The sequence below is a fragment of the Camellia sinensis genome, chromosome 4 (assembly GCF_055761805.1).
Source record: "Camellia sinensis isolate YWXY chromosome 4, ASM5576180v1, whole genome shotgun sequence".
Taxonomy (NCBI): Eukaryota; Viridiplantae; Streptophyta; class Magnoliopsida; order Ericales; family Theaceae; genus Camellia; species Camellia sinensis.
In genome coordinates this window covers 187,967,755-188,039,843 of record NC_138964.1, presented here as the reverse complement: position 1 = coordinate 188,039,843, position 72,089 = coordinate 187,967,755, and the positions used below count along the sequence as shown (strand labels likewise).

At 36.6% G+C, this 72,089-nt stretch overlaps 4 protein-coding genes across 12 annotated transcripts; 2 read left to right on the top strand and 2 right to left on the bottom strand.

Annotated features, from left to right (window-relative positions):
* Positions 1-24,443: 24,443 nt before the first annotated feature.
* LOC114260435 (phosphopantetheine adenylyltransferase) lies at positions 24,444-27,678 on the bottom strand. The gene is made up of 6 exons (XM_028200550.2): positions 27,320-27,678; positions 27,137-27,208; positions 26,227-26,286; positions 25,355-25,449; positions 24,929-24,998; positions 24,444-24,788 (listed from the first exon to the last, which is right to left on the bottom strand). The coding sequence occupies exons 1-6, from the start codon at positions 27,437-27,439 to the stop codon at positions 24,681-24,683; spliced, it is 525 nt and encodes a 174-aa protein (XP_028056351.2). The 5' UTR covers positions 27,440-27,678; the 3' UTR covers positions 24,444-24,680.
* A 12,491-nt stretch (positions 27,679-40,169) lies between these two features.
* LOC114260436 (protein RER1B) lies at positions 40,170-43,839 on the bottom strand. 8 transcript variants are annotated; one of them, XM_028200555.2, is made up of 6 exons: positions 43,686-43,776; positions 43,435-43,527; positions 43,099-43,165; positions 42,595-42,961; positions 40,687-40,867; positions 40,170-40,532 (listed from the first exon to the last, which is right to left on the bottom strand). In XM_028200555.2, exons 4-6 carry the CDS (start codon positions 42,939-42,941, stop codon positions 40,482-40,484), a joined length of 579 nt encoding a protein of 192 aa, XP_028056356.1. In that variant the 5' UTR covers positions 42,942-42,961; positions 43,099-43,165; positions 43,435-43,527; positions 43,686-43,776; the 3' UTR covers positions 40,170-40,481. The 8 variants fall into 8 exon arrangements, with proteins under 8 accessions (XP_028056356.1, XP_082723293.1, XP_028056357.1 ...); XM_082867167.1 differs by having other exon boundaries at positions 43,099-43,166; positions 43,455-43,527; XM_028200556.2 differs by having other exon boundaries at positions 43,674-43,727.
* Positions 43,840-50,156: 6,317 nt separating this feature from the next.
* Positions 50,157-53,307, top strand: LOC114260444 (CBL-interacting serine/threonine-protein kinase 6-like). Its single transcript, XM_082923938.1, has 4 exons — positions 50,157-50,304; positions 50,415-50,905; positions 50,993-51,181; positions 53,284-53,307. The coding sequence occupies exons 1-4, from the start codon at positions 50,157-50,159 to the stop codon at positions 53,305-53,307; spliced, it is 852 nt and encodes a 283-aa protein (XP_082780064.1).
* LOC114260438 (soluble inorganic pyrophosphatase) lies at positions 52,705-61,779 on the top strand. 2 transcript variants are annotated; one of them, XM_028200565.2, is made up of 9 exons: positions 52,705-52,901; positions 56,660-56,832; positions 58,188-58,216; positions 59,040-59,105; positions 59,800-59,907; positions 60,017-60,082; positions 60,905-61,025; positions 61,346-61,427; positions 61,537-61,779. In XM_028200565.2, exons 2-9 carry the CDS (start codon positions 56,697-56,699, stop codon positions 61,577-61,579), a joined length of 651 nt encoding a protein of 216 aa, XP_028056366.2. In that variant the 5' UTR covers positions 52,705-52,901; positions 56,660-56,696; the 3' UTR covers positions 61,580-61,779. The 2 variants fall into 2 exon arrangements, with proteins under 2 accessions (XP_028056366.2, XP_028056365.2); XM_028200564.2 differs by having other exon boundaries at positions 52,883-53,094.
* The last annotated feature ends 10,310 nt before the right edge of the window (positions 61,780-72,089 follow it).

Genomic DNA, 72,089 nt, shown 5'->3' with positions numbered 1-72,089 from the left:
ATTTATACTCCACTTCATAACATCAATCGCTTCTCCTATTTTGGGGATCATCTAGTTTGTAAGTAAACTAACTACTACTTAGGGTATACATAAAATAACAATACGATATCACATCTCTCTCCAAGAACTTTATTTTCTTTTTCTCCTGAGAAACTCTCTTTCTTTTCTCCCTCACAATGAAGTTGGAGCAGAAGAAGAAACTTGAACAGTTGTCTATTCTGTCAAACAAAACCCTCATGAGTTTCCAAGCAGTTAACAAAGACTACAATAAGTGGACTAAATGAGACTTAGAAACATTATACTTGCGAGAATTGTCCAGACTCTTTTGCCAATCCAGAAAGCCCATATCTTCAAATCCATTTAATCCATCTAGCTTCCAAGTGTATGACCCGTCTCCTAGCTTCTTGCCTGAAATCGCCCAAATCAAGAACTCGTCCCCAACAGTTTGCTTTGTTGCATAGGGATTGTAACCCATTGAATAAGGAATGAAATGAGCTTCCCCCTCCATCTTTGAACCATTCATAATGAATTTTGAAATAAAGAAGTACTATTAACTTGTTTGGTTTTAGGATTCAAGACACAGGATTCACTTTTTAAAAAATTAAAATTTTTTGTTAGGCACTTGGTCCATAAATTCAATTTTAGATTTTCTTTGTCCACAGATCCGGACTTCAAAATACTTTGTCTATAAGGACAACCCTAGATGAAATGACAAAAATACCCACATATATAAATTGTATCAACCTCATTTTCCAAACACGTATGGGGGTGTTTGGCAAGAAAAATTTTACCTTGGTTTAAGCTAAAATTCACAAAAAGACAAAATAGACTAAAATGGCTAATAAGACAAAATGTCACATTAAATCTATAATCATTTCACTTTTTCTCTCACAAACATCACATCTAACTACAAAAAAATCCAATCATCTTCCCAAATACAAAAATTTTAGCCTACTAAAATAGCTAAAAACTAAAATAGCCTACTAAAATAGTAACTTTCCAAACACCCACATAAAAACTAAAATAGCCTACTAAAACAGTAACTTTCCAAACATCCACATCTCTCTCTCTCTCTCTCCATCTTCTCTCTCCTCAATCTCCCTTAAAACCCTAACGGAAGCCGAAGATGAATAAGGTTGCGGCGATGATGGTGGAGAACAGTAATAACAATGGTTGTGCTTGCGGTTCTCTCTCTCTCCCTCCCTCCATCCGTACCACTACCTTTGGTGCAGATTTAGATACACCGCCTTCGATCTGCGTTTACTACCGCCGCCGACAGTGAGATCAAAACCCTAACCGAGGCCTTTTCAGGTTTCACCCTCACTTCAATTTCTTGGAGGTTTATTGCTGACTCCGGTGAACCGAGGATGAAAGAATGAAATTGCGATGGTGAGGAGTGACTCAATCGGTGATCAAGATCCATCGCTTAGATCGCAGTCATTTCTGACTAATTCGCCAGATCTGTCACCTCCGTCCGCCACTTCACTCTGAATCGAGACACCATTGCGGTGCTCCATTTCTTATATCTCTCTCTCCCCTTTCTCTTTCTCTATATATGTGTGTGTACATACCTTGATTGTTGTTTTATGAATATCAAAGATGTGTATATATCATATATTTGTGTTTATATATGTGTGTGTGTGTGTGTGTGTGTGTGTGTGAATTGGAGGTTTAGTCATGAACTTCTTTAATTAAGGGCTCCATGGTCAGAAAACATCAGACTAGCAATCTCTCTTTATTGTAGGTGTAACTTATTAGAGATCTATTTTTTTTTGGTGATATAAATATTAAGTTATTTGTTTTTAGCTTTGGTAATAGCCATGGCAATATGTGTATATATATATGTGTGTGTGTGTGTGTGTGTGTGTGTGTGTGTATCTATGTATGTAGGAGGGTATTCTTTATTTTTATTTTCAATAGTCTTCATTTTATGTGTGTATATACATATGAGGTTGTATTGTATGGTATGATGATGATTAAATACAAGCACACAAATATACAACAAATAGAGAGACGGATAGAGAAAGTTTGGTTTGATTATTCTACAAAATTTGTACATATATGAAAATTTTGTATAGATAAAATTTTCATAGAAAATTTGTATGGATAAAAATATTGAACATATATATTTTGAAAAAATAAAAAATTGGACAAATAAAGTTTGGACAGATAGAAAATTTACACAGATAAAATTTGGATAGATAGAAAAAATTGAACAACTAGATAGAATTTAGGAGCAAATTTGAACAAATAAGCGAAAATTGAACAGATAGTCTATGAAAAGTTAGACAGATAAAAACCAGTCAAAGGGTAAAATTGGAAACAAAATGTCTTCTAAGACTTCTCATCAAACTATTTCATAAAACGTGGACTTCTCACCAATAAAAAATATTTACTAGACCTATTGCCTTACACCCTCCTTAAATTGTATTTATCACAAATTTTCTCTTTTTGTTTTCCGTATTTTTTTATTTTCACTAATTTTTTTTTAATATTTAAAGCAAATTTTTTTTAATTTTTAGATACACCTAATATAAAATATACTTAAAAAGTATAATATTTGTGAATTTTTTTTTTAAAAAAAAATCATTAAATACCAAAAATATGTTAAAAAAATACAAGAATTCAGTACATTTTTGTATTCTTGTATATTTATTAATTTTTGAAAATATTTTACTTTTTACATATATCTAAGTAAGGTGCATCTAAAAAAATATATAAAAAATAAAAAAAAATTGTTTAATATTTTAAGAATATTCACGAAAAATAAAAAGACATAAAAAACAAAAAACTCAATTTTTAAAAAAAAAATCTAGAAAATTAAAACCAAAATAGTGAATTGCTTTGTGCATTCCATTTCGCATATCATTCACAAGTTAGGTTTGGCATTTGCCCCAAAAACAGAATTCTTTTTCAAGTGTATTCATCGAAATGGAAGCTCTGTCGTGCAAACGTAAATGCTCTATGCCTACACAGTGTTGCCACATAATTTGATATCTAATGTAATCAATCATCTTATTTTATGTTTTTTTTTGAAGTATGTAGCTAAAAATTTACTAAATGGTTTTGAATGTGGTTTGTAAATACACTTTTGTTAGGTTCTGTCAAGATGGAAATCATATTCACCAAAAGTTGTACAACATGAGGGCTCTCAGTTAGTGACTTACTATGTTTATAGCAGCATACTACTGCCCAATCACCCCATTTTTCACCATATTTAAAAATGGACAGTGAGAGCAATTACCCATGGTAAGAAGTGATTCATGGGACTGATTTTACTGTCTCCATCCGAGTGACTAATCTAAGAGGAACATTTGGAGCATTTATCTATCCATTGCTCAACACAATTGTCATTTAAAATTAGAAGAAACAAATATACAAAATCAATACTCGAAACATACTGACATAGGGGTGGGCGCGGGTCGGTTGCGGCCATGAAACCTCCAATCCGCCATCCATCCGCCAGATTGGCGGATTGGAGAAAATCAATCCGCATCCATCTGCCAATCCGGCGGATGTGGATTGAGTGAATTGACGGTTTGGCGGATGGATGCGAATCGGTTTGGCGGTTTAAAATTTATAAATTTTCAACATAATTCAACTTGTGCACTTCCTAAAAAAAAAAAGAAGAAAGTATTACAGTCAATGACTTAAAAAATATTACAATCATTGCATGCCTCATCCAAAGCAAGAAATTTTGAAATTTTAGAATATCATAATCACTGCATGCCTCATCCACATATTACAATCACAGCATGCCTCATCCACATAAAGTATTATAATCTGTGGTTCTTAAAATATAAAAACAATTCAAATCACCAAAACCATGAACAGAGCAATAGTAGAGATTTTATGTCTCTGTATTATTACATCTATATCTGTTTTTGAAAACAAAAATCAACCAGCATATATCATATTTTCTATTTATTATTTTTAGAAATAGATTTAAAAACAAAAAAATATAGATAAATAATACGTTTATTTTTTTCAATTCAAAAAAATATTTAAAGTTGAAAACTTTTTTTCAACAGAATATTTAAATTCTTTTTTAATTGAAAACACAAATAGAATATTTAAACAAATTGAAAACACAAAGTCTTATAAATTACTAGGGGTGTTCGCGGTTTGGCGGTTCGTTATGGCCAAAGGAATCTCAAATCCGCCATCCGTCTGCCAGATTGGCGGATTGGAGAAAATCAATCCGCAACCGTCTGCTCGTCATCACGCATCCGTTCAAAATGCAGCGGATCGGTTCGATTCGGTCAGTTTTGACGGATCAGTATATCTGCTGCTCACCCCTACACTGACACATTCTTCTAATTAAGACACCTATAGGATAAAAAGGATATGCTTACGAATCCAAATTACTCAGCTAAACAATTGCTAAACAGTTTCTTAAATCTGACATTAGGATAAGATCAAGAGAGAGTGAGAGGAAACTATATCAAATTAGAATAGAAATTTCCTTAGAAATGCACACACACAAATAGAAGCAGAAGAAAGAGAAAAATATATCGATTGCAAAAGTTAATTATGATCATATCATTTTTTTTATATATTTTTTTTGAACAAATGATCATATCATATATTCATAATTGTCATTTATGACAATAATTTCTACTAATTCTAAAAATATGATAAGGTTATGCATACATATTATTTAGGGCATTTTATCCAACAATCCAAATCCCAATTCGTTTTGTTCAAAAGTCCAAACACAAAATTATTAGGTCCATAAGTACATATTTTTATACAATGACTAAACTACCCCTTTATTTAAAATCAGAACTCTTTCTAAATCACAAATTCATTTATTTCAGACCCATCTCTCTCTCTCCCCTTCTCTGACCTCACCACCACCAACACACCCACCGCCAGCATACAATCATCGACAACCTCTGCCAAGTTGTTGTTGTCCTCAGCCACTCCTTCCGCCACAACAAGATCTCCGATTCTGGCCCCTCTATCGTCTCTCTTCTCGAAACCTAAATCCAACGACGAAATCCCTTCGGTTGCTCTCTCTCTCTCTCTATATATATATATATATATATATATAAAGGCTAATCCAGAGACACCAAACCCTAACCCTAGGTTGTTATTTCCATATCTGAGCAGGGCCGGCCCTGAGGGCAGGCAAGAGAGGCCTGCGCCTCGGGCCCCTAAATTTGGGTTGAAAATAGGGCTCCAAATATAATTTTGTGTTTTAGATATTAAAAAAATTAAAAAATAGAATAAAAAAAAAAGCCCAATTGAATATGGAGCTCAAAAAAAAGCAACAAGACTAGATTTTTATTTTTTTAAGTATTTGTAATGATTACTTCATATCTTAATAAATGAAAGTAAATTTTTATTTTTAATTTTAATGATTATACATGCAAGTAAATTTTTTTGTGGCTACAAACAAATAAAAAAGTTGTAACTTATTGTTTTATCTATAATTTTTTTTTTCAATGTAAGAGGGCCCCATTTTCGAAATTCACCTTGGGCCCCCTAAATCTTAGGGCCGGCCCTACATCTGAGGTTCCTCAAGTTCTTGCAATTGAACTCTCTCTCTGATCTGCAAATCTTCACTATTTTGATTTCGATAGTGAATAATATGAACAGAAGGAGGCTCAAACTCATCCTCTGTCTCTTCGCTTTCAACTTACTCTTTCTCTACCTCTACCTCTACTTGTCATGGTCTCTAAACCCTACCGTCACCATACGATCCTGCAACGACAACTTCGACAACGGCTTCACTCGCCAGATCGACGTTCTCAAATCTTTGAAATCGGTAGTTACCGGCGCCAGAGGCGGAAGGAAGTGATTTAGGTGTTTTTATAGTATGACGTTGAGGAGCCCGATATGTAAAAGATGGAGGGTTCAAATGCATCCAAAGAAGATTAGGATGTCGATTGGAGGTGAGAGGTTGGAAGAGGTGATCGAGAGGGAAAATGATGATGAATTGTCAGTGTTTGAAGATGGGGTTTTTGATGTTGAGGTTGTAGATGGATCAAGTCGTCGAAGGAAGCTTGTAGATGAAGACTTTCTGAATCGGTATTTGAAGAACGGTGAGATTTCAAAGAACGGTGGTTGTTGTTATTGTTATTGTATAGATAAAAGGTTTTGATCTGTCCATATTGAATAAAGATTTTTTCAGCAGATAAAAAAAAATTGGACAAAATATATTTATTTATGTGCTGGATAATATTTGACTGTTGGTGGTGGGAAATTTTAACAGATAGGGAGAAACAATGAGTGAGAGAGAGAGAGAAAGTGAAAAGAGTAGAAAGATAAACGGATAGAGAGAGAAAGTATAAAAATGGTATGAATTTGAATCGACAAAAAAAAATAGGTATAAAAATTCAACAGATAAAAAAATATTTGAACAAATAGTCAAAAAGTTTGAACGGATAGATAAATAATTTGAACAGATAGTCAAAAAAAGTAAACAAATAAAAAAAGTCAATAGAGACTTATTTATAAGTCCTTTTTCAGACACTTATGGTAGGTTAAATCCTGTGTAATTTCTTATAGAGTTTCAAGTCCTATTTAGATAGGAATGTATTTCACAAGATCCTACATAAACGTAACGTGACATGACACTTACATAAACGTAACGTAACGTGACACCCACATAAACGTAACGTAACGTGACACCTATATAAACGTAACATAACGTGACACCTACATAACCGTAACGTGACACCTACATAAACGTAACGTAACGTGTCACATTATGTTTCGCAAACTTAATGAGTTTTTATTTTTTTAAATTGAATGTGAAAATGTTGCTGGTTTATGTTGGTGTCACATTACGTTTCATATAAATATGATCTATGGCAACATTCAATTAGGAAATTGAATGTGGCCATAGATCATAGGTGTCACGTTACGTTTATGTAGGTGTCACGTTACGTTACGTTTATGTAGATATGATCTATGGTGACAATCAATTTCCTATTCAATTTCCTGTAGATCATAGGTGTCACGTTATGTTTATGTAGGTGTCACATTACGTTATGTTTATGTAGATATGATCTATGATAACATGCAATTTTCTATATAGGAAATTGCATGTTACCATAGATCATAGGTGTCACGTTACGTTTATGTAGGTGTCACGTTACGTTTATATATGTGTTACGTTACGTTACATTTATATAGATATGATCTATGGTAACATTCAATTTCTTATATATGGTTTTACTTTTATTTATGATATTAACAACTAATATTGAGGGTAAATGTGTCAACAAAGTTCCCACAGGGCTTGTGGGAACATAAGTTTTTTAGTAGGACCATTTGTAGCATAAGTCTCTCTAATAGGACTTATAAATAATTTTCCCATAAATTAAGGGGTAAAAATAAAAACAAAATGTCTTTCAAAACGAGTAAAAAAACTCTCACCAAACTATTTCATAAAAGGTTAACCTCTCACCAATAAAAAAATAATAATACACTAGACCTAATGCCTTAGACACCCTCTAAATTGGATTTATAACTAATTTTCTCCATTTTTTATTACATTAATTTACTTAAAAATGATAAATAGTATTTCTCTTATGAAAAACAAAATAAAAGGCACATCCATCCATAAAAGTGGATAGTTGATAAATAAGATTGCAAACGAGCCGAGCCAATTTTTAGTATGTTTGGCCTTATTTATTAAGATTTTAACGAATTCGAGCTCGAACTGAGTTGACTTAGGGTTGACTCAAGCTCGAGCTTGAGCCTATTCACGAGTCTTAGCGAGCCAAAAAATTTATAAATTCATACTTGCATATGAGAGTAAAGTTACAATTAAAACTTTGATTATATAATTATATCTACAATATATATAAACATTCTAAAAGAAAAAAGGTCAATATTTTACCAAAATAATAATATCTACTACTACTACTATTATATAAATTGAGAGGGAAATTTATGTCTATATTGGGCCGAGCTAAGTAGGAGACTTCTTTGTTAATTGGGGTGCAGGATGGACCAAAGTAAAAGCAGATTTACTTCGGTCTAAAAGACTAAGCGTATGGGCCGAGCTAGCTAGGCATTGTGCTTGGGAGAGCCGAGCTAGCTTGGCATTGTGGGCTTGAGCGTCGAGCTAACTCCTACTTCGTACTTGGTTAGCTCGGTATTAAGGAAACAGCCCAGTTGAAATATGTCAAACCGAGGTACACGCAGTGAAAGGAAGAACCGAGCTAGTTGGAGTTCGGTCTAGTCTGCGGCTTCAGCATGGCCATGTTAGCTCGGTCATATTGACATCCAACCGTGGTAAAACCATCTCACTTGGTCTAAGTAGTGAGAGGGGGTGGTGAAGGATAAGCATTATCTTTCAGGAGTGTAATTCCTAAGAGGACTCTACATGGAGGAGTAAGAGTTCTACTAGAATTGTGCCACGCGGAACCTATAAAAGCTCATAAGATCACCTATGGAGAGGCAACACAACTTTGATTCTTGAATTCACAGAGTTTTTGTGTCTATTGTCTATTGTGCTGACTTAGGCATCAAAAGGGTTTCTGGCACATACCCGCCGATTAGCTCACGTTTGTGTTCTCAAGTGGCAAAGCGACGACGTTTCGAGGAGCGCAAGCTTGATCAACAGGATCATACGAGAAGAATTATTTCGTGCTCGTACAATTGGCGCCGCCTGTGGGAATTCCACAAAGAACAAAACCTCTTGATCAAGCTTTCTTCTCTAGTCGAGATCAATGGCGCACAATGAAGATTTACCGCAATCAGCCATTGATGGGTAAACCTTTGAGGGGGGTGGGAGGCACGAAGGTTTGCCTCTTGTCCCTCCAATGGCAGATTTAGAACCCCCGCGACAGAACCCCCGGAGGGATGCAAAGGAGAGGTGGGCTAACAGCCCCCGTCACTCTCAAAGCCCCGAAAGACAGAGGCGGGGGATCGACCCTCAGGTTCTGGAGGATCGCGTGAAGGAACAAGACAAGTTGATATGAAGGATAGCGGCGGACATGGAGTTGATGAAACGCCAGATAAAAGGAAAAGAGGTGGCGACAGGAGAGGGGGGCAAAGGCAATACGCCCCCTAGCTACTCAGAAGGTTGTGGTAGACACACCACGCCCTCACAAGCAGAGAGTAGGAGCCTTAGAACAGGCGACACTCAAACAAAGACGTCCAGGACTCGTTACTCTAGGTCTGAGAGAACGAGAACTGAGAGGTCATATACTGAAAGAAGCACCTATCGGCCCTCACGCACGCATCAAACGTCATCCAGGCAGACGAAGTTGCCTAGATTGTCTGATTTGTGAACTGTGCTTGAAGAAAGGGCACGATGGAAGGAGGATGTCAGGGCACGCGACCCGCGCAGAGTTTGAGCCCTTCAGCGGTTGGCCCCTCGGACCATGGGAGCGTCGAGGTAGGAATGTCAATACCGCGTCTTGCCTACGAACCAACGGACAAAGCATTAGCAAGGTTGCATAGCTCGCTATTTGTTCCGGCAATTGAGAATGCGCCGTTACCTTCTGGCTTCCTCCAGCCTAAGTTTACGATTTACGAAGGGAAGACAGATCCCTACATGTACCTAAGCCACTTTTGCCAGGTTATGACAGTATACCGGCGGAACGAGGCTTTGATGTGCATTCTATTCCCATCCAGCCTTGGCGACCTAGGCTTAACCTGGTTCGAAAGGCTACCAGAAGGCAGCATCGCCTCCTGGGCGCAATTGGCCGAGGCGTTCGTGACTAGGTTCAGAACGAACACCAAAACACTAGTGGAGATCGATCTGCTACTCTCCATTGATATGGATGACAAGGAGACGCTGAGATCCTACAACAGTCGTTACTGGGAGACCTTCAACCATATAGGAGATTGCCCCACCAATCTTGCCATCGCGCAGTACAAAATGGGGCTACCAGTCGGAAACAAGTTGAGGGATTCAATAACTATAGCGCCACCCTTCGTGATGGAGGCCTTGATGAAGCGAGTGCACCAGCATATTCGGGTGGTGGAGGATGGTGCCCGTGCTAAAACAAAATCTGGCACAACAGTGACACCAGATAAAAAGACTGCGGAAAAAGTCAATACAGTAGAACGCCCCGACAGGAATAGGCGAGGCAGGCAGGCCAAAAGAGAGGACTCAGACAAAAGGTGTTAAGAGTCCACACTGCCATCACCACGGTGTTCAAAAAATCGATCTACCAGATTCTCAGTAAGATACGCGATGAACCTTTTGTCAGATGGCCAGCTAAGTTGGGAGAAGCACAGAAGGACTATGATGAAAGGTCCTGGTGCACCTTCCATGATGAAAAGGGGCACTGCACTGAAAATTGCACACCGTTGAGACAGCACTTGAAGGAGTTAGTGGTAGCTGGGCACCTGGACCAGTACATAGAATGAGAGACACAGCCAGCCCCCCAAAACCACGACAACCCAAACGGAATGCCGATCGACGCCCCACCTCAAGGCATGATTAATGTAATACATAGGGTATTCGAACCTACGCGAGTATGTGAGCTCAGGGGAATGATCAAGAAGGCTGAGCACTTAAGGGAGGTATTAAGTGCACAACTTGCCATCAAAAATGGGAGAACAGAGGGCACGAATGTCATATCTTTTTCAGACAGAGACTTGACAAGGATATATTGCCTCACAACGATGCACTAGTGGTCACTCTCCGCGTCAAGGATTTCGACGTCAAACGGATTTTGATTGACCAAGGGAGCTCATGTGACATAATGTATTACGAAACCTTCAAACAACTACAACTGGAGGATAAAGACTTGGCACCCGCCGTATCCCTCCTGATCGGATTCAATTCAATGCCAGAGTGGCCAGTTGGCAAGATAATCCTCCCAGTTAGAGCAGGAAGCATGACGAAACAAACAAAATTCTGGGTATTGAAAGTCCCTTCCACTTACAACATAATCTTGGGAAGGACATAGCTGCATGCCATGCGATCGGTAGCGTCAACCTACCATTAAGTAATACGGTTCCCCAACGAAGCCAGAGTAATTAAAGAGGTTTTTGGAGACCAAATTATGTCCAACCAATTCTTCGTCACAGTAAATGGCAGCCGCGCTGCTAAGGGATATGTACAGATGGTGGAAGAACCTGAAAGCAATGAGCTGTTCGCAGATGTTGGCAAAGTAGCTGAACAGAAGGCGGTGGAAGACTTGGTACAGGTAAGGATAGATGAAAAAGACCCGAAAAGTTCTTTTTACTCGGCCTGTCATTGTCCAGCACTGAGAGAATAGAGGTCATGAAGTTCTTAACCTCTAACATCGAAGTGTTCGCCTGGACGTCGTATGACATGCCTGGCATTAACCCAAACTTCATCTGTTACCAATTAAATGTCCATATATCTGCCAGACCAGTTATACAGCGCACTCGTAGATTAGCACTCCACCATGCCGAGATAGTGGCAGAGGAAGTGGGAAACCTTCTAGAGGCAGGAGCTATCAGAGAAGTGCACTATCCTAAGTGGATATCCAATACAGTGGTGGTGCCAAAGAAGAATGGAAAATGGCGCGTTTGCGTGGACTACAAAACAGTGAACAAGGCATGCCCAAAAGATAGCTTTCCCTTACCCAGGATAGACCAACTGGTAGACTTGACGGCAGGCCATAATCGACTTAGCTTCCTTGATGCGTATAGAGGTTACCATCAGATTGCTATGTATGAGCCTGACCAAGAGGTCACATGTTTTACAACGCCCAGAGGATTGTACTGCTACAAGGTCATGCCCTTTGGCCTAAAGAACGCAGGGGCAACATTCCAACGGATGATCACTAAGATGTTTGAACCATTATTAGGCAGAACAATGGAGGCTTACATCGACGACATGGTGGTCAAGAGCAAGGATGAGAAGGACCATCTCAGGGACCTAGATGAGATGTTCCAGATCCTAAAGAAGAACAAGTTGCGCCTTAATACATCCAAGTATGTGTTCGGTGTAGGATCTGAAAAATTCCTAGGCTTCCTGGTGACCAACCGAGGTATAGAAGCAGACCCCTCTCAGATTAAAGTAATTCATGATCTAGAGAGGCCCAACTCAGTAAAAGAAATGCAGCATCTCACTGGCATGGCAGCTGCGCTCAACCGATTCATAAGTCAGTCGTCAAACAGATGTCGACCATTCTTCCAAGCACTAAAGGCCAAGTTTGAATGGGATGAAGAATGCGACTGCGCCCTAGAGAGCTTGAAAGAATACATGTCTTCTCCACCATTGCTAGTAACCCCAATACCTGGAGAAGAGCTCTTTTTGTACCTGGCAATTTCACAGGACGCAGTTAGTGCAGTGTTGGTCCGAGCGGAAGGAATCCAACACCTGCCCATCTTGTATGTCAGCAAGACCTTGCTAGGCGCAGAAACCAGGTACTTGCCATTGGAAAAACTGGCCTTAGCCTTGATGATGGCATCAAGGAAGTTGTCGCATTACTTTCATGCCCACACCATAATCGTCCTCACAACTTTTCCATTAAAAGCTTTGTTTGAGAGGGCGAACTTTTCTGGATGAATCTTGAAGTGGGCGGTGGAATTAGGGCAGTACGATATCAAGTTTCAACCCAAAATCGTAATAAAAGCCCAAGCTTTGGCGGACTTTGTGGCTGAGTTCATGCCAGGAAGCCATCACATCTGCCCGGTTGATTTGACTGGAACAACTGCAATGGGGATGAAAAGCATCGCAGTAAATACACAACCCCTAATACAAGATACTCAGCCACATTGTGAATCACACAGGCCTGAAGATAAGCACGAAGAAGTAGACCATGCTACACCAGGCCCCAAAAACTCATAAACAAACAAGAACCTAGTACAGTCAGAGAGTAAGGGGCAAACAGAAGGCGTGAACTTGGAACAAAACATCAGCAACACTCACGACCCAAAGACATCATCCAACCCCTCAACTTGCTGGAAGCTATTCGTTGGAAAAATGTAGAAGCTCTTTGTGGATGGAGCATCTAACAGGCACGGTGCAGGACTTGGCACAGTCCTCATCTCACCAGATGGCCTATTAGTGGAACAGGCAGTCAACCTTGGCTTCCCAGCATCAAACAATGAGGCAGAGTATAAAGCGCTTTTAGCAGGCCTGAAATTAGCACTCTATATGAAGGCAACCGAGCTAATGGTTTACAGTAACTCCCAGCTAGTTGTAAACCAAATTTCAGTCGACTACGAGGCAAATGAAGAAATGATGGCTAAGTACCAAGAGTTAGTGAAGAGGGAGATCATGAAGTTTGAAGTAGTACGGATATAGTAGATCGGCAGAGAAAAAAATAGCAGAGCAGACGAACTAGCAGGCTTTGCTTCAATGGCAGACACATCCATCCCACACCCGTTACTGATCGACTTCCTACTAAGACCAAGCATTGAAGAACCCGAAGAACCCGAAGTATGTTGTGCCGAACTAGGCCCCTCATGGATGGATCCCATTATAGTATTCTTAAAGGACGACATTTTACCTGAAGAGAAGAAAGAAACCAACAAAATAAGAGCAAAGTCACAGCGATTTTGGCTCTCTCAATCAATGGCCTTGTACAAGAAATCCTTTACAGGACCCTACCTGAAATGTGTTCATCCTAGCAAGGTCGAGGCATTCTTGTTTGAGATACACGAAGGCGTATACAGAAGCTACCAAGGAGAAAGATCATTGGCCTACAGAGCAATTTCGCAGGGATATTAGTGGCCTTACATGCAAGCAGATTCAGAAAAGTATGTCAAGAAGTGCAAGAAATGTCAGAAGTTTGCACACCAAATACATCAGCCAGCCAGAGAGCTTCTACCTTTAACTAGCCCATGGCCCTTCGCAATGTGAGGCTTAGACATAGTAGGGCCACTTCCAACGGCACCCGACAACAGAAAGTTCTTTCTTACAGCAACAGACTACTTCACAAAGTGAGTGAAGGCAGAAGCACTCGCATTAATAAAAGAGAAAGATGTGAAGAAGTTCGTCGGGCAGAATATCATCACTCGATTCGGCATACCCAAGGCTCTAGTATCTGACAACGGCACTCAGTTCGATGGCAAAATCTTCAGAGGCTTTTGTGAGAAGTACAAGATAGAATTCTACAACTCTACACCAGCATACCCCCAAGCAAACGGCCAGGCGGAAGTATCAAACAAAGTCATCTTGGATGGATTGAAGAAAAGATTAGAGAAAGCAAAAGGAAAGTGGGCTGAAGAGCTTCCTCATGTTTTATGGTCTTATCGCACCACACCTCGGCGATCAACTGGTGAAATGCCATTCTCCTTAGCCTACGACATGGAAGCTATAATCCCACTGGAAATTGGCCTCCCCACCATCAGAACCGAAAATTTTAACCCAGAGTTAAATGGAGAAGCCATAGCATTGGAACTCGACCCTGTAGAAGAAAGAAGAGAAAGAGCACTGGTTCACATTGCTTCATACCAGCAAGAGTTATCCAGAAAATATAATGAGATAGTACATCCAAGGCAATTCAAGATCGGAGATTGGGTGCTGCGCAAAGTAATAGGAAACACCCTGGTACCCGGAGATGGCAAGTTAGGGCCCAATTGGGAAGAACCTTACAAAGTGATTGGATTAGCAGGAAAAGGGGCATACCACTTGGAAGATGAAGACAGCAAAGCCATTCCCAGGCCATAGAACACTGCCAATCTCAAACTATTTTATTTTTAGCTTTTCCTTAAACTTACTTGTAGTTTTTATTTTTTTCAATAAAACAAGTAGTTTCTTTTTCAGCATACATTGTTTTCCTCTGTAAAAATAGTTTTAGGGAACTAAGGGCAATGAAATCAGAGTTGGCTGGAATAACCAACTTTTAGCTCTCTTCAGCTAGGATTAGGATCTAGGCTGAAGAGGTTGGCTGGAAAAACCAACACTTCTCCAAAGCCGAGGATAAGGATCTAGGCTGCAGGATGTTTGGCAGGAATAACGAAACACTTTGCTCAGAGTTGGCCTGAATAACCACCTTTGAGCTCTCTTCAGCTAAGATAAGGATCTGAGCTGAAGAGGTTGGCTGAAAAAACCAACACATCTCCTAAGCCGAGGATAAAGATCCAGCCTGTAGGACGTTTAGCTGGAAAAACCAAACACTTTGCTCAGAGTTGGCTGGAATAACCAACTTTGAGCTCTCTTCAGCTAAGATAAGGATCTGGGCTGAAGAGGTTGGCTGGAAAAATCAACACTTCTCCTAAGCCGAGGATAAGGATCTAGGCTGCAGGATGTTTGGCTGGAAAAACCAAACACTTCGCTCTCAATTGACAGGAATAACCGACTTTGAGCTCTCTTCAGCTAAGATTAGGATCTAGGCTGAAGAGGTTGGCTGGAAAAACCAACACCTCTCCTAAGCCAAGATAAGGATCTAAGTTGCAGGACGTTTGACCGGAATAACCAAACTCTTAGTACTCTTCAGCCGAGATAAGGATCTAGGCTGAAGAGTAGTTGGCTAGAAAAACCAACTCTTAATACCCTTCAGCTGAGATAAGGATCTAAGCTGAAGAGTGGTTGGCTGGAAAAACCAACTCTTAGTACTCTTCAGCCGAGATAAGGATCTAGGCTAAAGAGTGGTTGGCTGGAATGAATAAAGCAGATTACAAGATTAAAAATCGAGATAGATATCTCGGCCAGAAAATGTTATACTACATTCATATTACAATTGGAAAGTAAATGCAAGCATGGCATGGCAGTTAACCGAACTCACAGTTGAAACAAGAGGAGATTTCATTCAAATTGCAAATCAAAGGTACAAAAGATGGGGCCTTAGCCCGGTTACACATTCTTTGCAAAAGTAAAAAGAAGAGAGTACAAAATCAAACAAAAAGGTCGTCAAGATCCGCATCCAGTTCAACTCGAAGCCTGGTTTCAGCAGGTAACTCGGTCACACTTTTAACCAAGTTTTCCACCGGTGGCTTCACTCGAGCTGACTGAACAACGGGATCATTGGCGATAACCGAGGCATTGTCGGCCTTTGGGGCCTCCTCTTCATCATCATCTTGAAGAAATTTTTGTTGAATGGCGTGGGCATACTCCGCCATGTAGCTTGGTATAAAATGTGGTGGGGGGTTGAGGAAGACCTCGGTCTCTGGGCTAAGACCGAGCTGCGCTACCGCCGCCTTCCATCCACATTTGAAGAATATATCTTTGGCAGCCTCGCATTACTGAATATAGGTGTCCTCTCCCTCCTTGTAACCCCGGTTTTCAGCATCTTCCACGCTCTTCTCCAACCGAGCGATTTCACCATTCTTCTTTTTCTCGAACTTGGCCAGCTCATGCAAATACTTGTCTTTTAGCACGGCCGCAGCCTTTTGCTTATCAGCTTCGGCCGAGCTGACAAGACTGGTCAGGCGGGCCACCTCGATATGTAGCTCGGCCACTTTCTTCTTGGCCTCCTCTAGCTCGGCCAATTTAGCATCGGCCTCTGCCAAAGCCTACCTTATGGTTTTTCGAAGCTCCAACACGCGCTTATAAGCGACGTGGTTCTTCTGGAGGGCCTACAAACAGAGAATTAATTTTGAGCTGAACCGAGCAAACAGACGTAGAAATTAAGGCAAGAGAAAGGAGAAAACTTACCAACACCATTGACTTTGTTGCTGAACGAATGGCCTTCAGCTCGGTAAGGTGATCGTGGTGCTCCATATCGACTGGAAGGCAGACGCCCTTGGCAAGATTAAAGGCCAACATATGGTCTTTTTCAGCGACCACTGAGTCTGAGTCAGCGATAACGCGGTTCTTGTAGGTGATTTTTGGAACCCATTTGGAGGAGGTAGCTCGGTCAGAGCGCTCCAGTTGTGGGCTCGGTGGTGCGTTCTGGGGCAGGATGGTTTCATCTTTGTCAACGAGGCGTGGCTCGGTTGTGGAAGTCCGAGCGCGCTTGCTAGGTCGAGATGATGAAGGCTGATGGATTGGTAGGGCTACCACGGTCTCTTGTGATTGGTCGGTTGGCGGTACTTCAACTTGATTTGTTTCGGTGATTAGGGCCCTAACTGCTCTCTTCTTCGCCATCTCTTGCTCTGCTGTTAGTGGGATCAAATTGATTTGAGGCAAGGTAGGATCTGGTTCTGGCAAGGGCTCTAACAAGAAGTCTGTCACCCTGATCTTTCGCATGCTGCTATATCTATACGTCGGCTCAAAGTTAAGTAGCTCGGCCCAACTTCTATCGGGAAGTCTTAGTGCAGCGCGGAGGGCGTCTAGGTTGGAGTAATAGTATTGTGATTTTAAAAAGTCCAAATCTGTATAAGAAAAAAAGACAACGGTTAGTACGGTTGAAAATAAGCAACAAAGTAAAGAAAAACATAAAACAAAGCCAAGGTAATTATACCGGCGACTCCTTTGTTCCAGTTTATTCGGTCGCCTGGGATCTGGGCCTCATGGTCTTCAAAATTTCCAGAAACCCAAAAAAATCATCGTCGTTTACATCTTTGTCTGGGGTATTCTTTATTATCTTTTCACGGCGGCGCCTTATTTTTAAATAGTAAACCCAGCCGTCCTCATTTTGGCCTAGAGAGTACTGGTGAAATAGCTCGGCCAAACCAAGGTTGAGGCTAAGCCCGTGGTTTAGCTCGGCAATGCCATTTATTATTCGGTATGAGTTTGTTGAAAGCTAGGTAGGGCAGAGGTTTGTTTGCCTAAGGAACTCACAAAGAAGAGGTTGTACAGGGAATCGGAGTCCGATTTCTACAATGGAAAGAAGGGTGAAAGGAACGAAGCATGGGTTTCCCCAGGGTGTGGTGTCTAGTTCGGCTAAAGTAAGATGGACATCATCAGGGATATGGTAGTCCCTTCGGAACTCGGCCATAGCCTCTGGTGAGTTTACCAAAAACCTATATTTACCCATGAGGTCTTAAATTATGTATAAATAAGCTGGAATGCTAACTCGGTGCTGAGATGACGATGGATATCTCCGCTGGACGTTCAAAGGAGTGCCTGGGCAACCTAGTCAGAGTCTGCAAAGTGCAAAGGAAAAAGTGTTAAGCACAGATCAATGGACCGTGCTAAAAGCAAAAAAGGAAAAATAAATGTTGTCTTAGCTCGGCTACGTGGAATGCTACCCATTCTTAATCCGGTTTGAGCAAGGGACTTTAGCCCAGTTAAGTTATGAGAAGTTTGTAGCCCGGTTGTAACTTATGGGGCAGCATTCTTAGTTTTGTTTTGACTAAGTCAGGGAGCCGGTTTAGCCCCAAGTTATAGCTCGGTCGATGGTTGAGGCTTTCTAGTGCGGCATTGTGCAAACCTAATGCAGTTCCCTAGCTCGACTAAAGTAAGGCAGAAGGTGCTTAGACCTATTGAAACTACAAGTATGGCGTGAAGTTTTAGTTCGATTGTTTAGTTCGGCTACGTTCGTACCTAATACAAACAACTTCCTAGTTCGGTTGGAGTGCGATTTTGGATCTAAAAACGTCCCATTTCAGTTTGTTCGCAAATCCAGCAGGTGTGAGTACCATTCAAGAAGTTCTTACTCATTACAGAGAAAACTATTTGAAAAGTGTTGTGAGAAAACACGTATATACAAATGGTACATGTTGCCAGTCAAATGGAAAGTAAAAGAGGATTGAGTTACTTACAGATTGGAAAAGGAATGATGCCGATTTGAAACCACAAAGATGGTGTTGAAAATACAAGCTTCACAGGTGCAAAGGTTGCAGAAATGGAGGCTCAAGCAAAAGAGAGAGAAAATGAATAGTGCAAGTGAAATGGTTCGAAGCATAAGGGTTTGTTTTGTGAAAATGAAAGGAAAAAAAGCAGGACTGTTCAAAATTCTTGAGGTACGAGAACGGCGTGACAACTACGCTAGGCCAATGAGAGTCTGCCATACATGGAATAGAAAGCGATTCAGTGATAGCATCTGAAAAGACGTTTTTGACCAGACAGATTAATAGCCCGGTGTAAATTTAGCTCGGTTGAAGACCACAGTTTAGCTCTGTTGAAAGGCTAAAATCTTAGCTCGGCTGGAAACATGTAATCCCAATCATGCTACGCAGATGGAATTAAGGTGCAATTGAGAGGGAAATTTATGTCTATATGGGGCCGAACTAAGTAGGAGACTTCTTTGTTAATTGGGCTGCATGATGGACCAAAGTAAAAGCAGATTTACTTCGGTCTAAAAGACTAAGCGTATGGGCCGAGCTAGCTAGGCATTGTGCTTGGGAGAGCCAAGCTATCTTGGCATTCTGGGCTTGAGCGCCGAGCTAACTCCTACTTCGTACTTGGTTAGCTCGGTATTAAGGAAACAGCTCGGTTGGAATATGTCAAACCGAGGTACACGTAGTGAAAGAAAGAACCGAGCTAGTTGGAGTTCGGTCTAGTCTGCGGCTTCAGCATGGCCATGTTAGCTCGGTCATATTGACATCCAACCGTGGTAAAACCATCTCACTTGGTCTAAGCAGTGAGGGAGGTGGTGAAGGATAAGCATTATCATTCAGGAGTGTAATTCCTAAGAGGACTCTACATGGAGGAGTAAGAGTCCTACTAGGATTGTGCCACGCAGAACCTATAAAAGCTCATAACATCACCTATGGAGAGGTAACACAACTTTGATTCCTGAATTCACAGAGCTTTTGTGTCTATTGTCTATTGTGCTAACTTAGGCATCGGGGGAGTTTCCGACACATACCCGCCGGTTAACTCACGTTTGTGTTCTCAGGTGACAAAGCGACGACGTTTCGAGGAGCACAAGTTTGATCAACAAGATCATATGAGAAAAATTATTTCGTGCTCGTACATAAATGTACTATCTATAGTTAACTATTATTTACATTTATATCTTTTAAATATATATATATATATATATATAACATATTTATTTTATTTTTTATACATATTTTTATATTATTTAAAATATAAATAATAAATATTAAACGAACCAGTTAACAAGTTAGGCTTTAGAATGTTTGAATTTATTTATTAAAAATTTAATGAACTCAAACTCAAACTCAAACTCAAACTTGAACATAAAAAAAATTAATAAACTGAGTTCGAATAAATCCTTACCGAATCAAACTCAAATCTATTTACAATCCTATTGATAAATGAACAATCATTTAACCTTTTATTAATCAATAATATTCTTCAATTATGATAATATTTCTCTCCCTTTTGATAAAGTTGTTATGTGTCATCAAAATCGAAAATTAATAATTTATAACCAACATATTATTTTAAGAGGAGTGATGGAGACCCCCTCCAATCATTACCCCCACTACCCCACACACATGTGGCAGGTGGTGATTAGAGGACAAGGGAAACATAAAAAAAGAAAAAAAAAATCTAACCAATGAAAAAGAGAGGGGGTCAAAGGGAGTTGGAAAAAAAAGGAATCTTAAGGTGCCGTTTGGTAACATTTACGTTTTCAGTTTTCTGTTTATATTTACAAAAATTTTAAAAACTCAAATAAAAACTTGTTTGGTAAAATTTTTGATTTATAAATCAGTGGTCTCAGTTTATAAATTTGGCCAAAAAATGAAAACACAAAAAATGTGTTTCCATTTTGAGTTTTCAGTTTTTTTTTTTTTTTTTATCACCCAACATTAGCCACCACCCGCCACCATTTTCCACCACCGTCATCCGCCGCCACCACCCACCACCCACCCTCTACCACCACCACCTGCCGCCACCACTCACCACCCACCTACTACCACCAGCCACCACTCGCCACCACCACCCACCTGCCACCCACTCGCCACCACCACCACCACCACCACCACCACCACCCACCTATCATCCACTTGCCACCACCCACCACCTGCCATTACCATTCACCGCCCGCCACCACCACCCGACACTTACTTGCCACCACCACTCACCACCCACCTGCCACCACCAGCCACCCACCACCACCGCCCACCTGCCATCCACTCGCCACCACCACCCGCCACTACCACCACCCACTCGCCACCCACCTGCCACCACCACCCACCACCACCACCACCACCACCCACTTGCTACCACCTACCACCCACCACCGTCACCCACCCACCCACCACCACCACCACCCGCCACCCACCTGCCACCACCACCACCCGCCACCTACCTGTCACCACCCGCCATCCGCCATCCGCCACCCACCTGCTACCACTACCCACCGCTGCACCACCACCGCCACCACCCACTTGCTACCACCCATCACCCGCCACCGTCACCCACCCACCCACCATCACCACCCACCACCCGCCCACCACCACCCACTACCACCCGCCATCCGTCACCTACCCGCCACTACCACCACCACCACCCACTCGCTACCACCCGCCACCGTCACCCACCCACCCGCCACCCACCACCCGTCACCTACCCACCACCTACCACCACCCGCCATCCGTCACCCACCCACCCACCATCACTACCCACCACCAGCCCGCCACCACCCATTACTGCCCGCCATTCGTCACCCACCCACCCACCATCACCACCCACCACCCACCCGCCACCACCCGCCATCTGTCACCCACCTGCCACCACCACCACCACCACCACCACCACCACCACCACCCACTCGCTACTTCCCGCCACCGTCACCCACCCACCCATCACCCACCACCCGTCACCTGCCCACCACCTACCACCACCCGCCATCCGCCACCCACCTATCACCACCACCCACCACCCACGCACCACCACCACCCGCCACCGTCACCGTCACCCACCCACTCACCCACACACCACCACCACCCACCCGCCACCGTCCACCACCACTAGCTACCCACCACCCACCGTCACCACTTTCCATCACCGTCTTCCGCTGCCACTTGCCACTACTTGCCATTTCTCACTCTTTTTTATATTTTTAAATTTTTTTAAACATTTTGTCAATTACCAAACGCGTTTGTAGTTTATGTTTTTCTAAAAATAAACAAAAAATAAACAAAAACCAATTTATAAAATTTTTATAAATATAACCTGAAAACGTAAACGTTACCAAACACACCCTAAACATTTTTGTTATTTTAAATTTGAAAACTTTCCTAGACAGTTTTTGAATTAAATTAAGGTAGAGTTGATGCCGATTTTTCTCGACCCTCGTGCATTTGGACATAAAAAGGCGTTGTGCATTTAGCCGTGGGTTTGACATCCCAATGCAGCTAGTTTTGGCTTAAATTAGGCTTGTGTTGGGAGATTGGTATAAACTTTTTAGTTATAATCTTCTATTTAGAATGGATAATAAAATATTTTGATGATCTCAACACGGATGATGTTTTAGACCTGTAGAAGGATATGAGAATTTTCTGTCAACTATGCTGTAGATTCTTAGTGGGGGTCGCACCCCTAATGAGGTGGTTAGCCTTGGCTGAAACTCAAAAAAATAGATAAATAAATAAAATAATTTTTTTTTTGTCCAATCACAGCGCGCCACTTCACTAGGGGTCGACCCTCAGTGGGAGTTCGAAGCATTTTTCATTTTTTGTAACCCAAAAAAAACAAAAAACAACCTATAACAACATCTGGAGTTGTATTACGCACATGACAGTCACCGTCAAATTGTATTTGAATTTTAAATTTATGAAAAAAAAATTGAAGAGGAAGTAAAAAAATTAGAAGGGCCTCTTTGATTGTATTTTTATTTTATTGTTTTTATTTACTTATAAATTCTAAATATATTTTTTTAACGTATTTGTTCCTCATTTTAATAAAAGAAAATTTATAACTTTTTATATATGTTTTGTATTTACAGAATGATCATTTGGTATTGATAATGACACTGAAAAATTTAGCAAAGTGATAAATAATTTAAATATTCTTGACTCTTGTTTGTAAATTTTAATTTATTCCTAACTTATTTGTGTTAGTTTGTATTGAAATATAATGTGAAAAACGTAATTTTTTTTAAAGGGTCCAGCTTGTCTCAAGTTAAGATCAAGATTGGACCCGTCCAGTTCGGCCCATGGGGTCCATTTTTTGGACCCGTTTTGATAATCCGAACCGTTCAATGTGTAGAACTCGTCGAGTACTATATATTTGTAAAAAATCAAATTGATCGGATATCAATAGCTATGTGATCAAATCAATTTTGTATAAAAAAAAAATAAACGATGAAACAATTAACGGTTGATAAAAAACTGTTTTGTTCACATAGCTATCGATATCCGATCAACGTAATTTTTTACAGACATATAGTACTCGACAACTTCTACATATTGAACGGTTCGGTTTATCAAAACGGGACCCGTGGTGGGCCTCCACGGACCCAACAGCACAGTCCAATCCGATCTTAGACTGGACCAAAGCCACTGCCTTTTATAAAAATATTTTTACAATGATAAATTTATTACTATAAATTAAAACATTTTTTAATAAATAAGTCTAATTCACAAGATCAGTTCGTAACTGCCGCATTATATTTTGAGTGAGCTCTAAGGCCCCGTTTGTTTCCAGAGATGGAATGGAGGGGATTGATAGTGAGGGGATTAATAGTGAGGGGATTGTTAGTGAGGGTCGTTTGTTTTCAGAGATAGAATGGAGGGGATTGTTAGTGAGGGGATTGATAGTGAGGGGATTAGTAGTGAGGGGATTGATAGTGAGGGGATTAGTAGTGAGGGGATTGATAGTGAGGGGATTAGTAGTGAGGAATTATTAAATTATTTTTATATAAAATAATAAAACAAATAAAAAAATATAAAAAATTAAAAATTATATTTTAAAAAAAATTTCCAATATATAAAAAAATAAAAAAATTTCTAATCCCCTCACTATTTTTCTAATACCATCTCTACCTCCTCACTATGAATCCCCTCCCCAAGGGTATTAGTAATACCAAGGTATTAGTAATACTCTCCCTATCTCTCAAAACAAACAAGGTATTAGTAATACCAAGGTATTAGTTAATCCCAAGGTATTAATAGTCCCAAGGCTATCTCTCAAAACAAACACCCCATATACTAATCCCAAGGTACTAGTAATCCTAATCCCCTTGCTATAACCCAAAACAAACGGGGCCTAACACTCCATTTCATTGAACGGATAACATTTTTTGAAAATTTTGTTATTGTGTTTAGTACGATAAAAATCTGAAGTAACCTAAACCATTTTCCGTGTGTAATAGAAAACAAGCTTATATTACCAAAAAATATTTTTCCCCTTCCAAAACGTTTTCCAAATTAAAAACTTACCAATATAACGACACCTACCACAGCCATCATCACCTCTACCTCCACCACCACCACCAATTAATAGTTAGTACATTAATTTTAAGACCGCAACCTTACAGAACAAGTTTTTTATTAAAAACTATTTTTCACAAAACAAACGGAACATAAAATTGTGTTTCCTCTTTCGTAACCAGAGCAATATTCAAGGTTTTCTGGATCCTACAGCTAGTCAATAGAAAAATAATAATTCATAATTAATAATTAAAAAAACAGCTTTTTCAACCACAAATTCTGAAGCACCCGAAGAATATAGTGGTATGTTTTCTTCAGTCATCAGGAACCAGCATCAGCACAGTTCATTTCAGACTAAAAAAGAAAAAGAAAACAAGAGAAGAAAACATATATATATATATATAGAGAGAGAGAGAGAGAGAGAGAGATTGCACTCAACGTAGCTTCATTTTATTTCTTCTCTACATAAGACAACTAAGTAAAATTCAACATTTATTTTCTTCTTGGAATGGTTGCATAATTTCTTTAACATCAACGGTTCGTATCAGAAAACTTGACTAATCTAGTATGTGAAATGCTAACTTCCTGGCAAAATCAACCATATAAATAATTAAATACAAAGGCAACGCCTTCAAGGCCCCACAGACTCCATATAGGTATACCTGTTATCCGAGCTGAGGTTCCCTGACCTTCTCAGCCTCAAGCCTCCTCAAGGTCGTGGAGCTCAGCTTACTCTCCGATGATTCTTCAGGAACTAGATCTACAACTTCAACCTACACAAAATCCAAGGCAGTAAGGCTTTATCTTTGACGATTTATTATGGCATTTAGAGCAATTCAATTTGCCTAAATGATTCATATAATGAGAATTCATGTGGTGAGACAACACACACACACATAACCGGAACTCAAACCTTTAGTTGTGAAAGGCCTCGCTCAGCTCTCTTCTTATTCACAGACAGTCCACCTGATAGTGTCTCCTTGCTGCGACAAACATATCCAATTAACTAATACTAGCAATAATAATTAAGATATGAACAAGCATTGTCAAACTCAGATACGCTAGAGCCAAATTTAGAATACTTGAGAATTGATGCAGGCTAGCAATCCAATAATTGCTAATTAAAACATGAACATATGTTCCACTTTTTCATTTTTTCCTTTCCTCACAGAAAAGGGGGGGAAATCCATCCCTACCAAATGCAAGATGATTCTAAGCTCCTTAACATGGAACACAACACTTGACAATGCTAGTAACAATACAATAATGGTTTACTCATTCACTCCTACTAAATACATTACACACACACACGAACAAATGTATTGATCAAGGAACAAACCTGACAACAATAGCCTCCAAATTGTCATCAATTATTGAAGGACCGTAGGGGTCTGTGATAGGTTCTGCTTGCACTACCAGTTCTGGCTTGATTGACTGGTAAAATATTTGCAGAAAGGAAACATAAACTATAATCATAAAAGATAAGGAATAAGGTTTGCTTCAAATAGAACAGCTTGACCTCTTATATTCAAAACTGTTTCTGACAAGGTAGTGTTGGTCCATGTGTTTAGCCACCATATAATGCTATAAGTTTCAGCCCAATAAAAGTAAACCATATTAACCAAATTTTAATTGTTCACAATCAAAAATTAAAGCGCTTGATAGTGGTTGACTAAGAAGCATAGACACTTCTAAGAAGGTGTCTATCTATGACGTGTCCTTGTCCGATACTAACACTCATCGAACATTAATCAACAGATGTCGGACACACATTCCAACTTGTCAAATTATTTTTTTAGACCCAAACGCGTTTCGAATAGTTGGGGGAACAAACATGTCCATCTCTTAGATACACATGAAACGTATTATAAGTTTGAACAAAATAACTTAAAGAATACGATGATAAGAGAAAAACAATATAGATTTAAACTTATTATGTGTTCTTAGGTGGTTGAAGAGTTAAAAGAAAATATATATATATATAGATTTATAGTTATTCAGTGCTTTTTGGTTGGTTGAAGAGTTAAAAACAGAAACAGTTGATCACAAAATGAAACATTTGAGCGAAGGTGAGAAATCAAAAACTGAGAGTGTCAAGGGACAATTTTGGAATTAAGAAAATCGTGAGACAGCATGAAACAAATAGGTGTTCTGGCTTTATTTATTAGTACAGAAGAACCTAAACTCTGAATGCTTTGTTAAAAACTATACCTTAATGTAGTCTACGACATTCCACGTTCTTCTTTCAATGGGCTCGATTAGATCAGAGAACTGCAAATACAGACATCTAATTATTATACACGGTAGTAGTGAATGGAGGTGAAAGATCGTCAACCATCATACAAGTTAATTAACAGGGGAAAATAAGACAAGGACAACTCACTGAAACTCATACAGAGGGATTGACTTCCAAATTCAAAGCAAATTGAGTTCTTACGCCCATAATAATTATTATTATTATTAAGTAGTGTTTGGTTTACTGGAATTAAACCAAAATTGTATGGTTGTTCTGTCAAAATACCCATCCTCATATTTGTTTTTTTTTTTTTAAATTAAATTGGAAATAGAATCACCATTCACTAATTTCAGAAAATGGCATTCCATTGCCAAGAAATGGTCATTCCCTAAAAATTATTCTAGCTTTGATTTTCTGAAATAAGTATGGAGTGGAATAGTATCTATTCCATCATTGTGCCTATTTGGTGCAGTTTAAAAGCTGCTTATTCAGCTTTCAGTTTAATTTAAGCTATTTTGATGTGTTTTGTTTAGCTTAACAATGCAACTTATAACTTTTTGTAAGTCAGAAATCAGCTTATTCTTTGCGTGGGACAGGAGATGTTTAATTTATAAGTCATGAGGGATAAGCTATAAGCATTTTCCCACAGCTCTACCAACCAGGTCATTCACCAATTTAGCATAACGAGCATTCCATATGACAAAATTTCGTTCCTACCCAAAATCATTACAGCAAAGCAAACACTACCTTAGTGTTCTGAAATTTAATATAACAAAAAGGGTGCTTTGAGAGATCGTGAGTGAAGCAATGAGCAATTTATGGTAATCACAAAGTAAAAAATCAACAAACATGGATTCGCATAGAGCACAGAGATGTTAAAAATACCTGTTTCTTAGTCAACATGGGTCCATCACAAACTCCAACCACAATGCGATCCCTAGCCAATTCCGCTGCTTTCTGTAAGTACCAACTTAATCACATACATTTTCAGATATACATACACACACACATAAAGAGAGAGAGAGAGAGAGAGAGAGAGAGAGAAAGAAAGAGAGAGAGAGAGAGAACTTTGAGGAAAAGGCGGTGACCGTCGTGTAATCGGTCGAAGGTGCCTCCGATTACGACGGATCCGAATGTATTTGGCGGCGAAATTTTGAAATCTGCTGCAGATTCATCCGAAATCGCCATTAAATTAGGTAGAGAGAGATTGCGAAAGAGAGAAGGAAGAAAAACAAAAACGAAAACTGCGTGGATTTTGATGATGATGCTGCAATTTGACAACAAAATCGGAAAAAGTAGGGTTGATTTCGAAGCAACTACTGAACTGAAAGCCCCGTTGTTGCGTTGGGAAGATGCTAAGGTACAGTGAACCTCGACCAAAATAAATAATAATCATTTATTAATAAGAGAGTAGTTAACCGATATGAGTGAGGATCCTCTCCTTGCGGCTTCCGTCCTTGCGCCCGTCCTTGCAGGTCTTCGGGTCTACTTTTAGGCCCAATTTTGATAATTCGAACCGTTCATATTTTATAATTTATTCAGTATATCATACCTGTAAAAAATCAAGTTTATCGGATATCAGAAAGCATGTGTTCAAAAAACTGTTTATTAAATTCTTTAAAAAATAATGTTTAGTTCAATTTTTCAAACACATACTTTCTGATATCCGATCAACTTGATTTTTTACAGGTATGATATACTGAATAAATCATAAAATATGAACGGTTCGGATTATCAAAATTGAGCCTAAAAGTAGACCCGAAGGCCTGCAAGGACGGACGCAAGCACCGACTTGCAAGGAGAGACTCTTGACTCAACCGATATTGGGATGTAACCATTATATTAATAATTTTATTTAAAATCGAGTGCTCTGTTTTTTATAAATCCTATTTGTAATTGTTTTATTTCATAAAATTCAAATTAATTCTGCATATTTTATTAGATTTATTAATTGTAAAAGGATGAAATATTCTTCCTTCGCCTCTCCCGCGTGTAACCGATTCTACTAAAACCCATTTCCATTCCAACTATTCAATCCATAAAATTTTCAAAACAAAAACTGAATCCACGAAACCAGATTCACATCGCCTCCAGTAACCCTAGATTCACATCGCCTCACCAACGTCGTCGTCGTCGTCCACCGTCCACCATCGACCCCAGATTCCTCTTCATCTCACAACTACGAAGGTTCACATCAGAAAGAGGATGCTTCTTCGTCGTTGGATTAAGTTTATTTCATCCACTGAGAGTGACCATACCCACCCACCATGAGGAACAAAAGTAAGCAATACCATTCCCCCTTCTTCTTTTCAATCATAATGTAATCACCGATGTATACATCCACCTTCTGGTTTTCGGATTTGAATTTGTAAACATAGATGTTTTCGGAATTGATTTTGTAAACACAGATGATGTGAACATTTCCATTAGTGTTGATTACTGGATAAACTTACATTAGTAGACACTCATGTGAATATTCACATCAGTGTATAATGATGTGAATGTTCACATTACTGTCACTGTTGATATTGTTGATTGTTGATGTCCACAGACCCCCAAACTTCACTCAACAATGTGATGAAATATGATGTAAATATTCACATTGTGACATTAATGTCAGACTTGTTTGTGTTGTTGGGTGTTGTTTGGTGCTGTTGGTTCCACCCAATGGTTTTTAGCAAATTATAACATAATGTGATCACACATATAAACATTTACATTGCCCTGTAACTGTTATTGTTTTCGTAATTGATTTTGTAAACACAGATGATGTGAATATTCACATTAGTGTTGATTACTGGGTAAACTTACATTACTAGACACTGATGTGAACATTCACATCAGTGTATGTGAATGTTCACATTACTGTTACTGTTAATATTGTTGATTGTTGATGTCCATAGAACCCCCAATCTTCACTCAACAATGTGATGGAATATGATGTAAATATTCACATTGTGACATCAATGTCAGATTTGTTTGTGTTATTGGGTGTTGTTTGGTGCTGTTGGTTCCACCCAATGATTTTTAGCAAATTATAACATAATGTGATCACCCATATAAAATTACATTGCCTTGTAACTGTTGTTGTTTTCATAGTTGATTTTGTAAACACAGATGATGTGAACATTCACATTAGTGTTGATTACTGGGTAAACTTACATTACTAGACACTGATGTGAACATTCACATCAGTGTATAACGATGTGAATGTTCACGTTACTGTCACTGTTGATATTCTTGATTGTTGATGTCCATAGAACCCCCAATCTTCACTCAACAATGTGATGGAATATAATGTAAATATTCACATTATCGCATCAATGTCATACTTGTTTGTGTTGTTGGGTGTTGTTTGGTGCTGTTGGTTCCACCCTTTGATTTTTAGCCAATGATAACATAATGTGATCACTCATGTAAACATTTACATTGCCCTATAACTTTTGTTGTTTTCGGAATTCATTTTGCAAACATAGATGATGTGAACATTCACAGTACTATACTGGGTAAACTAACATTAGTATACACTGTTGATTGTTGAATGCTGTTTGATGCTTTTGGTAAATGATGTGAATGTTGAGATTACTGTCACTGTTGATTGTTGAATGTTGTTTGGTGCTTTTGGTTCCATCTCCTATTTTTCAGCCAATTAAATGTTCTTATTTGAATACCCAGGTCTTCCCCATAGATTTGATGGCAAGCGGAAGAGAGGGGAATCCCGTGCCAAAGCCAAACCTGATCAAATAGTTGTTCCTGAAGAAGTGAACATGAAAAAAGTTAACTACCGATCAAATTTAATTGGATTGGTCAAACTGTTAAAGGATACCAAATTTACAAGTGGCCAATTAAAATGCCTTAGAAAAACACCGTTTTGGCCATTATTTGATTGCTTGATCAATAATGAGGTCGACCTCAACCACTGCATGAAATATGATGATGCCATTGTACGTATAGTGTAAACATTCAAGCCATCTAGTGGGAGGTTTTACATTGGGGATAAGAACATCCAAATTTTTAGAAGCGATGTATCACTGATTTGGGGGGTGGACTGCGACACCAAGTCGATGGACCTCTCTTCTGGTGCAAAACCAACAACCAGCATCATACACCGGATGTGTAAGGATGTTAGTCGGTTAAGTGCTACCAAAATACGAGAAATTCTGAGCGAAACATTAAAGGACACCAAGAAACAAGACAATGAAGAGGTCGCAAGATTAGTTTGCATGTATGCATGCGTCAAGCTCTTCTTCTCTACATTCGGAGAAACAATTGGATGGGCTTTCTACTCATACATGGACCCATTAGACAACATGATCGAGTATGATTGGACTGAGAGCATCCGGGCAACCCTGATGGGTTCATTGGGCCAAAACTGTGGAAAACCAGGACGAGTCACCGGATGTGTGATGTTGTTAATGGTAAATCTCATAAAACTTATTCTATATTTAATATGAACATTACTGATGTGAATGTTCACATTATTGGGCAATGGAGTGGAAGTTGACATCAATGATGTAAACATTCACATTACTGTTCAGTAATGTACAAACACACATTAGTAGACACTGCTGTAAACATTCACATCAGTGTAGATTGATGTGATGGTAGCACCAAAACAAATTTGGAACATTCACATAACTGATGTGAACATTTACATTACTAGGCAATGGTGTGGAAGTTGACATCAACAATGTGAACATTCACATTACTGTTCAGTAATGTATAAACACACATTATTAGCTACTGGTGTAAACATTCACATCAGCGTTAACTGATGTAAACATTCACATTACTGGCCACTGATGTAAACATTCACATCAGTGTTAATTGATGTGAACATTCACATTACTGGCCACTAGTGTAAACATTCACATCAGTGTTAATTGATGTGAACATTCACGTTACTGACACTTGTTATTTGTTTTAGTACTGGTTGTGTGAGCATGCAACAATCTTACAACACCGCAACCCCAATGCCATTCCACGATGTGTAAAGTAGGACCTCACAGCCTTACATAGCAACATGAAGTCTATATCTTTGGCCAAGCTTGGTTTAAATGAGGTAGAAGTACAACCAAAAATATTGTGTCCATTCACATAATGAGTCAAGGAACTATCTAACTAACATAATGTCTCCAACTGCAGGTATATGACGGCGAGCTAATAGCATCCCCAACTGAAGTGAACATGTACCATCATACAAAATTGAATGTGGAGCCTAAACCTGAGATTTTGTCAAGTGCACCAGCAAAGAAAGATGAAAGAAATGATGATGAAAGCAAAGACAATCAACGTAGTGACGACAGGGATAGATTTTCTGTCGATGCAATGGACCTGAATGAAGTTGGACATGATATCAACCCCAGCTATAACAACCCCAATGCTGAGAGAGGTACCATCATAGCACAACCAACTGAACCAGACATTGTGGATGTACTTATAAAAGAAAACCAAAAAACTTGGGGTCTTGTACGACAATGGGAAGCGAAATACAAACAGTTGGAAGAATCATGGGAGTTGAGGGCAAGGGTGATTGCTGCCCTTAAAGCCAAACTATTTGACCAATCGGACCTATTCAATAGGGACATGGACATGAAGAATTGCATGGAGTGGAAAGATAAAGAAATTCAGCGGCTGACAAAGTTGGTCGTGAACTTGGAATGTGAAAAAACAATTCTTCAAGACCTTTTTGACGATTAGTCCGTCCACATTATCACTCAAATTAAAGCACAAAAGGCTCATGACAGCCTTAACAAGCATCCCACTGTAGCATTAGAACACATTATTAGCCCACCATCGAGGGTAAAGCGCATCAAGCAGAAAGTGAGGAAAGAGCACCGGTTGGATGAGTTTGAATACCCCAACTTACCTGGTCAAAAGAAAGGGAAAGAGAGAGCCGAAGAGCAATCCCATGCAGTCCAAATTGCACAAGATTTAGACAAGCATCCACAGAAAAAGGAGCCAACAAAAAAAAAGAAGTTAACCTTGAACAACAAACTCAAGGTTTGGGCCAGCATAAGCAAACTCAACAAGCAGAAGGTCCAAAATTTGCACAAGAACGACGGTGATGAGTAAGTGATCGTACATATCCCCAACTGATTTTTTTTTTTCCCCATGTTCAGTTCACATACATACTTAATAAATTAGATCATTTCATAAATGTGCAATGTTGACATTAACATTTTCTGTAATCACAATGCACAGGTTGCTAGTGTGGCGAGGGGACTCAAAGACTAAAAATGTGTATTTTGATGACATCATACATATCATCAAGGAAGAATCAATAACTAACAACGTATGACAATTGTAAATGTGTACAAAACACAGACACACACATACACACACACTATAAAGACACTGTAAATAATGCCTGCCACCCCTTTGTTTCTGCAGGTGATAGATGCATATGGTGAAATTCTACTTGAACTATAAGGACTAGTCAACCCAAGTTTGAAGGATTCAGCATTCATCTTTACAAGTACATGTTTGGTAACCACTAGACTTTTGCTTTGTTTATGTTTCAATAGATGTGAATGTTCATCTCAGCATTATATGCTTATATTGTTAACTTAAATGATAGTTCGATGTGAATGTTAATAACAACATAAAAATGACATATGAGAAGATGCACATTGACAGATGTGAACATTAACATCATTCGCAGTGAAAATTATATGCCTATTATGTTGTTAACTTAAATGATACACAAATGTGAATGTTAACAACAACATAATATAACAGGTGTGAACATTCACATCTGTAATACATTGCATGACTGTTTTACAAATTAATAGATGTAAACATTCACATCACTAATCAGTAACAGATGTGAACATTCACATCATTCACATCACTCACAATTAGCACATGTGAACATTCACATCACTTACATTAACAGATGTAAACATTCACATCAACAACATCACTCACCATTAGCAGATGTGAACATTCACATCAGTAACATCACTCACATTAACAGATGTAAACATTCACATCATTCACATCACTCACCATTAGCACATGTGAACATTCACATCACTCACATTAACAGATGTGAACATTCACATCAGTAATATCACTCACCATTAGCAGATGTGAACATTCATATCATTCACATCGAACATTGATATAAATACTAGGTACATCATTGTACACCCTTTGTGTGTAGAAAATCATGCAAGAGTACCCCCCAACAGGAGAAACAAACTGATTGATGTACACATCAAGGAGTACCAAGGCCAGATAACTTCCACTGGACAATTGTTGTGTACGACGTGACAGAGAATGTATGGAGGCATTATAACTCGCTGCGCCTAAGAGAAGGCATACATGACCCACATATTGACAAAGCACAAATAGTGGTAAGTGGCTGACACATATAATACTTGTATGATGTGTAATATTGGAACTTGGACGTATGCACTGTGCTGGTTGGTGCCTAATATGAAATTTCATTGTTGGCAGAGGGATTACATAGAGGCCTTGGTGCGTGACATTGGACCATCATCACCATTATGGACCAAATTATCAAGCCAAAATACTTCACAAACAATCATATCAGTAGACATCTGTCCTCAGCAAGCATCAAATTCGTAAGCCTAAAATCAATTTGTACACATGTTCCACAACCATTACCCATCTAATTTTCAAAATCTAACAAGAGTTTTGCATTTTCAAGGTGGATTGCGGACCTGCAGTTTGTTACATCATGAGGGCGCATGTATACCGTAAAGACATTGTTACAAGCCTAGATCGCTTTGAATGGTGTCAAATAAGAGACTCATTAGTACACCTTTTTCTAAACCACAAAAAAACAGTGCAATGTGAAAACTTGTAGGTGGGGGGTGTCCACCTATCACTGTTACCCAAATCTGTTATCCACATTGAAGACAATTTAATGTCAATAGGTTTTACATATTGGAGCATATTAGCTTAATTGTAAATCAAGTCCATATAACTGCTTGTACAAATATTTTTCAGTCAATATATGTATATGCATTTTCAAGCCTATTTTGCGTTGGTCATGCACATTGAGATTGTTTTTTTTTTTTTTGACACATGACATGATGTGAATGTTCACATCACAGAATGATCGTACACTTTCTTATGTTTTAAACCATACTACATGGATATGAATATTGCTTAAAGTGTTCGTGTAACACAATATGACAGATGTGAATATGATATTTCTTAACACAAATCAATATTCACATCTATTAATTTGATGATGTGAATATTTACATCACAGATTTTGATTATTTAAATGGCAGCAACGATGTCATGAATATTCACATCTTATGAGTTGATGATGTGAATGGTTACATTGATGTAAACATTCATGTCATCTACTTTGATGCTGTTAAGAGTAACAAGAAAGTAAACATTCACACCACAGAAATGTTTAAAATTTTAACCCATGTGCAATTATTCACATAATGTGATTATATTACACAAGTGTGAAAGTTAACATCATGCATTCATCCAAAACACAACAACATAAATGTTAGATTGGTACCTTAAAAAATTAAAAACAAAACACAAATTAAATACTAATGCATTGTTATGTTTGCCAACACAACGTAATTTTATTGCAACACAATCTTTGCCAACCGACACAATCTTATTTCAAAAATGAATACAAAAATCCAATGTAAAACACAATGTTGAAATGAAAAATGTACATCCTATATTGGTTCCGTGCATGATTTTTGATTATGGCTCCACAACTTATCACATCTCCCACACCTTATTTGCTTCAGTTTCTCGCCCCTTGATGGGATCCTATTCTTTTTCGACCTTCCGGGTGGTCTTTTCACAGTTGGCGGGTATATAGTGAAGTCCGTAGGATCAAAAGGCGGCTTCTCCACCGATGGTATAGGGAATATGGCATCCGAATAGGCTGCACGATATGTCTCTACATGAAAGTAATGTTCCACACAATCATTGAGATTGTAGCAGCTCTTCTGAATGGCAATAACAGCATGGTCACATAGGAATCCGTTGATTTGCTATTTGAAGCAAGAACATGTACGCCTCGTAACATCAGCAGTAACAGATGGTACCGAATGAACTTCAAACACATCGTCATTGGCTTTGCTAACTTAGCAAGACCTGCTGTCATTGAACGAATCCATAAGCCTTGTTTCGAATGTAGGACAAATAAGCTCATTCCATTTGTTTACTTGGTCACGCCGTGCAGACATTTGCCGCATCAACTGAGTACGAATTGTGTCCACCATTTGAGTGATAGGAAGATTACGTGCTTCTTTAATCCAGTTATTAAATGACTCTGCCGCATTGGATGTCATCTCCCCATAACGCATGCCCCTGCACAATATCACAAATATTGCACAATACGAAATTTAACAGGTCTAAACATTCACGTTGATAGATGTGAACATTAACATCATTCCCAGTGAACATTATATGCTTATTATGTTGTCAACTTAAATGATAGACAGATGTGAATGTTAACAACAACAAAATATGACAGGTGTCAACATTCAAATCTATAATACATTGCATAACTGTTTGACAAATTAACAGATGTGAACATTTACATCATTCACACCAGTCATCTTTAGCAAATGTGAACATTCACATCATTTACATTGAACATGAAACACAATTAGAAGATTATTACCATTCTAAACTGAAAATTCACATCGCTACCATTATAAACTTCACAAATGGAACACCTTAGGAAACTATTATTACCTGAAGTACGAATTTGCCCAGTGCTCAGGTGCCAAGTCCTTAAAAAATTTATGAGCTCGTTATTTACCCTCCTCTTTTAATTTTGCAAGCTTTTCATGGAACCCTACCACAGTTGGCTCGTAAGCACAGTCACCCAAACTACTTACTAGCTGGTCCCTGAATCCATTATCAATTCCTTTAATCCGGTCTCTTAAATTGTTGTTCAAGTGTTGTAAGAAATAACTGTGATGAGCCGATGGGAACACCTTTGGCATAACTTCTAACAGACCAAGATTACGATCCGAAATAAAAGTAATCTGGCACTTACCATCAACAAACTTCCCAAGTTCATGCAAGAACCACGGCCAATTGGCTGTGGTCTCTGAATCAACAATCGCAAATGCAACAGGAAACAGACCTACAACACAACACCAATACACAACTATTCACAATATTCCAAAGTGAATAGAAAACAGTATAAACAAAACAGGTCATGTGAATGTTTATATCTACATTGCCCTATTACTATTGTTATTTTTGGATTCGGGTTCGTAAACATCAACGATGTGAACATGCACATTAACGACCATTAATAATTCATTGTTGATTGTTGAGTTATTGATAATGTGAACATTCACAATAATGTTTATTAATGGATCAACTGACATCAGTATAGTATACATTGATGTGAACATTCATATCAGCGTATACTAATGTAAATGTTCACATTACTGTCATTAGTAGACACATATGTGAACATTCACATCAGTGCATACTAATGTCAATGTTCACATTACTTATAATTTCTCAATCACTCATTTGTCAAGACTATGCTGTAGAGAATGAATATCGACATGAATAGACAGCTAAAAAAAATACTAACCATTGTTCCCATCTTTCGCCATTGCCGCAAGTAGCTAACCTTTGTACTTTCCTTTGAGGAATGTTCCATCCAGAAATAATAAAGGCCGACAAGAATTGAATCCAGAAATACACGCAGCGAATGACACAAAGAAACGACAAAACTGTTGACTACTCGCATCATAGTCAATATTGACGTAACTCCCCGGATTGTACCGCATCACAACATCCGAATACCACTGCAGCTGGTCAAACGATAATGAGTGATCTCCATGAATACCAGCCTTTGCTTTCTCCACACCCAACCATACGACATGGTAACTCACATCTAGCCCATAATCCCTCTTCAAAATAGTCACCACCTCACACGGCCAAGTCAACGGCTTGTCCCTCACAATTTCAGATATGGTACTCGACACCAAATCCGAACTAACTCGCGAATTCTTCAATGTTCAGACATCCGTACCACAACTATGTACATCACTAAACCTCTTGATGTAGAAAAAACCATTTGCTCGTTGTGCTCTACAATGTATAGCCCACAAGCAGCCTCTCTTCTCACACATCGCACACACAGCAGTAACTCTTGTTGTCTCGTTCTTGACATACGTAAACTGAAACCCACATTGGATGGCATACTTACATAAAACCTCACGAAATTCTTGTGCACCTCCAACAAACCGTTGTCCCACATGCGTAATACCATTTGCCCAAGAGGCTGACAACAACACTTTCTCCTTTTTTTTTTGAACGGCAACAACACCTTCTCCTTATGGTGGCAAAATCTCTGTAGTGCATCAATATCTTCCTCAACCCCCACACGCAGCGATCCCGAGCTACTTGACCGACCAATATCACTTTTCAACTCAACCACAACTTCTACATGTTGTACCCCCATTGATTTAGCAAGCAGTAACATGTTCTGAAATTCTTCCTCATTGTCCAAATCACATCTATTAATCCCAGGTAACCGACAGAACAATGAAATAGAACCAGCAGACAACTCCCCCCATTTTTCACACAAACAGTCTACCAAACGCGAATAACACAATGCGCGGGCAGCATTTATTACAGTGGTACTGTAACCATATGTACACACCAACATCATAAAGGTATCCATCTCCTGTAAAAACACAACAATCAACAATAATCCAAACCGATATGAAAATTCATATTTGTGCAAAAATTAGATGAATACGTGTACAGTTCAAGTGTTACATCCATAATTCACATTAACAAGATGTGAATATTCACATTAATACATATACTCTGAATTATATCACTCACACAAAGCCTCATTAAGCAAACATCAAAGTAAAGTGAGAACATCCACATTATTCACATAATATTACCACGATGTAAACATTTACATTGTCACATATACTCTGAATTATATCACTCACACAGAGCCTCATTAAGCAAACATCAAAGTAAAATGCAAACATCCACATTCTTTACTTAATACTAACATGATGTAAACATTCACATTGTTCCACAAACTCTGAATTATAGCAGATCCACATTCATCACTAATCTGATGACTTCCCCTCCACAGGACCACGATGTAAACATTCACATTGATCCATAAACTCTGAATTATATCATTCACATAGAGCCTCATTATGGATACATCAAAGTAAAGGGAATATTATAACATTCTTCACATAATCTGAATGACCTCCCCTCCACAGAACCACGTATGATGCATGTAATTGAAAAACCAGAGCATCCGATCCATAGTAATAAAAAAACAGAGCATCTGATCCATCCTAGAAATCAAAACATAAAGTGAACGTGTATTCATAACCAAAATGATACTAACCTTAATCATGCAATCCTACAATTGTCCAGAAACTCGAAAACAACCGCTTTAAAGTAGTTATACTCCAGAAAATGTGAGAACCGAACAATATGAAATTTGTCGTCTTCACTTGAAAATCACCGTACCAGAGCAACAATAAAACCCTAGCACATCAAAGCCTCAAAACGATAGAACGATAGCATGCAAGATAGAAACATATCCATTTGAATTAGAATGATAAAAACTGTCAAAACTGAATCACGAAATCACAGGAACGTGTTATGTATTAACACAGTGTATACATATATATATAAGGGCATAATAGTCCATGTAAAAATATAAAATTAGAAAAATGGACTTTATGGAATAAAAAGAAAAGTATATGGGACTAATCAAGTTATAATATTCATTTGTGGACTTAATGGGTTATAACAACTCTAAGATGGATTTATCAATAAAAATCTCTAAAATGAATGAATTAAAATTTGCAAACTGTAATGTAAAAAAATGGGACAAGATCTTAGTAAAGAAACAACTTAAATTTTATTGGTAAGAGGTGTTTGGGGATTGGTGGTTTCTTTTTTTCATTTTTAGCAATTTTTTTTTTAAAAAAAATTTAATTTCTAAATTCAACTTCAACAAGGTGAATTGAAAAAAAAAATTTAAAAAATTCAGATAAGGCAAAAATCACTATTGACAAAAAAAAAAAAATTAAAAAAATATGTGACTTATTTAATTCACCCCATATATATGCAAGTTATGTAAAATAAACATAGAATATTATAAAATTTAGATAAATCATCTTACAATGTAATATTTTTGACTATCTGCAATGTAATATATTTTTCACATGCTTCTTGTGGACATTGAGATTCTATTTGGGGACTTACTATTTTAAATGATTTTTTGAATATGTTAATTTGACAAAGTTTCGTTTGGAAAGTGAGTTAACTTTTTAATTTTTTTAATTATTTTAACCTAATATTAAAAATCCTAATTTGAGAAAACTTTCAATTTTTTTATGAGAAAAAAAATATAACGAATACAAGTTGAATGTGATGTTTTGTCTTCTTAAACTAAAAAATCTATTTTATTTTTGTGACTATTTTAACCAAAAAATCCTTTAACCCAACTTCCCAAACATAGGCTAAAAAATTATGTTTCAAAAAATAATTAACTTTTTTTTTATAATAATTTGATTATTATGAGAAAAAAAGTAAGATGTGTGATTTGAATGTAATATTTTACCTTATTAACTATTCTAACTTATTTTGTCTTCAATTATTTTAGTCTCTAACCCTCTTCCCAAACAGAGCCTGAGAATTATGAGGACTCTAGCTATCAAAGGGAAAGACATGCGTGGTTCTTTATTTATTTTCATATTAAATGACATGATTTCAATCAGAGCAAATACACAGTTGACAGTGTCTTGAGCAAACACTCTTGCCCACTCTACAAGATCGGTTGTAGGCTTTGATCCACTCCCCAAACAATGTCAAAATGTCTTCATAGAGCCTTAACCGCTGATATCTGCACATATTCATTGATCATGGAACTTCATTGATAGGGAAACTCACCTATTCTTTTGGTTGAAGACGGACACAGAAAGATTCATTCAATACAAAGATCACTAGACAAACAGTAGCATTGGAAGGAGACAGTATGAAATTTTGCAATATCATATAGTCTTCAAACTACATCTATTCTGCCCAATGGACGGCAAGTCTGCTAAACCTTCCTGAGTTCCCTTCGTAGAGATCCTATAATCCCGCTACAATATGCAGTACACTTATATATTTAGCAGATTCTAAAAGCATGTTAAGAGTGTCTTCTTTTCTTCAGGACTGCTCAGAATATGGATAATGGAGAGCATCAATCTCTAGGTGAACTGCTACCTCCCGCACGCTTCTTGCCAGCATAACTCTGTCGTAATTATTAGAAGAAGATATCACCGTTACACAAATGAACAAGATAAATATAAAATGAACCAACCACAAGCCCAAGACACGGTCAACATGCAAAAATAGTTATGAAAGGTACAGATGATAAAAATAACATTGAACAAATAATCACTCACCTGCTTGCCAATATCGAATGGGATATATTTGTATTTAATCATGTGTATAATTTGACGCTTCATTGTGAGAACAAATAGAACAATCCAGTAGCATAAGAGTATCGGCCAGAAAACAGGTACATCCAGCACAGAGAAAAAGGTCAAAATAAATGACACTACAAAAGCCTTAGTGATGGAATACCTGAAAAAGTGAAACAGGAAGATGTATTTATCTGGTCTAACTCGGCAAATTGGTAAGGTTCACACTGTCTAAATGAGTTTCAGATACATAAGCAATAGTTATATCCCATTTATCAATCTGAATGGAAGTTATAGAAGGCAATGCAAAGCTTTGGGTGATTTGAGAGGTGCCCATCATATTGAACTGATCTCCCAAACAAAATTATTGCAATTAGTGTGGAGTCATTACTAAGACACCATATTCAGATGGACATGCCACATGGACCATGTGATATCCCAAACTGGTAAAATGAGCTTTACATAATAGAAGCAAAAACTTCACAGGCCAAAGCAGAGTTTATAATACTATAACAAATATGTCCATTTTCCCAGCTAGGATATAAAAAAATTCTTGATATTTGACATGCAGCACATGCTATACTTTCACATTTCCCCCAAAATAGTTGGTTTCACATCAAGTTGTCAATGGAGTGACTAGATTTTTTGGGGGAATATTTTTTAATTATATTATTGTATTTTTAGATATTTTGAGGTTTTAGTGATGGAATTTGGGACTTAAGCTAGTTTATATAGAGGCGGTGTTTGGGAACAAATTTTTTGAGTTTTTTTTTTGTTTTTTTCCACTAAAGACAAATTGGTTAAAAAACTAAAAAAAAAACAAATCCAAACAAAATATCACATCAAACCCCATAATCATTTCATTTTTTCTCTCACAAACATCACATCCAACCACAAAAAAACCCAACTATCTTCCCAAATACAAAAACAATTTTCTCCAATAATATCCTACAACTAAAAAAACCTACGAAAAAATCCACTTCCCAAACACCCACAGAAACTACTTGTTATTCGGACATTGTCAGGCTTATAAAATATAAAAATCAAATTGCGCTTTTAATCTCCCTATATATATATATATATATATATCTTCTTGCTACGTTCTCTTTCTTTTGGGGAGATAGAAACAAATCAACGTAACTATGTGTCCATCATGTGCTTGAACAAATGCTTATGAGAATAGGGCTGCATAACATCAACTACCTTAAACTCAAAACAAAACCAATAGCTTCAATTGTTTTAAGGACTCAAGTCGGCTATACACATAAATGAAATGGAAAGGTAGGGAGAGAAAGGATAAAGAAAGCATCACATGAAGAGTGATATATCTCCCATGTCAGAAAAAGAATTGACAAGCAATTTAGTAAAATAATCAACTTCAGGTCGAAGATGGTTCCTCCAGTATGCCAGGATTCTACAACAATTAAAATATTACCATCTTCAGTTCCTACTTGGGCTTGTAAGTTGTAACACTTTCTAATGTTAAGGGAACAATTGCAATGCCATTTGAGAATGCGTCAACAACGCTTTCATTAAAACCACATCATGATTGAAAGGTATTTGTACCTTTCCAGAAAATAACTCAAAATTATATAAAAAATTATCACTACCTTTTAGAGTATGAAAGGATGTATAACCAAAAATAACAATCCCTGGAAACCACTGCATACACATCTTTCCATACAATTTGACAGGAACTCAGCCAATTACATTCTGACACTTGATTTGAGTAGACAGTAGACACTCTAGTAATATTTCCAACTATGATGGTAAAAATGCTACACTATGGACAACAGATGGAACAAAACTTAGCCGCTAAAACAGTAAAATTTAAATCAACAAGAAGCATGCATACATAGCAATTGAAGTAAACCAGAAAGACTTTATTACCAAAACCGAAACTCAGGGAGGCGGCGAATGAAGGGCTTGAATTCATCGGAGTCTTTCGTGGGCAAAGAAGCTCCATCCATAGCTTCAAGCTCAGGGTCAATCTTCGGTGACAGAAACCCAATCAAGAGGTTTAGCACATAAATCCCAAGACCGTAGGACACAACATAGAAGCCTCCCAAAGAATAAACCCTTAACACATAAATCAAAGCCACCACCAATGTCCCCATCCACCTTTGGGCCGTATGAGGAGTGGAACGATCCAAGTAGCGCTGAAATGCTATCCAAAAATCATTTCTCCATTTCGCCATTGGCACTTCAGTCGGAACTTCATCTCCTATTCCCTCCATGTTAGACTCGCACAATTCACCTTATTAAGGCCCCATTCAAAACACATAAAGATAATAGAGTATTGTAGCAAGAAAGAGTAGGAAATCAACGAAAACTACAGCACAAAACATTAATATAACAAAAGAAGAGAAAATATATGTTAAATAGAAATTGTACCTTTTCTTTGCTCGCCGATCTCCTTAAAGATTGCAGATCTTCAATAAGTAAACAAGTAAAATGAACCCTAGAATCAGAATCACAATATATGTTAAGACTCCTATTCACTCTATTAAGCACCATTAGAAACGCAAGAAAGAGCACGAAAATGATGAAAACTAGAATAACAACATAACAAAAGAAGAGAAGATCTTGAATTAGGTTAAAAAGTACAATGAACCCTAGAATTAAAATAGAGTCGCACAATTCACTCCATATAAAGAGAGTATTATAGCAAGAAAGAGCAGGAAATTGATGAAAACTAGAGTAATAACATGGCAAAAGAAGAGAAGAGACGTTGAATGAAAATTTGTTCCCTTTTCTTTGCTCGGTGACCACTGTAGAGATTGAAATGCAGATCTTCAATTAAACAAACAAGGACAATGAACCCTAGAATTAGAAATGATGATTTCAGGAGAAATGATGATTTCAGGTAAAATGGCGAAATGATATTAGAGTGTGAGCAAATTAGGGTTTTGAATCAAAGAATCGAAATGAGAAATTTTGGAAGATAAAAAGGTTGGAAGTTGAATTACAGGTAATCGTACCAGGTGTTGCTCGTCGAGATGGTAGTGTTCGTTTTTAATTTTTTCTTGGTGATTCGAGGAGTGATTCTCAAGTCGTGAACGAATTTTTTAATTTTTTTTAAATTACAATTCACCTCAAAAGATTAATGATTCATCCACTATACATATTTATTTCAGCCTGAATTCAATAAATTTCATCCACTATATATATTTATTTCAGCCTGAATTCAATAAATTTGATGGATATAATGGTATTATTTAGTAAAAAAATTAATGGTCGTAGTTTACGAAAATGTTCTTTTATAAGAGATTTTTATGGTGATAAAATATTTTTTCAAAAAATATATAGAGTTTCTTTGAAATGTGGATTAGTTGTTTTAATTTTTTTACTTTATGAAAGTCTCGTTTGGAATAATTTTTTTAATTTTTATGAAAAAAAAAGAATTATGAAATAAATTTGATATTTTATCTTATTTAATTAAAATAATTTATTTTAGGGAGTTTTTTTTGATAAATCTACTTTCTAAGAGCTTTATTCCATCCAACCCATATTTTTTTTGACTATTCCATTAGATCCTATTTGAGATAAGAAAACCAAAATACCATTTTCATCTACTTATGTTCCATTTAGTTCACATTATTTTCTTATGTTTCAATAAGTCTTATGAGTGACATAATTACCAAAATACCCCTATTGTGAATGTTCACACCGTCAATGTGAATGTGAATGTCGTCAATGTGTAGGGGCCTGGCCCATGTCAATCATCGTGGGTGCCCGGTAAAATTCGAGTCGGGCCAGGGCGGGTCCAGCCCGTTGACAATGTGAATATTCACATTGACATGTTAACATTCACATTAATAGGAGTGTAAAATTGGTCCGCGTCCCATGGCGGCGCGAAATCCGCCTGCGGCCCATGGGCGGCCCGAGGCGGGCCCGGTCCGACCCGTTGACAATGTGAACATTCACATTGATAAGAGTACAAAATTGGCCCGAGGGCTCGGCCCGGCCGGTTGACAATCCGAATATTCACATTGACATATTAACATTCACATTGACAGAAGTGTAAAATTAGCCCGCACCTCGTGGCTGACCGAAACCCGCCCACGGCCCGTGGGCGGCCCGAGGCGGGGCCGGCCCAACCTAGCCTGTTGACAATGTGAATGTTCACATTGACATGTTAACATGCACATTGATAAGAGTATAAAATTGGCCAGCGGCCCAGGGCGGGCTCGACTCGGCCCGTTGACAATGTGAATATTCACATTGACATATTAACATTTACATTGATAAGAGTGTAAAATTGGTCCGCAGCCCGTGGGCGGCCCGAAGCCCGACCGCAACCCGAGGCAGGCTTGGTCCAACCCGTGACAATTTGAATATTCACATTGACATGTTAACATTAACATTGATAGGAGTGTAAAATTTGCCCGCTGCCCGAAGCTTGCCCGCGGCCCGGGATAGGACCGGCCCGGCCCGTTGATAATGTGAATATTCACATTGACATGTTAACATGCACATTGATAGAAATGTAGAATTGGCCCATGGCCCGTGGGCTGCCCGAAGCCTGCCCATGGCCCGGGGCAGGCTCGTTTGGGTCCGGGCCCGAGCATGTCCGGGACCCTAGGCTAGGGCCTAGGCCATCACTTGAAAGCCTGGCCTGGCTCCGCCCATCAACTCGCTTAAGGCCCATTCAAGGCTCGGTTCGAGGCCCAGCCCGCGCCAAGGAGCAATGTCTTTTTTTGTGAAAAATAATAAAATTTTGGTAGAAAAAATTAAAAAGAATTTTAAAAAAATGGCCAGGCCCGCCCAAGCCCGACTTAAAGCTCGAGGCTAGGCCCAGGCCCACCGGTCCGACCCGAAGCTCGATCCATTGGCCCGTCTAAAGTCCGAATACCCTTGTGCCAGGGCTAGGGCCTGGGCCTAATTTTTTGGCCCATAGGCCGGGCCGGGTCGGCCAGGATTTTTTCGGACACTCACGAGGCTCGATATGAGCCGACCCGGGCCTCTACGTATTGATGATATGAACATTCATATTGACGATGTGAACATTCACATTATGGGTATTTTGGTAATTATGCCTCCCATAGGACTTATTGAAACATAAAAAAATAATGTGGACTAAATAGAATATAAGTAGATGAAAATGGTATTTTGGTCTTCTTACCTCAAATAGGACTTAATGGAATAATCAAAAAGAACGTAGGCTGCCCGAAGCCCGCCTGCGGCTCGGGAAAGGCTCGTTTGGGCCTGGGCTCGAGCCTAGTCCGAGACCTTAGGTTAGGGCCTGGGCCATCACTTTGAAGCCCGGCCCGGCCCATCGGCCCGATTAAGGCCCATTCAAGGCTCGGTCTGAGGCCCTGCCCACGCCGAGGCCTAGTGTTTTTTTTTTTGGAAAATAATAAAATTTTGGTAGAAAAAATTAAAAAGAATAAAAAAAAATGGTCAGGCCCGCCTAAGCCCGACCCAAGCCCGAGGCTAGGCCCAGGCCCAGGCCCATCGGCCCGACCCGAGGCTCGATCCACCAACTCAGGCCCGGACCCAAACGAGCCTGCCCCGGGCCGTGGGCAGGCTTCGGGCAGCCTACGGGCCGCGGGCCAATTCTATATTCCTATCAATGTGCATGTTAGCATGTCAATGTGAATATTCACATTGTCAACAGGCCGGGTCGGGCCTATCCCGGGCCGCGGGCAAGTTTCGGGCAACGGGCAAATTTTACACTCCTATCAATATTAATGTTAACATGTTAATGTGAATTTTCACAATGTCACGGGACGGGTTGCGGTTGGGCTTCGGGCCGCCCACGGGCTGCGGGCCAATTTTACACTCTTATCAATGTGAATGTTAACATGTCAATGTGAATATTCACATTGTCAGCGAGCCAGGTCGGGCCCGCCCTGGGCCACTGGCCAATTTTATACTCTTATCAATGTGAATGTAAACATGTTAATGTGAATATTCACATTGTTAACAGGCTGGGCCGGGCCCGCCTCGGTCCGCCCACGGGCCATGGACAAGTTTCGGGTAGCCACGGGGCGTGAGCTAATTTTACACTCCTATCAATGTGAATATTCACATTGTTAACAGGCCGGGCCGGGCCCGTCCCGGGCTGCGGGAGGGCTTTTGGCCGCCCATGGGCCGCAGGCCAATTTTATACTTTTATCAATGTGAATGTTAACATGTCAATGTGAATATTCACATTGTCAACGGGCCGGACCGGGCCCGCCCATGGGCCGTCGGCGGGTTTCGCGCCGCCATGGGACGCGGGCCAATTTTACACTCCTATTAATGTGAAGTTAACATGTCAATGTGAATATTCACATTGTCAACGGGCCGGGCCCGCCCCTGCTTGCGGGCGGGGTTCGGGCCGTCCACGGGCCAATTTTACATTCCTACCAATGTAAATTTTAAAATATGAATGTTCACATCATAAAATTGCTAACCGTTCAAAAAATATTTATAAGGGTATCAAAATTAAATATAAAGGCATAAGTGTCCAAGAAAATAGTGTAAATCAAGAAAAAAAGATTTTATGGAATAAAATTATACATGCATGGGACTAAATGGGTTAAAAAGTTCCTTCATGAACTTCTTGGGTTAAAACACTTCTAAATTGGATTTATCAATAAAAATCCCTTTATTTTATGCTATATAATTATTTTAGCCCTAACCTATATCCCGAGGCCATAGTGACATAATTAGCTTGCTTGGTTCCATTTTTTTAAAAATACTTTTCAAAAAATTCTACTTTTTTATTTTCTGTATTTCTTTGTTTTTACTGAATTTTTTTTAATAATTTAAGTAATTTTTTTACTTTTTAGACACACCTAACATAAATACATCTAAAAAGTAAAAAAAAAAATGTAAAAAAAATCTTTTAAAAATTTACTAAATACCAAAAATTAAAAAAATATATTATTTTTTATTATATTCCTATATATTTATTAATTTTTTAAAATATTTTTTCATAATTTTTTTACTTTTTAGATACATCTAGGTAATGTGCATCTAAAATAATTAAAAAAAAAATTAAAAATTTTAAAAATATTTATTAAAAACAAAAAAATATGAAAACTAAAAAATTCAATTTTTAAAAAATTTAATCCAAAAAATTCAAACCAAACACGAATAGTTTTACTAGTCAAAGTTTATGTACTCTTTTGTAAGAGATTTTTATGAGAATAGATTTTCTTTCAAAAAAAAATATAGTGAGTGGTAAATTTTTTGAGAAATAGTGTTTTTTTTTTTTTTTTGAGATTTTAATACATATAATATTTAAATATTTTTTATCAATAATTTATTAATAGTATGGATGAAAGTATAAATATATTTAAAATTAATTATATTAAATAAAACAAAATAAATTTATTTGATAATCACAATTCGCATTGTTTAATATTGTAAATTGCTCCTAAAATTATGTTAAAATTTTAAGTTACAAGAAGGAGTGTGTACAATGTGATTCGGTTCGATTTGAGAATCAAATTAAAATCAAACTGTAGATTGTAGATTGATAAATTTTTTATCCATAGCCAAACCTTGGTTTGGTCGGTTTCAACTTATATATAACATTAATTTGCATCAAATTCTATATTTTATATTTATCTTACATTTATTTTTACTTTGATATTTTAATAAAAGTTAAAAAAATATATATGTATTAATTATAGTAGTACAGAACAGTTTCGAAAGTAAATTATAAATTTTAAATCACGAATTAAATTATTTAGCCGATTTTAGTAGATTATGCGTATTTTTCACAATCCTAGTTATAAGTTTATTTTTTAATTCTAAATGCTAAATTTTTAATGGGGAAAGTCTATGGTGGTGCATACCATATGCATTCTACTATAAATTTGTGTAATTTTATCACAAAAATTCGTAATATTAACTACAAAATGCTTAATCTTGTCATAATTCACCTAACAAAATGTCTAAAATTTGTAGTTCATACAACAAAAGTTTGTGATTTAGTTACGACATTTCTTGTTATATCAATTTGTGGTAAGACTATGCATTTTGTAATTGAAGTTATACAATTTTGTGATAAAATTACGTCAATTTGTAATATAATGCATATGGCAACTTTGTTCAAAATTAGAAAAAAAGAAAAAGAAAAAAATTAGCAGTCATATGACATATAAATATTTTATTATATAGAACTCACATCCTTCACACAAACTCAAATTGTAATATATATTTTTTAAATTATGTGACAGTTACCAGGGTATTTTTTAAAATTTTAAATAAAAATTATTTTTAAAAGTAAATTGGAAAAAATTAAAATATAAACAGTCAAAATGAGAAAAAATAAGTGGAAAAATGAGCCGAGACTCTTATAGCCGAGTGTCAGTGTGATGAGTAGAAGATTGATCAGCAACGACCCCTTTAACTTATAATCTAACTTTATTAACATATCGCCATTTTATCTTTGACGATGAAAAAAAAAAAAAAAGAAGGCAAATTACCTACACCTTCCTTGAGGTTTAACGAAATTACAGATTCCCCTAAGGTTTCAAAAATTACATCTCGCCCTATCACAATTAATGCCGTTAACGGATATCATAAATTAACTAAAATTTCTTTTGACAAATAAGGGCAAATTACCTACACCCCTTTGAGGTTTAGACGCATGAGGCAAATGGGGAGAATTAGGCATTTTGAAGCTGTATTTTTCGGGCTCCAACGCATGAAGCAAATGGTGAGGCATTTTGCCAATTCTCGTTTTGGCTCTCCACAAGCAGCCAGCCTCTATTGCTAGGCAAAGTGTGTTCCCGCCAACTCAAGTGACTCTCTTTCTCTTTCTCTCTTTTTCTCCATTTCCCGTTCTTTCCCATCAACGATCTCTCTCAACAGCTATCTACTGATTCGGCTTTGGATGATTTCGAAAACCCAAAATTTCAGCTTCACATTGGGTTTGAGGAAATACCGACAAGGTCGTTGTCTACTCCTGATTAGCTTGAAAGAAATGCAAAAAATAAAATGGAGAGACTTAAAGAGTATTCGGAAAAGCTCGAAGTATGTGCTTTGAAAGTGCCTTTGAATGAAGGAAAAGCAATTCATGGGCAGGTCATCAAGAATGTGATAGACCCAAATATGCACTTGTGGGTTTCATTGATTAATTTCTATGCGAAATGTCATGTTTTTAATTTTGCGTGTCTGGTGCTTGATGAAATGCCTGAGCGGGATGTTGTGTCTTGGACAGCTATGATTTCTGGGCTTGTTGCTGATGGGTATGGAAATGATTGTATTTATTTGTTTTCTGAGATGCGGAATGAGGGTATTAGACCGAACGAGTTTAGCTTAGCAACTTGCTTGAGAGCTAGTTCCATTTGCTTGGACTTAGAGTTTGGGAAACAAGTATATGCAGAGGTAATTAAGCTTGGGTTTTTCTTAGATATTTATGTCGGGTCTGCTCTTGTTGACCTTTTATGCGAAATGTGGTGAGATGGAATATTGAGATAAAGTGTTCTTTTGCATGCCCAAGCAAAACGATGTGTCGTGGAATGCGTTGCTTGATGGATATGCTCAGATGGGGCAATGAGGAAAATGTTTTGAAAATGTTTTGTGGGATGATGAAGTTGAAAATGAAGTTTAGCAAGTTTACTTTGACTACTGCCCTTAGAGTCCGGATCCTCTGCGGTTGTTTCTGTGGCGGGTCAAAACAACGTCGTTTTGACCTCTCTCTTTTTCTTTTTCCTTTTTTCCTTCTTTTTTCTTTTGTCTTCTTCTTATTCTGTTTTCCAATGCAGGTCGAAGCTCATTGCTACAAAACTGGAACAGATGTCAAACCTCCTTCATTCATTTCAACCTCTACATAGGAATGCTAACAGTTTTTCAAACCAACACCAGGATCATTGATTGCACCTGCCACCGCAAACACATCGAAGACGGTTTTGGCGAGACTGTCGCCATGAAAATCGTCTCCCAAGACAAAATCATCAAATCCAAAATGATAGATCGAGTGAAGCGCGAGATATCGATAATGAAGAAAGTTCATCGCCCCAACGTCGTAAAGCTCCACGAAGTCATGGCTACCAAGTCCAAAATATACTTTGCTATGGAGTACCTCTGCGACGGCGAACTCTTTGAGAAAGTCTCCCAAGGCCGATTGAAAGAAGACTCAACTTGGAATTTCTTCAAACAGTTGGTTTGCGCTGTTGATTTCTGTCACAGTCACGACATTTACCACCGCGATTTGAAGCCCGAGAAACTCCTCTTAGACAAAAATGGCAATCTCAAGGTCACACACTTTAGAACTCATGGACATAACTTGGTTCAAATTCAACAAAACAATTCCCCAAACACATGAAGCAAATGAGTGAATCAGAGAGGGATTGAATCGGAGGAGGAGAAAGAGAAGGAGATACTGAATGTGTTTCATATAATTTCATTATCGGAGGGGTTCGATTTGTCGCCATTGTTCGAGGAGAGGAAGATGGAGGAGGAGATGACGTTTGCGACGGCAAGCAGAGTAACAGAAAGGATGGAGAAGATGGCGAAGGCAGTGGAGTTCAACGTGAGAAAGAGCTTCGGCTTGCCAAAGAAAAAGACAAAAGAAGAAGGAGTTTCAGCTTGCATTGAAGGGGGGAAAAAAAAAAGAAGAAGAAGAAGATCAAAACGACGTCGTTTTAACCCGCCGCAGAAACAATCGCAGGAAACAGCGGCAGAAGATCCAGACTCCTACCGTCAAGGGTTTTGCCAATTCTGGGAATTTGGGAGCTGGCAGGGTTGTGCACTTTATTTATTTATTAATGTTTATAATAGTTTTCTTTTAAAAATTAGTTAGGTTAGTTTGATTGGTTAACTAAAATAAAGAGTATGGTTGGAGTGTACACTAACTAAACTAGTTAGGCAAAACAAAGAAGGTAGTTTTCTGTGTACTTTGAGGAGGCATTTTAGAGAGTATAGTTGGAGATGCTCTTAGCTAAATTACAGATTCCCCCATGAGGTTTAGCTAAATTAGCATTTTTAAATAAGTTATGAAATGCAAAATTAAAATAGAAAAGCACTTATCACACTACAAAAAATTGAGATTTTAGAGACTAAAATTTAGGAACAAAATTATTTTTAGGGGACCAAATATTTTTGTTGCGAAAAGTGTCGTTATTATATTTTTAGCAACAAAAATTGAACATTAGTGATTAATTATTATCTTTTTGGTATCAAATTTTTTGTCCCTAAAAATCTATTTATTATTGACATTTTAAAATTTTTATTGCTAAAAGCCTTATTTTTGACTTTTTAGGGCGATCTTTTAACGACTATCTTCACGATGATAGAAATCTTAAATTTCTTTTGTAGCAAAATTTTCACTTTTAGATATCAAAAAAATTGGTCTCTAAAACTCTTATATGTTGTAATGTTAAATGGTGAAAATATCATAAAATTAACAAATAATTAAATAAGTTTAAAAAAATAAGAAATGACTTCTCAAAAAATTCTTAGAATATGTTTGGTTTGATTTTTAGAAATTTATTTTTAAACTTTAAAAAAAAATTAAAAATTAATTTGGTTAAGAAATAAAAAATAAAAAATAAATATTATTCTTACATAATTTTATCTTTTGAGTGGTTAGAAATATTTTTTATAAATTAAATATATTTTTTCATATTTATTTTTATTAAATTAGTTTTTATTTTTTTTTAAATTCTGATTTTTTTTTCTAAACAACAAATCAAACATAATTTCAAAAATTTAAATTCTTTTTCCTATCTAACGTAATTTTTTGTAAATTTTGTTGATTTATCAAAGAAATTTCAGCAGCGATAATATCATCCATCAATTTATATTTTGATAATGTCAATTAACCATTCTTAACGTTTAATTAATGGTAGAGACTAAATTATTATGTAAATATAAATTTTGAGAACGGAATGTAATTTTTAAAATTTTAAAAAAAATTTGTAATTTGCCTAAACTTTAAGGGAGGTGTAGATAATTTCCCAAAAAAAAAAAAAAAGTGTGAGAAAGTGTCTTGACATAATTGGACCAAGTGTAATGTATCCTTAAAAAAAGTTATCGCTTTTAAAAAATATTAATAAAATAAGTGGCTCACACTTGGCATTCTTAATAACCGTCCGATTAAATTCGGAAGGAACCGCGATCCAACGACCCGTTTGGACAGCCAGGCCGACCGGTGAAACGATGCGCGAAAAGTGACAACATCATCTTCTCTCGCTCTCTCTCTCTCCCTCACTCATCCAAGCCTTTGCTTCACATTGCAGCAGTGTCTCACTGTAAGCTACCCTCTCGCATCCTCTCTCTCTCTCTCTAGTATAGTTGTTTGCATTCAAATAGATACTTCTGTATAGTTTGTATACTTGTTTGTTTATGCATAGATTTTTATTTTTGTTTTCTTGTCGTGGATTGTATTCAATCCTATGCTACTTTTGGGAAATTGATTCTGAAACCCTTTTGGAGATTCAATCGGTATGAGAGTTCTCTGCTTTTGTTTGAGTTATTAAACGAAGCTTCGTTTAATTTATTTATTTTTTAGTTTTATTTATGGTGGTCATGTGGATGCTTAATACACTAATAGTTGTTTATCATCCAATCTAATGGTTTTTGAAATGCTAGATTTATTCTATTTTTGCACTTGGAAATTCTTTTAATTTCCAGGAAAGAAGTTACCTGTTCTCTTAGAGCATCTTTTTGTTAATGTGATATGTATGTAGCACTCCAAATTTACTTTTTATATTTTATTTTAATAAATCTTTTTCAAAGATTCCATTTCAGTTTTCAGAATTCATTTTTCAGAAAATTATATTTTTTTATTTTTCGTATTTTTTTTTTCATTGAATTTTTTAATATTTTAAGTAATTTTTTTAATTTTTAGTATAATATTTGTGATTTTTTTTAAAAAAATAATTCATTTAATACCAAAAATACAAAAAAAAAAAAAAAATCAAGTACATTTTTCATATTTTTGTGTATTTATTAATTTTTTAAAATATTTTTTCACAAATAATTTACTATTTAAATACAACTAAGTAAGGTACATCCAAAAAAGTAAAAAAAATTACTTAAAATTTTAAAAATATTAATTAAAAACAAACCAATACGAAAAACAAAAAAACTGAATTTTCAAAAAATTGAATTCAGAAAATTGAAACCAAACAGACTGATTCTTATTCTAAAACTCTATTTTAACCATTTTTTTATGAAATAAAACTATTTGTAATCCTGACTTTTTTAAAATGAGTTAATTACCTAAAAGTCTTATTTACAAATGTTATGGTAGCTCAGTTTCTATTTAAAATTTTTTGAACCAATAAGTCCTATTTAGCAAAATTGAGAATATTATCAGTTTTTTTCAATTTTTAAAATTAAAAACATTATCAATTTTGCATAGTAGTGTTCTAGATAATTGTTTCACTAACTGATAGAAAAAAACAAAGCATGAGATTAAACATTTTTGTCCTTCTATTTATTGGTTTGATTCAATTATCTAATAAAGTTGAGAACATTATCGTTTTTTTCATTTTTAAAGTTTTTTTTTTCAATTATGCACATCAATGTTTCATCATCATGCTTCTTTATAGACACAAATTGTTCAGTTTTACACAAAAAAAAATAATTTAGTTTTTTCAATTTTTTCAAGAAAACACTTTTCAAAAAATTTTATTTTTTTATTTACCGTATTTTCAATGACTTTTTTTAATATTCTAAGTATTTTTTTTAATTTTTAGACACATCTAACATAAACAAAAGTATAATATTTGTGAAAAAAATCTTTAAAAGTTTTATTAAATACCAAAAAAAAAAAAACGAAAATTCAATACATTTTTCGTATTTTGTATATTTATTAATTTTTAAAATATTTTTTCACAAACATTTTACTATTTAGATACATTTAAGTAAGGTGCATTTTAAAAAGTTAAAAAATTACTTAAAATTTTAAAAATATTCACTAAAAACGAAAAAAAACACGAAAAATAAAAAATTCAATTTCTAAAAAGCTGAATTCAGAAAACAGAAACCAAACACACTGATTAGTTTTTTTTTTTTTTTTGCACATAATTTTTTTTAGTTTTTTCAATTTGAAAGTTTATGTTTTAAAGTTTTGAAAATCAAAATAAATGTCAACTCATCATGTTTCTTTATAGATAATCGAAAATGATGAACAATCATTATTTGAAGGTCAATTCCGACTATTAAAAATTTAATAAAATTTGAAGGTCCAAAAAAATCTTAGTTAAGACTTAATAGAGTATAAATTCATAAATTAGAACTTGTATGTAAATGCCCTTTTTAAAATCTCATCAAATTTGAGTACAAATATAACTTTTGAAAATTTGGTTCATCCTTGATTTGGTGAAAAAATTGCCTATCAATTTGATGAAATAATTGGAGCACACTTTTAGCCATTTTTCATCAAATTTGGATTCAATGAAAAATTTGATAAAGGATTGGAGATGCTGTGAATACTACTAGTTTTAGTGTGTGTATGCATGCACCACGCACACATAAATTCAAGGGTGGTGTCTGTTGTGCTATGTGGTTGATTTTCTCCTAATGTTTCATTTTTGCTTAAATTTGACCGATACCACATATGTGTTTCTCTCTCCCCTAAGTTATTATCTAGTCTTTCTGGAATATGTGGCGGTGCCCGACCATTGGTGTTTTGTGATTTTCCCAAATTATTCCTATTTATTGGGGGCTAGGTAAGTACACAACCCTTTGTTATTGGGCGGTGGACTGGCACATCGCCAATGTGGTGTTCTGGATCCACATGAGTGCCTGCCCACACACTATTTGTTGGGTTTATCTCTGTTCTAACCCTATATTATTTTCTCTTATAATTGGCAATTCATATTATTTTCTCTTATTTTCCCTTGTGTTGCATAATTCATTCCTGCATCACTGAGCACAAATAGTTCTTGAGTTGAGATATTGGGTAGCCTGCTTGAGTTGTTTAGCTTCATGTGTTTCTCATTATGGATCTTTTCCTTTTTAAGTTTTTGTTTGATATAAGTTTTGTTATGAATCTTCCTTGGCGGGAAAGAAAAGGATAGATTATAAAACTATTCTTGTTCATAATGTTGCAAAATCACTTGCCCTTGTTTTTTGTTTTTGGGAAAAGTTCGCTTTATCCCATGTGGTTTGGTGGGCCAAGTATAGATAAACTTCCTGACATTAAAAGAATAAGCATATTACTCTTGTGGTTATTTTGGGCTAAAGTGCACCGTCATAGTTTCCAGTCAAACTAACTTGGAGTGCAACTCGTGCAATGTTGAGAGTGAACCATTTTTTAGATAAAATTGCCCTTTATAATTCTTCCAAAGTACAAATAGCGCAATTCATACTTTTATTATGAATATATATTTTTTTTACCTGATTCAATGATAACAATTAAAGGTATTGAATTTTAATTACTCAAGTTAATTCATTACAAGTTTAGAAATCATGTTGATTTTCAACAAAGTATGTGAAACTTTAATGTGAGTTTTTGAAAATTTATGAGAAATTCGAATTAGTTAGCTGGCAGTGAAGAATAGGAGAGAAGATGAATAAGATGAAGGTATCAAGTTCAATTTACAAGTGCCATTAACGGAAGTTAGTGGTGCACTTTAGTTCAGAAAACATAGGGATTTATGTGCTTATTTTTGAACGTCAAGCACTTTAGTCCAGAAAACAGAGGGATTTATGTGCTTATTTTTGAATGTCGAGGCACATGGTCCAAACCACAAAGGGGTAAAGTGAAATTTGTCAAACATATTAAAAACAAAATTATATTTGAGATGCTATTTCAATGACAACAACATCAGACTCAAGCTTTGCAACTTGTTCCATTGTTGGCTTAGCAATCCAGCTATGTTAAATATGCAAAGCACTTTTCTTTTTTCTGATTCTTTTTCTATGTTTTTATTGAAAGAAATGGAACTCAAGCTTTTATTGTGTGATTTGCACTCCAAATAGATTGTGATTTGTTGAATTCAGTTATAATCAGACAGTTATTTACACTGTTTATGTGATTTCATCTATTGTATGATAGTATCTTTTGCCGCAAGTTCACAACTTTGAAGGCTAATATGGCTAACAACATTGAAGATGGGAGTGAAAAAAGTTCAGGAATCCCTCATGCTCCCGTTGTCCTCAATGCAAGAATTCTCACATCGATGTCCCGAAGATCTGTTGCTGCTCACCCCTGGCATGACCTAGAAATTGGTACAGCTTCTATTCCTTACATATTACTATTACTCTCTAGGCATCAATGATATATAAATTTCAGTTGCAACATCTTTGTGTCAAATATACATAGCATCTCAATCTTTCTTCCATATGGAGTTGCTCTATTTGTATATATCTAGTTTTAATTAATACTATTTTATGTGGAGTCATTTCACCTGTATGTTATGGAGTTCATTAGGGCTTGTTTGGTTGTGTTTTCATATTCCAGAAAATCAAAAAAATTGGTTTTGTTTCTGCTGGGGCTTGTTTGGTTGTGTTTTCATATTCCAGAAAATCAAAAAAATTGGTTTTGTTTCTGCTGGGATTTTTTTTTTAAAAATAACCCACTTTTTAGGAAATGCAAAAAAGTTATTTTTGAATTTTTAGAAACTATTTTCTCACAAAAATGAAAATGATGGGTGTTTTCAAAAAATTTTATTGTTGTTTCCAAAAACACTAAAAATGAAAATGAAGAAAATGACAACAACAATGGGTGTTTTCAAACTTTTTATTTTTTTGTTTTTGAAAACACCAAAAATGAAAATGAAGAAAATGAACACACAACCAAACATGCCCTTAAATTCCCCTTCATGATGCCCCGTGGTGGAGCTATGAAGGGACTCGGGGGGCACGTGCACCCTCTCAGGTTCTGCAAAATTTTTTTTATTTTTTGCATATAAGGAAAATAATTAACCAATAAAAAATTTATATAGAAATAACATTTAGAATGATTTCTTAGTGACATTTTTCAAATTATGAAAATAATGGTGGTTGTTTTGATTGAAAATGAAAAGATTACAACAAACCACATTATTAAAAAAAATTTAGTGCAACAGTGATGTCAAATCATCACTTACATGTAAACATAGTTAACCCCACTACGAAAATGAGAAATTATTGAATTGCTAATTATATTTAACAAGTGTGATTGACCTTCCATGCGTTATTTTATTATTGATTAGTGATATCATATATCAATGATAATGTGATATCACTATTATTTATATATTATTATATAATCTATTATAAGACATACAAAATTCTTTTGCATTGCCTATAATACACTAGTTACAAGTAACACCATATATTTTCAATTCTGACTTTTCATAAGGTCAATTGTAAAAACAAAAATTTTTAAAAAATTATATTAAATATTTAAGATTTTGTGTGTAATATTAATTTAAAAACTATTTTCTATTGTTATTGATTATGAGAAAAAAAAATTCAAAATTTTAATTAACAAGTGCCCCTTCTAAACTATTTTTCTGGCTCTGCCACCGATGCTGCCTATTCTATTTAGTATGCGATCTCACACTTTTATTTGTTTATGCTTCTTGTTTTAACTCATGCAGGCCCAGGTGCACCAGCAGTTTTCAACTGTGTGAGTTTGCTTTCTATTATCTTGCTTGTTGTGAGCTTTAGGAAGATCCTCTGCTTTCTATTATCTTGCTGGCTGTGAGCTTTAGAAAGATCCTCTTATGTACACGTTTTGCTTCAATGAGCCTGCATGCATTATGGTAGCATTCAATGGTTATGATGGATGCTGTGTCAGTATTGTACAAGACTCTGTCATCCTTAACTTCCTTGTTGAGGCTCTTTATCTAAGCATGACAGGGACACAGCACAGTCATGCCAACAAATCGATTACCAAAAAAGTGCAAGATACGACACATGAGAGGCATATACAAAATATATGGTTTCATATATTTATTATATGTCATATATATGAATATTTCATTAAAAATAAATAAAAAATAGAACATAATTCTAATTCCTAAAGTTTAAAGGATGAGGGATTAATAGCTATAAATCTATGTTGTTTTTCTATTATCATTATATCCTCTAAAAGCAAAAATAGTATGACACATTTGGATGTGTGTTTGATACATGTCCGGAAGTGTCTGATGAGTGTTGGTGTTGGACATTCGTCGGATACAGATGCACACCTTCTTACAAGTGTCTGTTTCTTAGCTCTTTATTGTGGAAGAATTATACTGCAACAAAATGGAACTGAAGGAACAAGGTTGAGTCACCCATGGCCAGGGACCTAAATGCATTGTTGCCAGTGGATGGATTAGGAGTTGTTATTGTATGGCCTGGTGGCTGGTGCCAAGTCAGCATTGCTTATTTGTCAATCAAGATTATAACAATATATCTTTGGAATTTTAACTCTACTTAAATCCTTATGCAAAGATCTATGGCAGGTTGTTGAAATTGGAAAAGGCAGCAAAGTTAAGTACGAGCTTGACAAGACAAGTGGCCTAATCAAAGTAAAGTTCCTTGTCTTTTCCTATTTCCTTCAATTGTCAAATTACATCAAATGTGAAGTTATAATGCATTCTCTCAAATTACAAGGTAGTGTAATTTATTGCCAAGTTTTAGGAAGTAGAACAATGTTATTTAGTGGAAAATATGTATCTAATTTTTTAGACTCAGAAATACTTGCAATGCTCTATCATATATATATGCATATATATGGTGGTTATGTGATTGAAAGATGGATATTGTTTCAGTTTCAGAAAGAAACAAAACGGTCAATTTTCCTAGTTGTGTGTGTAAATGTTCTGTTATAATGGTATAGATCCTGTAGTGGATGAGTTCCATATACAATTTCTGTGCATATGCTCACTTTGTTGGACGACTATAGTCTTTCGATGTATGTTGAGAATAAATATATCAATTATTATTATTATTTGTTACTTGTAATCAGTTTTTCTTTCCAATCCCATCCAATGTGCAAGTTTACAGAATAATCTTTGCATCTTCAGCTTAAGGTCTTCCATTTAAATTGGCAATTGGAGAAAATATAAAAAGCATAATGACATCTCATGTTGAAATTGTTTGTCTATCTCAACTCACCCCCAACAAACACACATGATAGTTGCAGAACCAAAGAAAAAAAGAAAATGAAATAATGTAGGGGAAATGATTATTTTAACTAACAAATACAATTTTTGCACGTAGGTTGATCGAGTGCTGTACTCATCAGTTGTCTATCCACATAACTATGGCTTCATCCCACGAACCCTTTGTGAGGATAGTGATCCTATGGACGTTTTGATACTGATGCAGGTAGAGCTTCTTTTTGGTACATCTGTTCTTACCGCTGTGGAATGTGCATTGGACAACTTGTTTGAGCTAAACTACCAGTCTTAACTTTTGAATTTTCTGTCTTTATTAGGAACCTGTACTACCTGGTTCTTTCCTTCGTGCTCGTGCTATTGGATTGATGCCTATGATTGATCAGGTAAAGGCTTTTCTTGTGTTGTTTTATTTTGTGTCTTTGTTGCTTAATCTAGAATATTATATAAAGCAAACAACTCGCTTGGCATGAACAATTTTGTTGCACAACTTTGATTCCCAAAAAGCACACAAGAAGACTATATTTTCCCCAAATATTTATGTTGCCTTGCAGTTACCATAAGGATCAAAAAAGTAAATCACTAAAACAAGAACTGCTATCCACTATCCACGACTATATCTCTCCACTTTCTTCAACGATTTCCTCCACACGTTAGTGCAACGCTTCTAGTTGAATAAATATTTGGGAGTTGCAAACTTGGGCAGGCAAGGATAAAATGTGCATAAGTTTTACCTTTCCGTTAGATCACAGAGCCCTGAATGCCCAAATACCATGTATTGCCTCAATATCCCATAAATGAAATGGTCAAAGTTGCTTGATTTTTCCCGATAAAGATTCTGTCTCTGTACAAGGAAGTGTTGCCCTAACTTCAACTTTTAGTGATAGGATAACTAGGTTTCCTTTCTTAAGGTTTTCATAAAGTATCAATTATCTATTTTCTATAAATTCTTTCACATGAAAACCTTGAAAACCATGTTCACTTTGTTTATGAATGAAGTTGATGAAGGAGCAATACGATACAAAAGGGAATTAGGTGAAGTTGGTGCCGATCTTCGCTGTTACTTCATGAAGTTTCTGATGTCAAATCTTTTGAATTTCACAAACTCTCTAAGTTTGACTTTAATATTCTTCATTCCATTTGCTTTAATTTTATTTGATGCCATTTGGAATAATAATTACTCAGTAGGTAAATGAATCCATGTGTAGGGTGAAAAGGATGACAAAATAATAGCAGTATGTGCTGATGACCCCGAGTTCCGCCACTACAAGGACATCAAGGGCCTTCCTCCACACCGCCTTGCTGAGATCCGTCGCTTCTTTGAGGACTGTATCCATCAACACCCACAAAAGTTCTTTATTTCTTCGTACTCATAATCTTTTAGTTTTATTCACAGCATTTCCGGTGTTGTTCCCGTCAATTCAAGATGCTGATGCAGACTAATGTCCAGCTTCATTATTTGCATTCCAGTGTACATTATTTATCCAATGCGATCAGTTTTAATTATTCAAACATCCTACAAATTTAAATTTTTCTGAAAGCATTTAGATATATAAACTGAGAAATAAATTTTGAAAGAAAATTCAAGTTTTAGGATCTGTTTTGTGGGTTATCTGCCTTGTATATCCTTGATTTCTCATGAATGATAGACAAAAAGAATGAGAACAAGTCTGTTGCTGTGAATGACTTCCTGCCAGTTGAGGCTGCTGTCGAAGCTATCAAGTACTCGATGTGAGTGTTTCATGTTTTGTATTCGGATTGTTTTGTGCGCCGACCTTTAATCATCAGACAGTTCTTCGCTAGTCGTTATTTATCTTTACATGGTTGTTTCTTGTTTCAGGGATCTGTATGCTTCTTACATTGTTGAGAGCTTGAGGCAGTGAATTAACTTCAAAATTTATATAGGTAGCAAGCATGTCTATCTGCACTCTTGAGCTATATTTATAATAATTATGTATCAAATTAACCATCCTGTTATTATGAAAGCTCGTATGCGATACTTCTTGTAATTTGGAGTTATTGTAGAGTGCAAAACTAGTTTAACAACATCAAAATAATTTTAATGGTTGCTACTTTATTTGAATGATGACCATTGTCAAAAGTCGATTTTGTTACTTCCTAATATGATGCACATGCTCCGATCACTGGGTTAATCTTAGTGGTTAAGCTTACTTCCTAATAAGATGCATTTTCTTCTTTGTTTTAGTTTTTGAAGGTTTTTTTTTTTTCTTTTTCTGTTTGTTTATTTGTATGTGTGGAAACTTTTTGTTCTTCTGCTTTTTGGTTATATGTAAATGCAGTTTTATTTGTCCTCAATAATAATAATAATAATAATCATCATCTTAGTGGTTACTGGTCTTTTTTTTTTTTTTATAATTATTTTGTTTTAGTGATTTCAAAGGTTGTGAGTTTTAGGGATGGCAATGGATAACCTATCCTGTGGGTATCCATGGAGACCCAACCAAAATAGAACTTTCATACACTTCGCAGATAGACTTCGTAGATAGACTAATGTGACTGATTATTGTCTTTTCATTTGAAATTAAAATTCTCACTATTATGGCTATACTTTTTAAAATTATCATGTCATATTCCAGACAAAAATTTGTTAAATTTTTGTTTGTGTATTATCTATTATTTTTATTGGTGGAGTAAAGGACTTTATTTATTTATTTATATTTATCATTTTTGTTAACGAATGTCCTATGCATTAGTTAATAAATAACAGTCATGTGCCTAGATTAGGTGATTTTATGGGTTATGAGATTGATCAATTTCAAAGTTGGGAAATTCTATTTATGCACCATTAATTCTCTCATTATATACCATTAGTAGATTAAATTTATATTACAATAATATCTTCAAATGAAAAGACCAATAAGGACAATATAGGGGTGTGTTCTACCCATTCAAGAATTGATTTATAAAAATACAAAGCACTCTTTACACACCATTATCTATAGACATATAAACATTGTACTTGTTCATCATCCTCCAATACTCATCATCTTTATCATTATTATCTAACACACTAAACTCATGATTTCATTTATTATCAATTAATTCACTTCATTCTCTTCTCCATTACACTTATTTTCTAAACTCAAAACATTATTGTCTTTGAAAATTTAGAGTTTAAGACTATTGAAATCAATTAATTTTGAATATTTGCACAACATAGATGACATTCAGATTGTTGGTTTTGAACAATGCAATAATGAAAATGTTAGTTTACTACGTAACTTTTTGATTTTTTATTTATCTAGTTTGTATAGTCGTTGGGAAGATAACTTTGTTTCACGTGTTCAAATAACCATAATTTAATTTCTACATAATATTCAACTATTTATATTCAAACAAATTATTTTGTTCAAATTATTAAGGTCGACCAAATACTAAATGTTCATACGTAAAAAATTGAACAGATATTTAATGTTCAATTTATTATTTCCAAACAAATAAAGCAGCTATTTATTTATCTTTTTAAAAAACTTATATTTTATGTTATGTTTGAATTTTAATTATGTATTTTTTCCTTTTTGTCATTTCTTTTTTAATCTGGAATTTAAATTATTTATATTTTTAAGTTAATCTCTTAAGAATTTCATTTCTCAAATTTAATTCAATTTAATAATTTAATTTATTTTTTGTATATATATATATTTGTCTTTTTTACAAAGAGTAAATGTATTCAATATTTTACAAAAAAGAAATAACATATAAAATTTAAATCAGAACGAGTTGAAGTTGTTCAGTATATAAAGTATAAACTTATTTATTTTGTTGAATATAAATATTTTAAACATATTCAATTTGTTCAATCTTATTTTTTTGTACGATAATATAATATTCAGACAGCGAGAGTTGAGCCAAACTCAAAATATAAATAACTATGGAAGTTGAATCGGAAACCAAATCAAAAGTAGATAAGAAAAACATATTAAGGTGATAATCAAATGTGTGAATCAAGGGGTGAGAATCGCAAATCTTCGGAGATCTTCAACGCCGACAATACACTGATGAAACAATGGAGAAACGACGACGACAACAATGGATATTTGAAATGACGATAATGCACCAGTGAGCCACCGACAAAACAACAATGACGATGAAAATCTGAAAGGATAACAATGCACCGACTGAATGAAACCCTCTGTCGACGATGGAGATCTTCAGCGCCTACAATAGATCTCTAGTGTACTGAAGATGAAGATCTTTGAGTGTAGGTTGTGGTACATGCTCAAACAAACATGTGGTGTGTTTCCTTAGGGTTAATAATGAAAAGTTAAGGTGTGAACTAAGATATTTTCAACCTCCCTAAAAATTATTATGTGTATGTACTAAATAGTGGTGTGTATTAAGAGAATTAGTGGCATGTAAATAAAATTTCCGTTTAAAGGTTTTTTTGAGTTGAATTTGTAGATATTTTAATTATTTCATTAATTTGCCTAATTTTAAAATGGTCCATGGAAGACCAAAGGGCCCAAAAATACTCAATGTGTTTGGTTTCAGTTTTCTAAAAATTGAATTTTTTATTTTTTTTTGTTTTGGGTGAATATTTTTAAAATTTTAAGCAATTTTTTTTTAGATGCACCTTACTTAGATGTATCTAAATCGTAAAATATTTGTGAAAAAATATTTTAAAAAATTAATACATACACAAAAATACAAAAAATGTACTGAATTTTTGTTTTTGTTTTTGTTTTTGTATTTTTAGTATTTAGTGAATTTTTTAAAGATTTTTTCCATAAATATTATATTTTGTAAGTGTATTTATGTTAGGTGTGTCTAAAATTAAAAATAAAAAATTGCTTAAAATATTTTTAAAAAATTCAGCAAAAACAAAAAAATACAAAAAATAAAAAAGTAAAATTTTTTAAAAGTAAATTCTAAAAACTGAAACCAAACAAAGTGATTGTTATTGAAAAAATTTCATTCGAAATATATGATAGCATTTTTCAAATTGTAAAGCCTATTGATTAGTATAGGGGCGATAAATGAACCAAATAGTTCGACCTTAATTTGTATTTAACTTGTTAGAAATTTGTTTAAACTCAATTTATTAAGTAAATAAATCAATTTTAAATATATTTTGAAACTCGTTAAAGTATTCAAATTAAGCTTAAACAATCAATTATTCATTTGATTTAATTCGATAAGTTTAAAATTATATAAAAATATCAAACTATTTGAGCTTGGATCGATTCAAAAATTTACTGAATCAAATTTAAACAAATTTTAAAACTCATTAAAAATTTTAAATTAAGGTTAAACAGTTAACTATTCGGTTCAATTACCACTCCTAGATTAGTATTATAACTTGAATTGATCGGAAGCTTTTTTTTGGGTGAATTATTTGATCGGAAGCTGAAGTTGGGTTTGACAACTTTTTAGTAATTAATTTTTTAAACCCTTTTTATGATAAAATTGTTACTAAAAAAAGTAATGCGTATGACAAATATTAAATTGATCTATTTTTTTATGATTTTTAAATAAAAATTATTGCATTATTTTCATTTTTTAAAATAAAAAAGATTTTTGCGAATTTAAAAAATAAAATGCTGTTCAAAATATTTTTTAAAAAAATTATTTTTTCACAATTGTGAGCTAATAATTCTGTTGGCTATATATTTTGTATAGGCCAATCACAGTTCAACACGTGACAAGATGAGGGTAACACGGGAAGACAATTCAAATCTTTAGTCTTAATTACACACGTGGCAGTTAGTATTGGTTATTGTGGATCTGCATAGCACTAGATCAATAAAGAGATGCAAGATGACGTGGCTTTAACAGTTACTCATATATTTGAATTCAAAATCAGGAGGAAAACCTAACTGCAGACATGGCGTAGTGGAGCTAACTGTAAGGAAACATGATCAGCGATCATGGAGGAATGATTCGACGGTTAGAAATTCATTTCGACGGCTATCATTGAGAACTATAAATAGTAGAGAAGGCCCCAAAAAGAAGCCCCAGACTCAGATCCAAAAAACCAGTTTTATGTACTTTATTTTCCTTCCAGTTTTTACATTTCTTGTTCTTTACATTTATGTACTTCAAATTCTTGTACTGCACTTTGTTCATAGGAGTAGTTTCAAGTAGTTTGTTGCTATAAACCTCTACGAGGCTGAATTGAATCATTGTAAGTCTTTCATTTTTACTTAATGAAATGCTACAATTGTTCTTCATTTAATCATTATTTGCTTAATTCTCCTAAACAAAGCCACCAGTAAAAGTCCTCTTAGTTGAGGCTAAAAGAACTAAAATACAATCGTCTGATAATTAGTTGACAATTAATCTTTTGTAAGAACTGATTGATCCTTGCTGGCACGCTTAAAATTACAATAATAACTTTTGAAATCCAAAAAGTCAACATATATTTTTGGCACGCCCTGTGAGACTAATTGAAATGGCTAGACGTAGGAGATAAGGAGAAAATGAACGTTTGGAAGAAGGCGTGGAAGGAGAGGTAGAAATACCTAATCCAGAGGATAATGTGATAACACATCCTTTGGAAGTGCCTGTTTTATCAGAACCTATGGTCAAACAGACTAACACTTCGAAGCAAGTACCATATGTTCAAAATATTAGACGAGGCCAAGGAATTGGACCATCCACTGTTCCATCTACTCAGCCAATGAATCCATGGAGAGGCCTAGTAGATGCCATGAGACAGCAGTTAATGAACACAATGGAAAGATGGGCAACATCCTTTTTGGATCGAATAAATACTCATCAACCAATTAACGCAAGGCACATAGAGGAAATTTCAAATGTCCCTCAGCAAAGATTGGCTAGAGATAAGCAGCCTATGCAGAGTAATGGACATACTAATGGTCAAACTAGTAATCAAAACTATGAAGGACCATCACCTCAGTCTTGATATGAGCCTCTTTCGAGGCCTGTGACAAATCAAAATGCCTCATTACTTAACAATGAAACCATGCAAATTGGTGGATCCGGGCCAACACAAGAAAATGGCATAAGGATGCTTCCAAATCCCATGTTCGAAGCCATACCTGTGTAACAACCCTCATACTGTTTACTGATTAATGACTGATTGATTACCGATAATCACCGATTACTATTAAACGGAACTGATAATGACTGATAACTGACTGAGAATTGAACTGATTAAGGTACTGAACTGACTGCTCGAAATTGAAACTGAATTGAGTGAATATATCTGTTTGAATTGCATTTTATCTGTTGACTGTTTGTTTGATCTGTTCGTGTTTTATGTTTAAACTATTAATTGAAGGCCTTATCGGCAGCCGAACCGGGAATTGGTTAGTGTTTTATGATCCTCATAATTAATGTACTTTTATGGTACATTCATTGAAAAAGTGATTAGGTATGATTAAATTAGATTAAATAAGCTAATTAAAGAGTTAGGCTTATTTACCAAATTGCCACCCTTAGTGGCCCACTCAATACACACACTTGAGCCTTATGTACACACTTGAAGAACATTTCATCAGCCATTTTCTTCTTGTTCTAGCCGACCTTAGAGAGAGAGAGACTTGAGGAGTTGATTTCATCTCAATTTTGCTTGTGAATTGTTTGGAAATTGAAGAAATTGTTGAGGAGATTGCATATTTGAGCTCCCTCACTTCTAATTCTACACCTAAGGTAGATCATTCATCATCTTAATGGTGTCTTTGAGTTGTTCTTGCATGATTCATGCTTCATTGTAGAACTAAGTCATGAATTGGTTCATTGTTGTTGAATTGAAGCTTAAGTGTTGCATGCATGTACATATATTGAAGTTTTGAGGTGGTAGTTCATCATACCTCACATGCATGTCCATCTTTTGATCATACTCCATGAGTTCATCTTGTTTTTGAAGGCTTGAGCTCTTTTGAAACAGCATTAAAGCTTTGAAAATGATTTAAGATCATGCATGTCATGTTTGAAGATTGTTCTTGAAAATGATTTAAAATTGGTTTGAAATTGGGTTTGAATTAAACACCCTTGGGCTTTGATTTCTCAAATTGAGCTTTGAACCACGTTATTCTATGTGTTTATAAATGTTTTCCAGAAAATGAGCCCAAGAGGATCGGTTTTGATGCATTTAAACTTGAGTTTGAGCTTGGAGGTGCAATCTGGGTTTTCCAGATTTCGCACTTCCGCTCGAGCGGGGAAAGTTACGCTCGAGCGTGGAATCCGAGCAACCAGCATCTCTCTGCACTGTTTTGCAGTCCGCTCGAGCGGAGGATTGGGCGCTCGAGCGGAGTCATGTCTCAAGCTCGAGCGGGCGTCGAGCGGAGATTTCACCCATCCAGTACTTTTACAGTACGCTCGAGCGGAAAAGTTTACGCTCGAGCGTGTACCTTTGTTGCATGTCCGCTCGAGCGGGGAAACATGCGCTCGAGCGGGACTCTGTTTTTCTGAAAATGCTTTTAAATGCGCATCTTTGCATCCCCACTCCATTCTAGGCATTCTTAGACCTAGTTTAAGGCATCTTATTGAGGATATAGATGTAGAACACACCGAGGCAAATTAGGGTTTAAGTTGTTACTTTCCCAACTGCGTAGCTTAGTGTGTTCAATCTGTTAACTGTGTAGGGTTGGCGACTGGGGAGACACGCTCTAGCTTACTGTAGCCCGAACTCTGTGAGTAACAATTGTGTAAAGATATGTTCAACTGATATCTTTTGAATACTGAACTGAACTGTTTACTGAACTGGTATTACTGAATGAATGTATGTCCTTTATTTCTGAACTGTACTGTGGCATCCTTAGTACCTACTGTTTACTGTTACTGTTACGGAGATCTCTGTCGGTTCCCTCGTGGAGCCACTACTGTTTACTGACTGATGGCCATCATTACTGTTCGGTCTTTTAAGATCTACTGTTACTGTTATGCTAATGGATGTACCACATATGACTGTTTACTGTACTGAACAACTGAAATACTGATTGAATTGAACTGTTTTCATTACCGTAAGGGCATTCATTCTAAACCCCTTTACGCATTATGTTATTCACTGGGCTTTAGCTCACTGTTTATATATATATATAGGTGCTCAGCCACCAGATCGGAGCTAGGAGCGTGGGTTAGACTCCAGTTTTGTCAAGCCAGCCTTTGTGCCTCACTGCGAGGTTCCGAGTTGCCATGCTATGGCTTTGGGGTGTTTTGTTTGTTTCCCCCGTCTGTCTCCATACTGTTTGGATTACTGTATAGACTGTCAGTTGCTAACTGTACTGTTATCAAGGGATTAGGTCCCTGTACTGTGTGACTGTAAATTTTGTATAGACTGTACTGTTTGTATATGTATGAATGCATGAAAAATCTTTTTGGCATACAGACTGTCACAGCTCATTGGACATTGTTTAATTACTGTATTGGCTTCCGCCAGGCCCTGTACTCTGTTTTACTGTATTACTGTTAAGCAGGCCTTCGGTAATCTCGGATTACTGGCCGGTTACGGTGCTAAACCCATAGGGTCGGGTTTGGGTCGTGACAACCTGGCACAAGGGTGTTCACTAACACTTTGTTTGAATTTGTACCCGGGGGGTTGGAAGGGCTTCTTACGACTGGAAGAGACATAACACATGTTCCAACACCTTTTGCAGGTCTTTTCGCGGGACAGGCTCAGAGAGGTCACCCATATCCTCAACAGCAGCCAGCACCACAGGGACAACCAGTCCTAAATATACCTCCCTATGGACCAAGAGAACCTCAGGCACAAGGTTGTCCACCAAATCTTGTGTTTATTCCTCCAGTAGTGGTTCAACAAGCACAAAATATGGTTTCTAGGGACCAAATTACTAATATTGTTAAAGAGATGTGTGAACCGATGGCTTGGGGGGTTCAAACTCCTGTGTATAGGAAACCATACCCAGAATGGGTAGATAGGGTACATGAATACCCAAGAGGGTTTAGAATACCAGATTTTGCTCTTTTTTATGAGAATGGAAATCAGTCAACAGTAAATCATATTGCTAGGTTCGCTGCACAATGTGGTGAATTTACTAATAATGATTACATGAAGTTAAGACTGTCCCCAAATTCTCTAACTGGGGCAGATTTTGTATGGTGTATTAACCTTACACCTGGCCCTTTCCAAACTTGGCAACAAATAGAGGAGGCATTTCATGCCCAATTCTTCCAAACGAAGCCAGAAGTTTCCATGGCAGACTTGGCAAGGTTGAGTCAAAGGCCTGACGAGAAGGCTGCTCAATTTATTGCCAGATTCAAAAGCGCATGAAACAAATGTAGGATCATCCTACCAGAGTCTGAATTCGTGAGATTGGCTCAAAATGGTTTAGAATTTAGGTTTCGAAAGAAGTTTGACTTAACTGAGTTTAGTGGAACTAACATATAAGGTATCTAGGTATGAAGTATTACTAGAGGAAGAACAAGATCGAAGTAATGCATCATACAAGACGTATTATAGAGATCCTAAAAATGAGATTGGTGCAGCAGAGATTGTAGGGAAAGAATATGTGATCTGTGAGGCATTAATTCATAAAGACACAACAATAGACCAGTAGTTTAAAAAGAAACACCTTTATAGGAAATATTCTTTCGATTTAACAAAGGCAGATGACATTTTTGATCATTTGATTGCAGCAAACTACCTGAAGTTACCAAAAGGATTCAAAATTCCGTCTCCAGATGAACTTAAAGGAAAAGTGTATTGTAAATGACATAATTCTTAGTCTCACTCAACTAAAAACTGTATTATTTTTCGGGACATGATCCAAGAACAGATTCGAAAGGGGAGTTTAAAATTCCCAGCTAAAGCAGAAAAGGCTATGGGGATTGACACTAATCCATTCCCAGAAATTGGAGAAATTGTAGCCAATGTTATTGTGCCAGAGTTCCAAAACTTATCCTTGAAGGAATTGGAAGAGGTCAATGTGTAAATGCATGTTGCTAGCCAGACTATTGTCAAGAAAGATGCTAGAAGTTCATCAGCTGTTGGACAAGGCTTTGCAGACTAGAGGGAAGACTCTGATGAGAAGGCACTAGATAATGATTCTTTAGAGGCAGTTGTCATGCAAAGAATGTGTCCCAGGTGCAGGTTGAGCTACAAGTGGTTGAAAGGGATTCCAATTGATGGGAAGCAATATTACAAGGATGTACAGAGGCGTTTTAAACCAACCAGTGCCTATAACAAAAGGCCATATCCAACTGGTCCTAGGTAGCAGCCATTCATGGCTGGGTCAGCAGCCACTAGAGTGCACTCCAAGGGCAAGAGACCTCTACATGAGTTCAGACTATCCAATTATTACAGAATGAAGGGCAATCATCCTGAAAGGAGGACTGAAGTGGGCTCAAGTTATGGGATCAAAGCCAGAGATTGGCCCCCTAGACCAATCTCACACAAGATAGAAAGTGGCCACCTTTATGGAAGGCTTAAATTAGGCCTAAAACAGGGAGTCAAGGCCAAGCAGTGGCCTTCACAAGCAACTTCGAAACTGGGTTCGAAGGAAGAAAGAGACAGTTCAACAACTGAGCTAGTGGGTTCATGGGTACCTAGAGTTCCAGATTGGTTTGTCATGTAGAACAAACCTAGGGAGATATCTACCCAAAGAAATATTGTTGGAGACTAGGGTAGAATGGTTAAACCTCCCTTGGTGGCCCCAAATAATTGGGTGTTACTAAAGCATCCAAAAACAGAGGAACCAAACTTGGTCCCAGTGATTTCTAAATCCCAAAGAAGGAAAATCCAGCGAATGTACACTCAATACCAGAAGGATCTGAAAGAAAGTGGGGAAAGCTCTTCATTGGTCCAGTCAAAGGGCCAGACAGAGGGAAAGAAAAGTCCAAAGTTAGATCATAGTCCAAAATCGACTCCTCAAGGCAAAATGAGTTGCAACAGAGAACAATTGACCAAAGTTCACTCCGAACTAAAAGCCAAAGAAAGATCCAGTCTAGTAGGATTGGAAAGGGCTTTGATGGAAAGTGATAGTGAGATAGAGGGAGAAGTTGGCCTAGGCTAAAGGAAGGAGATGGTTGAGGAGGAAACGTTCGAAGCCTTCATGGCTGAACAGACATTTTTGGTCGAAAAACCAGTAAACACAGACCATTCAAAGAAAGTTACTAGTACTGAAGTGCCAGAATGCAGCATGGAAGATGCTTTTGAAATAATTGAACAAGTTGGCTAGGAAAAGAAGCAGGTACAACCAGTCGTCTAATTTGGATCGTTTCCTCCAGTGTTAGTGAATATGGTGCATATACTACTACAGGAGTTCCAAGCTGAAGATGAAAACTAACAAGGTCAGGAGATTGACCCAATTCCAGTTTCTAGTGAAGACTCACAAGTTGGTATGAGGCAAGACGAATCCGAAGTGGCCACACCAATAGAAATTGGAGACGAAAGTGAGGAAGATGTGAGTATTAACCTCTCATATCCTTTTAAGTATCCCACGACAACAT

Coding starts and splice junctions, on each gene's coding strand:
- LOC114260436 (XM_082867171.1), bottom strand. CDS start 42,941: ATGGAGGGAATAGGAGATGAAGTTCCGACTGAAGTGCCAATGGCGAAA. Junction 40,868..42,594: donor CTCCCTGAGTTTCGGTTTTG/GTAATAAAGTCT, acceptor TCACTTTTTCAG/GTATTCCATCACTAAGGCTT. Junction 40,533..40,686: donor CATTCGATATTGGCAAGCAG/GTGAGTGATTAT, acceptor TAATTACGACAG/AGTTATGCTGGCAAGAAGCG.
- LOC114260438 (XM_028200565.2), top strand. CDS start 56,697: ATGGCTAACAACATTGAAGATGGGAGTGAAAAAAGTTCAGGAATCCCT. Junction 59,106..59,799: donor AGACAAGTGGCCTAATCAAA/GTAAAGTTCCTT, acceptor TTTTGCACGTAG/GTTGATCGAGTGCTGTACTC. Junction 59,908..60,016: donor ACGTTTTGATACTGATGCAG/GTAGAGCTTCTT, acceptor TGTCTTTATTAG/GAACCTGTACTACCTGGTTC.
- LOC114260444 (XM_082923938.1), top strand. CDS start 50,157: ATGTGTCGTGGAATGCGTTGCTTGATGGATATGCTCAGATGGGGCAAT. Junction 50,305..50,414: donor TAGAGTCCGGATCCTCTGCG/GTTGTTTCTGTG, acceptor TTTCCAATGCAG/GTCGAAGCTCATTGCTACAA. Junction 50,906..50,992: donor ACAAAAATGGCAATCTCAAG/GTCACACACTTT, acceptor TGAGTGAATCAG/AGAGGGATTGAATCGGAGGA.
- LOC114260435 (XM_028200550.2), bottom strand. CDS start 27,439: ATGGCGATTTCGGATGAATCTGCAGCAGATTTCAAAATTTCGCCGCCA. Junction 24,999..25,354: donor TTGGAGGCTATTGTTGTCAG/GTTTGTTCCTTG, acceptor TGTTTGTCGCAG/CAAGGAGACACTATCAGGTG. Junction 24,789..24,928: donor GAGGCCTTTCACAACTAAAG/GTTTGAGTTCCG, acceptor GATTTTGTGTAG/GTTGAAGTTGTAGATCTAGT.